The following is a 72,089-nucleotide window of genomic DNA, read 5'->3' as shown; positions in this document are numbered from 1 at the left end:
TCAAGTTGAGCAATATAGGCGATGGCGACAGTTTACAAGGCAACAGAGCTCCACCACCTACCACATCTGGACTCTGGCCTCTTTGCTGAGGAGAGGCACTTCTGCCTCTCAGTGACCACGCCTTTTCCCAGGCTGGGCCCACAGGAAGTTAGGCTGGGAGGGAGGAGGCGTCAAGAGTGGTGGGAACCGCACTGTCTCTGTGCTGCTGACAAAGTTCTACTCCACCCCTCAGCCTAAAGCTGCCTCAGAAGGCCTTCCCTCTTCCTCTTCGGCCCTCCTGCCTGAGTGGCTGATGTTTACACTCTTTTCTTCATAATGAAGGAGGTTGGGATGCAGGGATCAACCCGCTCACCTCTCAGACTGCATATGAAACCTTATGCTGAAACATGCTCAAAATCCATCCATGCAAAGAAACTAGACAGTGTTACACACACACACACACACACACACACACACACACACACAAAGGTGCATACATTTTTTTTTTTTTATGGTATCAGTGGTTGACAAATGCTTGGTTTTGGTAGATCCCTGGTGGGGCATAGAACATTGGTACACCTTCTCGGAAAGGCAATTTGACAACATGCATCAAAGTCTTAAAGGTTTTTTTTTTATCTACCAGTATGTCCACTTCAGGAATGTAATCCAAGAAAACACCAGGTGTACCTACAAGGATGTTCCCTCCAACATGGAACACTTTAGTGCATTCAAAATATTTTAGGAAGAGTTTTAAGGGCAAGGAAAGCATTCATGATAAATGAAAAGCTCTATACTTATATAAAAAGTACATATTTTCATATAAAAATCTGTGTGTCCATAAATGTAATATGTGTATAAGAGTGTGTGTGTGTGTGTGTGTGTGTGTGTGTGTTTAAAAAGAGAGGGTACATTTCCTCGCTCTTAAACTACCTTCTTCCCTTGACTTCCCATCCCTGCACCCTCTCCTGGTTTTCTTCCTAACCTCTTGGCTGCTCCTTCTGAGCACCCCCTGCTCCCCCCCTCACTCTTGCATTCTCCTCTTCCCAACCTACATAGTTTGGAAGCCTCAGCCTTAGACTTGAGTCTCCCCTTCATCTATGTTTAACTCCCCAGACCAGTCCCATGTCGTTTACATCCTCTCTGTGCTGATGATCCTCAGATTAAAATCTCCCTTTCTTTCCTCTTTCCTGGTGCTCCCAACATATATCCAACGGCTTGCTAGGAGAAATGTTTTACTCAGCCTTCTCATATCCAAACTTGAACTCTTGATTTCTATCCCCACCCCCTACATACACAAACACACACCTGCTTCTCTCTCATTGTTCCTATATCAGTAAGTGGATCATCATCTCACCAGAAATGGGACTGGAAACCAGGATGCAGTCATCCTCTGGACACCTTCCTCTCTCACACCTTACTACCAATCCATTAGCAAGTCCCAATGTCTCTGTGTTCAAAATATCCCCGAGTTCATCACTACTCACCATCCCCACTGCCCAGCCCTCTGCCCAGGCCACCAGCACCTCTCTAAACTTCACCCCCGCAATTGGTCTCCCTGAAGCCACACTGCCTCCCCACAATTTCTTCTGCACATGGCAACTCATGATCAATTTTTAAAAATTAGATCAAAAGTCATGGAACCTGTGGCCAAAATGTTAAAAATTTCCAGGAATAATGAGATTTTAAACTATTCTAATTTTATTCTGTCTGCTTTGGTTAATTTGTCAAATCTTTTTTAATAAACACATTTCACTTTTACCAGTAAGAAATCATAATGTTGCTTAAAAAAATAATTTTTTTAACTCAGCCTGTAATATGAGCTGATCTCCCATGAATCAGCCCTGCCAAAGAAACACCAAACAAGCTACAGAGCAGTAGTAAGCACCCAACCCCCAGCTTGCAAGGAGACATGCCCTAAACAAGGTATTAATGATGCTGCTTCTGACTGCTGTCCACAAAACTGACATCCCTGAGTAATTTCCACACTTGCCAGCTTGGATGCAGCCTCAGAATCCTTCTCAACACAGGGCAGTCACTATTATTCGATTAGAATTCACAGTTAAGAGGAAATATTTTTGTAGTCTATAACAAATGTTCTATCTAAAGATTGTAAAGCTAAATTATTACGTTTTTGTTGTTGTCTTTGTTTGTTTGTTTGTTTGTTTGTTTTATACTAGAGATCGATCCCTGGGGCTTTTTACCACAGAGCTCCATCCCCAACTCTTTTTAAAGTTTTTTTATTTTGAGACAGGCTAGCCTCAACCTTGCAATCCTCCTACTTTGACCTCCCAAATTGCTGGGATTACAGTCATGTACCACCACGCACCCCTAGGATCCCTCTTCAATAATTATAATGTACTAAACATTGGCAAATCACTTTTATCTTAAGACTCGTGTGTATTCAGAAAATCTCTTAAAATAGGTTGGGCAGATATTTTTATCCCCCTTTTAATAGATCTAAGGGCCATAGAGATTAAAGACCCAGGTCAGAGCTTTGGTCACCTCATTGCCACACTCTTGTGTGCTTTTCTGTGATTCCTATAAACCTCTGTAACCTCTAAGAGGTCAGAACCACATGCTGCAATGGAGGTGGGCAGAGGGTGGGGGAAGCCCTGAGTTAGCACCAAACCTAAGCAGAGATGGGCTGCAGGTAATGAATAATTCGTTTCTATTCACAACTTTGAAGAGCTGCGGATGTGACTCCGTGGTAGAGCACTTGCCTAGCAGACAGGAAGCCCTGGGTTTGATCCCTAGCACCACCAAAAAGAAAGAAAAGAAATTTTTGAAAATACATAGTAGAGAAATAGATGAAGTAAAGAAATAAAGATCACAAATTTCATAACCAAGGCCATCGTGCTTCTCAGGGGCAGGGCCTCCAGAGGCCAAACATGTTTGTGGGTTACCATAGCAACCACAAACCGCCTTTCCACCCATTTGACCTATTCTGAAATAGCTTTGTGTTGGGGACTTCCAAGCCTGCAGAGGACAGATTGCTCAACAGTCTCCAGCATCTCTTTGCACTCTGTCGCCTTCACTGCAGTCCTACGCAGGTTCAGTGCCCAAGAAAAATAAAGGGTCCACATGACTGCCACGAGGCGCAGCATCAATTCCCACGGCTGCTGGAGACTGTGTGACCCCTGTCCTTGGCAGGCCAATTTCATGGACGTTTCATGGCAGGAAATAAGTGAAGAAAATCCATATTCCCAAAGGGAACACGGGTGGCACTCTAAAATAGAAAGACTCCCAAGAAGATTACTGTTTTTGTAACGTGCAGGAGCACAGCCAGCACCCGTGACTTGGGAAGTCTTCATTCTCCTTTTCTGCTTCCTTCTCCCTGTCCCCATGAATCGTTCCACCTGTTCCCCATCTTTCCAAGGCATTCTCCTCCTCCCCATCAGATCCCCAAGGATTAGATCCTTGATAATCGTTTTCCCTCCTTTATGCCTTTTGACTCCAATTTTGTGAGAAAACTCTGCAATGCAGGGGTAAAGTGGGGGTAAGGGAAATATAAAGCACTTGGGTTGTGCTGTCAGCCTTGCCTTCTATGAAACCTATTCCAGCCCCCTCTCCCTTAAGACCCCCAGCACCCAGGATCCAGAACTCTGTTTCACTTGGCTGCAAGAATATCCCTAGTCTCTCTTAGCCACCCGCCCCCATCAACACCCCCACTGTTGGCAAATGAGATCCCAAGACCTTCTATGTATTGGGTGGGAATGATTATGCAATAGTGTGTTCCTGTTGACAGAATGACAGGCCTGAAGTCAGAACACCAGGATCAGAACACACTGGTGACCCTTCCGGTTGTTAATTACGTGTACGCACTCTGCCTATTTTCCTCCTCAGGATAATAATTGCTACTGAGTGCTGTGTGCTCGTATGATACGAATATAGCACTACTAGGGAATGCCATCGATGCCAATTATAGATGCTGGAGAAGTAAAGGGAGATGAGAAAAACAAAGTGCCGTTTAGCAATAAAAGAAATAATGCACCACTAAATTACTTGCAGGGCGTACCTAATTGCCACGAGACCCAGGAACAATTAGGTATTCTATTAAATATGTGCCAGTCTATGGTTAGTTTAACACAGTTACTACTATTGGATCCATGCAGGGCCACTTGCTCACCATCAAAACAAAACAAAACGAAAAAGGACAACCCAGCCCCCTCCAGGAGAGGGAGGTGGTATTTCTGACACTTCTAGTGAGTCTCCCGAGTTGGCCGCCTCCCAGTTGGACTCTTTGTTTCACTCTGCTGCTCACACATCTTCCAGTTCTACGGATCTCATAAATTTCCCAGTTTCCTCAGGGCCCAGGACAGGGCCAAAGAAAATAAGTCCCTCAGGGACAGATAATGACGTGGTTGAACTGAGGGAAACTGACAGAGTTGGGCTCAAAATGGCGGGTCATCACTAGTAGGGAGGGCAAGGCCAACAGGAGGCGCCTGGCAGCCGGGAGGTGGATGAAGGAAGCTGTCTGCACCAGGAATGATCAGTGACAGGAGGAGGAACCTGCAGAATAAGAGGAAGCCATGGTCAGTTGCAGGGATTACTGAAGAATGGTCACCAAAACTGCTGGGTCAGAATCCAGAAGGAAGGGATCCTCCAAGGAAGACCAGCCCATGACAAGGACTGGGGACCCGTGGGCCCTTCCAGCAGCCCAGCTGTAGCGATCTCCCTTATAAGGGTCCTCTACAGCTCTTACAGGGGCTGAATCCTCACGGCTAGACTCTCCACTGCACCCCTAACAGACCTGAGCAAAATAAACCAAGATGGACAAAAGTCATCAGACCAAAGTGTTACCGCTGTTGGCCGGTGACGAGTCCTTGCTTCCCCAATGTTGAAGAATAACCCCAGAAAAGCACACGCCGAGGCAAGGTCAGACTAGAAATTAGAAGTTTATTAAAGGACAGCAGAAAAGACTTCTCCCGGAGGAAGAAGGGGACCCAAGAGGTGGAATCCGTGGAAGTGTGGTTGTCTCCCCTTTTTATAGTTTTGGTGATGGAATGTAAGGGGGAAGGGTTAGGACACAGGTGGGCCAAACGGGCAGGAAGGACTTAATTATCACTTCTCTGGGATGGGCTATCTCCAAATCTGTTGGGGGCTGTTTCCTGGGTTCCATTAACATTTCTTTGGGGTGGACTTTGGCCTAGGGCCTTTCCGGGACTTCATTAACATTCCATGAGTTGTCCTGTGTTTCTCGGAATCATTGTCAGCATGGCCTCCATTTTAGATTTCACTCGATATTAGACCCGATTTACCTAACTACACTGACTACCTAACTTTAAATCTGGCTTCAAAAGGACAGACTTTAAGGGAAAGCCATGACTTTACTTTGACATGAAGGTCACAAAAAATATAAGATTTTCTTCCAAATTACCACATCTGAATCAAATCCACCTTAGTCCTAAAAATGGCAGTGCTCCCTCTCACTGCAGGAGGGAGGTTTTCCAGCTGGGTCAGCCTGGGATTTCCTTTGGTCCTTTCAATGAACCTTCACCCCTTTTTAGGAACGACAAGGTCTGGCAAACTTCATCGGGGACTGCAGTCCCTTGTTCACCCCAACTGTGCCACTTTGGGCTTCTTTCTACTCAGTTTCCTGCCTCTGCATGGGCTGTTTCCAGGGGCTTGGGCTCCTCTCTGATGCAGCCTCTCTTCACAAATGGCTCCTTCTACTCCTCAGGTGCAGTTTCACACATACACCTCCCAAGGCCCTCCCTGCATGCAGTCTGCCAGCAAGTGCTCATGGAGGCTTCAGCAGGCCAGGCACAGTGGTGAGCAGTGAAGTCCTTCCTGCCTAGCAAAGCTCACCTGCACACACACTGGGGGAGACAGACATTAAACAGAGAAAGCAGGAAGCAGCATACTCACTCTGTCAGATGGCAGTAAGGGCTGTGGAGGAAACGGTACGGTGAGGGGTGAAGGGGGTCAGAGAAGCTGAAGGAGGGCTACCAGTCTATCAAAAGATCTCTCCCAGAGTGCTCTCTCTCCAACCATTCCTTCCATATTTCCCACCACAATGTGTAGCTTTGTAGTGGAAAGCTTTGCTTGTTGTTTTTAATCTGTTTTCCCCACCAGAATGTAAAGTCAATGAAGGCAGAAAATGTCTTATTTTCCATGTGGCCCAGCACTTATGCCATTGCTAATAGGTGCTAGATAACTTTGTTGAATATATGAATGAATAATGAATGGATGGAGGAAGGAAAGAAGGAAGGATGGAAAGAATAGATGAATGTTTAGATGGATGGATGGAGGGAGGGAGGGAGGAAAAGAAGGTAAAAGCTGCTTTTATGGTTTGGATCTGCAATGTCCCCCAAAGGACATGTGTTGAAGCTTTGGTGCTCACTCAGCCTGTAGCACTATTGGGAGATGGTGGAATATCCTCCCCCCACCACCATTTACTTTTTAATTTTTGTATTTTTATTAGTGCATCATAATTATACCTAATAGTGGAATTCATTGCTACATATGTGCACATGCATACAATATAACAATATGATTTGGTCAGTTTTGGTCCCCAGTACCTTCCCTTTCCCTTCCCTCCTCCCTCTCCCGCGTTTCCTTCCTCTATTCTGCTGGTCTCCCTTCTCTTTCATGAGATCCCCTGAGGTGGTAGAATATTTAGGAAATGGGGCCCAGTGGGAAGAAGGTAGGTCACCAAGGGCTACTGGGACCCTAAAGGGGATATTGCCACCTTGGCCGCTTCCTCTCTCTCTCTCTCTCTCCCTTTCTGTCTCTGAGCTGCCATGAGGTGAGCAGCCTCCTCCACCATGTGCTTCTGCTGTGACCTGCTGCCTCCTCACAGGCCCAAAGCAACAGGACCAAGGAACCCTGGGCTGAAAACTCTGAAATTGGAGCCAACGTCGACCTTTCCTCCTCTTAAGTTGACTATTTCAGGCATCATTTTGCAGTTACGGAAAACTAATACAGGTGGGAGCTATAGGGCAGAGAAAAAGAACCAGAGAGCCAAGAAAAAGATAAGATGAATGAGGAGATGGTCTCAGTGGATATGGCCCTGGGGGGGGGGGGGGCGGGCGTTGGCACACACATGAGTGTGAGCACACGGATTGGTCCAGGCATAGGAATCCAAGAGGAGGTTGTCCTGGTCCATTTAAAGGGCTTGAAATAGAATCGACACAGCAACCTTAAAGCTATCTCACTCCTTTAAAAGGAGGAAACAGACACTCAGAGTAATTAAAGGTCATATAGCCTGGCCGGCAGGATGAGGACTAGGTACAGTTTGCACTTCACAAACGGGAGCTGAGACCCTGCTTAGAAGGGAGTGAGGACATCTGGCTCTGGGGGCTCACAGTTGCTGCCTCTGAGAGGTCCATATTCTCTTCGGGTTTTCCGTGACTAAGAGAAAAGTAATGTTGGTAAGGTTGAGTGAAATGAGCACTCACATAAATTGCTGGTGGCAATAGATAAATTAACACTTCAGGGAAACAATTGAGTAGCACACACTATGAACTTGAAATGTCTTTAAAATTTACTCTGGGTAATAATTTAAAATATTAAAAAGGCTTGATGCACAAAGACACCAGGTGATATTAATAACAAAATTAATAAACTCACACAAAAACATCAAACAAAAATATCTATCCAATCACAGAAGAAAACTAGGGTATGTTTTGATGGAATAGTATGCAGTCATTAAAAACGAAGTCTATGAAGACTAGAGAAAGTTGAAAATATTTCACATGATGTTAAGGGGGGCAAAGTTAGGTAAAACGTTTTATATGATATTACCTATAACATATAAATGATTAATTACATCTATGTAACATCAAAAATACAATGTGATGAAAGCAAAGGTTAAGAGGTAATGCTTCAAAATATAAATAATGGTTCATTCTAAATGGGATTAGACAACTATTTATTAAATTGTGTGGCATGAACGAGACACTGAGCACTGAGGACAGGGATGAACTCCCAGAGAACCACTGATGAGTCACAGATGGGAAGAGTCCATAGGTTTTCAAAGCATACAGTAGGACCTCCAAGCTTAGATTTGGAGGGGAAAAGAAGGATAGTCAGGGAAGGATTTTTAGGGGAAGCTTGTTCTAAATGCTGAGGCAGACAGAGAGGGGAAATAAATGGAAAGACAGATACACAAAGACCATAAAACCAAGTAAAACAGAGAAGGAACAGGATCAAAAAAGGTAGAAAGGGTTCCAAGCAGAAGGAATTTGAGAAGGTGCAGCTCATTTGAAGAGCTGAAGGAAATTCCATTTAGAACGAGCGTAATAGGATAGGTACTCACAAGACAGGAAGCTGAAAAGACAAGCAGAGCCAACCCTGTATTATAATTTGTATCCTAAAGGCAACAGGAAGCCTTTGAGGTGTTTTAAGATCTGTATTTTAAAGATCTCAGTCGGTTACAGTGGCGCACACCTGTGATCCCAACTACTCGGGAGGCTGAAGCAAGAAGATCAAGTTTGAGGCCAGTCTCAGGACTTAGCAAGGCCCTAAGCCACTTAGTGAGACCGTGTCTCAAAATTTTAAAAGGGGGGTAGTGGGGCACATGAGTGGGTAGTTTAGTGATAAAGCATCCCTGGGACTCAATCCCCCGAACCAAAAAAGATAAAGAAAGATCTCTCCCTGGCCTTGCAAGCAGACTAGAACACAGTAAGGAAGCAGGTTTAAAAGCTATTTGATAATCCAGGAGAAAGAAAAGTAAGGATTTGTGTTTGGGTAAAGAGATGATGGATAATTTTTCCAACTTCATATGTTTCTGATCTTCATTTAATAATCATGTGTTATTTTCATAATGGGGAAAGAAATAACATATTTTAGAGAAGATGAGCTTTATAGTGTTCAGCCTGAAAGTCCCTCAGAGCCTTTGGAACTGTCTAGTAAGCCAGAGGACTCTGTGTCTGTCCAAGACTCCACACCCACATACTGACCCATGATGGCCATAGCCGCCCACTGAGAGGATGTGATTTTCCATAGGCCAGGGACTCGCAGAAGATTTGGCAGAAGTAAGAGCAACTGGGAAAGGAGATGGCTTCCCTCTCAGACATACAACCCAAGTGTTCATTCATTCATAAATACTAAGCACCTACCATGTGCTGGGCACTGTCCTTGTCACCGGGATGCAGAAGTGAACAAAACAATAAAGTCCTAATATACATTCTAGAGGGCAAGACGGGTCATCTACAAATAAAAATCAAACTATGCTCCCTCATTTGATGAGGAGGAGTTTCATACCGTACTGTTATTTACTGATGACCGTGGTTTAGTAAACTTTGAGAAATAATTGCAGGTTTGCTTATTGCCTACCTGTACTAAATGTGGCACTTGTTCACAGGCACCTGTGAATGCCACAGTGTTTGTGACCAGGTTGGGTAATGCTGTTTTCCAGAACAGAGCTTTCGGTATCCATTTTATAAGTACATGTGTACATTTACAAATGTGACTCAGACTTCTTCAGTACTCCCAGCCAGTGGGAACAGATGAGGCTGCACTGATAATGACAACTCACATTTTATTAATGTGTTCTTCCAACTCTATGAAGAGGGACCTTAGCAATCTTCTCTCCCACCCTTATACTTGGGAGCACCCAAGGGCATCTCCTGTACATTTACAAGCAGGCTTCTCCCAGCCTCATCAGTGATGCTGCTACGCTAAGTAACAATCTGGGTAGCATCTTACTCCAGCCCTTCATAAAAAAATTCTGTTTTCCCTGCCTGGGAAGCAGTTCACAGATCTTTGAACAGTATCTGTGGAGGGATCACATTCTCTTCCATGGAGAATATGTCTCTTTTCCTGACACATGGACAGATCTGAGCTGAGCCAATTCGACTCTGGAAACATCAGCTCTACAAGTGATTTAAAATGTCTTGGGTTCACCGTGAGTAACATTTCCTCACCGGGGCCCTGAAGCCTCACTACTTATGGATCTTTGTCTCCAAGAGAGTTTTGCAAAAATCAATACAAAAACAAACCAAAAAACAACTCCTTTGGCTTCTATCTGCAGACCTCGCTTCTCTGAGCCCAAGCCTAATGCATAGGCTGGTCTGGGAACAACCTCCTGGTACCTCCTCACATCTGCTTATCAGCTCCAGGCCCCCAGCACAAATTTCCATTGGAGCCAAGCAACTCTACTAAAGCCCTCTGGGATCACCAGCTAGATCCAGACACAGCTAGCTCTCAATTTAGGTGGGGAAGGAATGGGGTGTAGCTCAGTGGAAGAGTGCTTAATCTCCAGTAACACACAAACACACACACAAAGTCAATTTAGGTGGGATGGAGAACATTCAGTTCAAAAATATCAGGCATGGATTAGGAGAGCATTAGGAGGGGAAAAAAAATCCATCCCATACCATTGAATAAGGGGAGATCAACAGAGAGGAAGCCAGGCTGGAATCCTGACCATGAATCAGGATGCAGATGTGCCAGCCCAGACGAGGTGCCTCCCCTGGTTCCCCTGGCCCTTGCTGCCCAGCCCATTACACCTCAAGTATACCCTTTACTTTAGAAGCTCTGCCATGTGGGACAGAGGCCCCAGGGACTCAGGAGAAGGAGACACAAAGAGGTATTATCTTTCAAACAGCACCTTCTCAACTTAGGTCCCTTTAGGAACCTACTGGCAGAACCCACACAAATTAGTTATTTATACAAATAAACGCAAATTCTTCCCACCTCTCAACAAGAGAGATCCTAAAGGAAGCACCCGGAGAAAGATGCATCTCCAAGGCCAATGCACTGTCTTCTTTCACGAAGCCTTTTTGGAGTTCCCACCCCCAAACCCAGACTCCATATCTTCTTTTTCTCCACCCTTTGAAGTTCTACAAGACTGCTTTTGCCACCTGTCACCCTGTGGTGTTGTTCCGTAGGTGCCCATTTCCTGTCCTAGAGGCTAAACTCTCTAATGGCAGATGCCAGACTCCATCTCAGTAGTCACAACAGACCACAGAGTCTCTCTCCTGTAACAGACGCAAGCCAAGGAGGTTCCCAGGGAACTCCTTATAAAGACAAATGCAGCAAAAATGGTTGAGGGTTTTCTTGCACTGTCTTTTCTCAGATCCTTGCTGGCATGAATTATGGTCATTGTCGGTATTTTTCCAAAACACGGAGAAGGGCTCAGCCAGAACTGATACCCAGCCAGTCCAAACCTCAGTGACATAAAGGCCTACATCCGTTCTGACTGTTTGGGGCCTTGTTCCTTGTCTCAGCCACACACTTCCAGGGTCCAGGCTCTCTGGCCTCCCCCTGAATTCCTCACTGCCTCTTCTTCCATGAGGCAGACCCTTTGGAAGGCCAGCTTAGTCATCTACGGTGTGGCATCCTCTGGTCTCTCCTCCCAGCACAGTGAATGCCCCAGCACTCTGCCTGTCCCCTCCCATAACTCTTATTCTATGAAATTGGTTCTTGTTTTCCTTCCCTCAACTTATACACATGTTCACGATTCACTCAGCTTGGCAGGTCTGGCAAAGCACATTGCCTGGCAGAAGTAGGAGCTCAGCAAATACTTCTTGACTGAATGAGTGGGCACAACCCTTGCAAATGGGATCTAAGAAACAAAGAAAGGAAATCTCCTGAGGTACTGAAAATTAAAGTTCTTAATGTGTTATACACAGGTTCAGGAATGAGGGCAAATGTTGAGCGTTTGCTAAGGTGCTGGTGTTTTACGGGCCTTATCGTGTTAAAATACAAATCCTTTATCTGAGGCAGAGAGTATTAACTTCATTCTACAGTTGAATAAACAGAAACCGACAAAAATTAAGAAATGTGTCCAGATTCATCGCTGGTAGGTGGGAGTCTGTTTGATTTGAAAATCTGCTGTCTCTACTGCCTCACTTTCCATACCTGAATTACAGTCTGAGCATCTTCCCACATCACTAGCCTATTTATAACATTATATAGAAGGAATTGTCCTTCTATATAATGTTATAAATAAGCTAGTGATATGTGTGCTGACAGGAGCATTCACAGTGCTGGGTCAGATGCCCTGAATCAGAGTCCACATCTTCACAAAACCCTTACCGATGTGCATGGCTATTAAAGTTTGAGAAGCCCTGGGTCCGACCAGTAGTCTGTGAATTATAGTCCACAAGCCAAATGCAGCCCAGCCCATCTTTTTTTATGGCCCCAAACTAAGAATATATATATATTTTTTTTACATTTTTAAGTGGTCAGAAATTCTTCAGAAAAGGAATGCTATTTGGTGACATGTAAAAAGTATATGGAATTCACATTTCAATGTCCCTAAGGTTTTATGGAAACATATTCATTTGTTTACTTACCGTTACTATTTTGCCTTACAGTGGCGGCCTTGAGTAGTTACAATGGAGTGTGTTGCCCATAAAGATATTTACTGTCTGCTCCTTTACAGAAAAATCTTGCCACCCCCTTATTAACTCTATCCATTGCCTGCCACCCTCAACTCTGGTTTGCAATGAGACTGTGGAATAAGGCAGCTTGCATTAGAAGGACTGAGGAGAGGAGCATCTCCAGCAAGAGCCAGCATTCAGCTGAGGCCAGGGGCCAAGGGAATGTACCATGGAGCCGGGGTCCAGAGGGGAGAGGGAATGGGGGTGGGTGTACAGTGCAGCAAGGCAGGGCTGGTTGGGGACAGGAGGCACAAAGCAAGAGCATAATAATGTGCAAGTGACTTGGAGAGGCAGCTCCTCAAAGGAACATGGGGAAGGTGGCAAAGGCCAAGGATGAAAGGTCAGGCAGAGTTTTCAGCCTCAATCTTCTCCCACATAGCACAGCTGCATTGGTCTTGAGACTACTCCAAGTTGCAGGGTCAGGTGGCATCCAAGTAGTTAGAGTTGGTAGACATATCCTAAGATTTCCCAACTATGAGGGTGAAAAGGTATTCTCATTCCTAAAAAGGAATCCTAAACTTTATATGTGTGGGGATGGAATTAACAAGCTCTTTGGACCTTTAGCTTGAGAGGGAAACAGTAGCTGCCTGCACTGACCTTGTTACATAGGTGAACTCCCAACTTCACCCTAGGAGAGTCTGATTCCCTTAACTCTGTATTTTAACAAGCATCCCAGATAACTCTGCTGCTTGGAGAAATGCCACCTCAGTGGATGGAAGAATTCAGGCCTCTGCAAGTGCAGCTAGAGTAGGATTGCTTCTAAAAACAATCATGTATATAGATGGAGCTTTTCCTAGTTTCTGGTGGTGTGTAGGACTTCAGTGGCATTAGAGAAGAAGTGATGGGCTCCATCTACTGATACCAAAGGAGATGTGTGTGCAGAAATGGGGAGACATCTGAGAAATCCAAGGAAAAGCAGAACTAAGAGAGGGTACCAAAGAGTTGGAACTGAGGCCAAGGATTCTAATCCAAAAGATATCCCCAAGTGAGAGACAGTGCACACTATAGCCAAAGGACATAACTACTGGCCTCTCCCTAATGTCATGAGGATTTCAAGTGATATCAGGCAGACAAGGGTGCTCAGGGATCAGGGTCAACCTACACAACTGACAAAATTACTAGGTATTTACCTTTTTCTGAATTTTATTGAACTTCACCTCTTCTCCCACCTGTCCCACAATCTTATATGACTGTCCAGTATACATGTTTTTTTCTCAGGTGCTAAAAGGGGGCCCTGTGCCAAGTAAATTATGAAACCAGCCCCAAGGAGTCTCTGACACCAAGATATACAGTGATAGCTTATTTTCCACGAGTTACAAAAATAAAAATATCAGGTAACATGAATACAGGGCATTGTCTCATGCATCCAGAATTCAGTTCCCTTAAAAAAAAATAGGTAGGTTAAAGAAAGAAGCTTTAGAGCTTCTGTGAAAAAAAGGTTGTCTTCTCCGTTTTTCTGTATTTCCCTCTTGTTTAAGGAAACCATGCTGGAAGCAACCTCATTTGAAACTCAGTGAGACACATCTGCTCTGTTTTGGCTTCTCAGTAAAATGTTGGCTCAGCTTTTGCATGCAGCACCTTCCTGCCTTGAGGAAAAAAAAAAAAAAAAAAAGGCATTCCCAGGCTCTTTGAGCTATTATGCAGGGTTGCTAGTGGGAATGAGTACACTCACACAGATTCTCCAGCCCACCCAGGAAGGTAGGTTTGACCCTTACTGATAGTAAATCAGGGAATCAGCTCCAAAGAAGGCTGACACTCCCTGCCCAGTTATTTTTCAAACCCCAGAGGCTGCTTCTGCATATGATATCACTTATGTAACTTCTCTTTGCAAGGACCGCTCCATCCCCAACTCAGTCTTCACATCCATCCCTGCTCACATCATCGAGCACAATGACACTTACACTGCTCCACCCAGTTGTGAATTTGCCAACAATTTAAGGATGTGAATATTGAGTAAATAAGCACTCAAAAATGCAATTGGCTTTTGTGCAACCAACTTTCAGGAGTTACAGATCTGTTCCTTCAGGTTTAAAATTTCATCACAGTGGGAAAATATAATTTCCCAAACTGTGTTGCAAAGCTGCTTAGGAATTTCCATCATTAGAAATGGCATTATGTTACTTTGGGATAAAACTTTTAAATTTCTAGCCGGGGTGTGGTGGCACACACCTGTGATCCCGGTGGCTCAGGAGGCTGAGGCAGGAGGATCACAAGTTCAAAGGCAGCCTCAGCAAAAGCAGGGTGCTAAGCAACTCAGTGAGACCCTGTCTCTAAATAAAATACAAACTAGAGCTGGGGACGTGGCTCAGTGGTTGAGTGCCCCTGGGTTAAATCCCCAGTACCAAAAAAATAAATAAATAAATTTATATTATAGTTAATATCAATATTAATCTAAAACAAACTTGCTAGTTTCTAAATGCTACATTTATAAATAAATTTATGATTAAAATCATATATTAAAACCTTTCAGTAAGTTCCAACAATGATGAATGACCATCAACTCTTTAAAAACTGGAACTAATGGTATTTTGCTTCAAAGAATCTGGTATATCAAACATGACATTAAATATTCATCTATTTAAAAAGCCCAAATGTCAAGGAAAGAACAAAGCTGTCCAATGCTAGGAGCATTAATTAAGAAAACAGCCTCAAACACCGAGGAGAGTTTGATGAAGTTGGGGACTCACAAACTTGACCTACTTGTGATAGTTCTTGATATCGTCTTTGTTGTTGCCAAAATACCAAATGCCCAGGAAAAGAGGAAGACGGTATCTTGAATTTAAATTCCTCATTTTCTATTTTTCTAGTCTCCTGGTTCTATTGTAAATAAAACCTTCATGTAGTGAAATCAGAACCAATTTTAGTGGGAAATTGTGACATAAGTACAATGGCAAATTTGATTAGCACAACTAGGCTAAGAGATGAAGAGATTGGGGAGCCAGCGCATACAGTATTTCAAATGGGACATTTCATTTTAGTAATTTATTTTAATCATCTCTGCTTAGTGCTCCAGATAGGGATGCTTTTGGTGGCAAGTAACAAAACATCCAACTGACAGTGGTATAAAAAATAAGGTGTTTGGGCTTTCTATTGCTGTACAACAAACCACCCCAAAACTTGGGAGCTTGAAATAACATTTATTTTGCTCATGAATTTGCCATGTGGGAATGGCTTGGTGGGGGCAGCTTGCCTGCTGCACTTGGCATTGGCAAGGGCAACCTGAAGACTGGGGGTGGGGGGAGTGGAATCATCTGAAGGCTGGTGCACTCATATGTTTGTCAGTTCTTGCTGGGAAGACTCAGGGAGCTGGAGGCTGGTCCAGCTGGGGCTCCTTAACCATCCCTACTGCTACGTGGTCTCCCAGCATGTGGTTTCTCCAGAATGACAGCTTTAGTATAGTCAGATTTCTAGCATGTGGGATCAAAGCTCCCAAGGCACATGTCAGAGAGAAGAATAAGGCAGAAACCATATCACCTTTTATGGCCTAGCTTAGGGATTGCATTCTGTGTTGAAAGCAATTCTCTAAGTCTGGCCTGTATTCAAGGGGAGGAAAATTAGACTACATTCTTTGATAGGTGGAGTGTTACAGAGTTTGTACCCATATATTAAAGCCACTGTATAGGGACCTTTTTTTTTTTCATATATGATGTATGGGGAGAGCAGTCACATATAATGTGGGACTTAATAATGTTTTTATTAAGAAACCTTAATAAAAACCAAGGTTTCTTCTATAATTCTGTCCTGTCAGTTCTAGATTATTGTCTCAAAGTTGTAAGATTACTACTGTACATCCTGACTTTATAACCATGTTCAAGACCAAAAACAGAATAATAAATAGTGCCAGCAGCTTCTGAACCCTTTCATCAGGAAATAAAAAAACCCTTCCCAAGCCTTCCTTAGCAGAATTTGGCTTATGCACCATTGACTAAAACACCATAGCAAGGTCCCCCCTTGCTTCAAGGGAGGTTGGAACAATGGATGCTTGGCTTTCTCATTCTCCATTGTAGAGGTCAGAAAGATGAAGAGAGCCAGAAATGGTCACTGGGTCAGGCAAACCAAACTTCTGCCCTCCACTAGACCCATACAATCACAAGGAAGAGGAGCTTCAAAGAGTTGGCTCTCTCCCTCAGCCAAGGTTAACAATGAAATGGCCCAAATGTAATTAGCCAATGAAAACCAAGTCAGCTAATAAATGGAATCATTTACAACTATACATTTGCAAAAAGGGTTAAAAGCTAGGTATTGAGTTAAATTAATCATTTGCACAGCTTAAGCAGGAAGCAGAATGGGTACACCACAGAGATATTTGCCAACAAGATAGGAAGGGCAAAGAAAGAAGCAGGGAGACCACTGACTTCTGAGAAGATGTTGAAACTGCTTTGCAGATCACCTTAGGTTCAGAGGCCCAGGGTGTAAAGATAATCTGAGGGCAAACACAAAGAAAACTTGAACTTGTAAACCTAACCCAAATTTTGTATCTAACTTTATAGAACATTTTTCCTTTTTGGCTACCGTTCTTTAGTAGTGAATGGAAGCAGAAAAAACATGGTGAGTTGATAGATTTTATGGTAACCCGTTTACAATGATCATTCAAGCTTAAGCTTTAAAGGTTCATGATATTAAGCTAAAAATATCAAAACTTCTTTTTTTCTTCCTATAAGCACAGAGTTCCCTAGGTCTGGTGTATCATCCAGTGGTCTCACATAAGAATAAAGAAATTACAAAAAAAAAAATAAATAAATAAGAAAAAAGAAATCACACAGCAACAAGTATTTTCCCAAATACTTCATTCAAACAAGCATAACACAGTACCCCAACAAGAGCTAAAATGACAACTGAGTGGAGTTACTCACATGGATGGTGTCTAGAACTCTTTACCAGGTATATTCACAGATGTTCATGAAAACAGGGAGCTGATTGTGAAGAAAGAATGTGACCACAGTGAGAACCCCAGTACTGTCCCAGGCTATAACCTGATATGAAGACAAGGGAATAAGTGTCTGGATAATGATCTGAGAAAAATAAATGAGGAATAGAACAACTTCTCCTTTAAAATAAAATAATCATGACATAAGGAAATTAAATAATTGATCCAAAGTGATGCAGCTCATATTAAACAGAAAAATATGCACCAAGGCATTTTCACCTTTAGAGTTTAATTTGGAATGGAAAGCAATGCAGGCCTTATTCCAAACAATGGCTAACATGATCTAATTTGAAACAGACTCTTTATACAAAAATCATGAAGCATACATTATGGGAGTTACCAACCTTTTTTTGATCATTTATAAGCTAATATAATCATCCACAAATTTTAGTTAACAAAGAATAGGCTTATAGAGACTATGATCCCACATATTTCTTATTCATATTTTGAAGTATAATCATGTCATGATGACTTTTGATCCCTCATGGAATTTAACAAAATCATATATTTGAACCTTTTTATTTAAAAATAAATACCAATCTAGAGGCCACAAGGAGATACCTCACATACTCTCAAGCAAAATTCTAAAGTACAGAAATTATCATAAACTTACTCCGTCTCAAAAGCAACTGTCAACAGTTCTAGGCCCAGAATAAGCATTCATACTAAATGTCACAAACACATTATATTCTCTGTATATCGAAATAGGTTGAAATAGAATTTTCCTCACACTGATTTCCAGCAAGAAATTCCCACTGGGTCTTGAATGAAAAGATTTATTAGATACTACTCAATTAGGTAACAAGACTAATAGTTCCCATAAAACACTAATTTGTTATAACGCTCTGTGTAGACTAACACAGATGTAAAACATGGGTTGGCCACCCTGGAACATATGTCTAAGACAACAAGCACAATGATAGCAATTTGGTACATTATCCAGTTGTCCCTTCAATGTCCATTTCGATTGCCAGTTTTGCCAGAAATGAGATTTAACAGCAAAGGCTTCTCTTTGCTAGGTCATGTCCAAATCCCTCAGTGCAAACAGTTCTTATATGTGTGAGGCATATACAGTGAGTTTAGGTCAACAGGCATTTTTGAATGTCCATTACCAGATGTCATGCTGGTGTTGAGGTTCAGGTCAGATCCAGCAGTTAGGCTGTCTACGTTCACATCCCAGCTCATCACTTACTAGCTGGGTTCCTTGGCCTCTCTTAGCTCTGCCTTCTTCATCTGTAATAAACTTAGCTATCACCATCATCATCACCTCCATAGTGTGGTCTCTCGGTCTTTTTCCCCATGTAAACTAGAGTGAAAAGACACATAAACCAAACCGATTGTGCCCATTTTTGTGTTGTGGTCAGTGAAGCTCAGAAGAGAGAACTTTAGCTCAACCTGGAATTCAAGGAGGTCCTAGAGCCAAGAGTTGAAAGATGAGTTAGCCAGATGAAGAGAGGTGTTCCAAAGGAAAGCTCGAGTGAGATCACAGAGAGGAGCAAGCTGTTCACAGGAACTGGATGTGGTTTGCTGTTGTTATGAGACGTGACACTCAAGATGGAGAGATGTCAGAGATAGGCTCCTGAGGAAGGTGAGAACCAGGTCACAGGAGGTCCTAGAGGTCCTGACTGAATTTCTTTCTATAGGTCAAATTCCCCAGGCCATGGTATCTAAAGAACTGTGGTGTGGGCTGGGGTTGTGGCTCAGCAGTAGAGCACTTACCTAGCACAGGCGAGGTCCTGGGTTCGATTCTCAGCACCACATAAAAATGAATAAATAAAATAAGAGTATTGTGTCCAACTGCAACTAAAAAATGAATACTTTGAAAAAAGAACTATGGTGCTTCTATTACATTGAGGAGAACAAAAGACATAATAAGAAAGAGGGTCAAACAGAGAATGTGCCTGCGATCTTGTGGCATTCGTCGGGATCATCCTAGGTGGGTATATCTTTGGAATTCTTTGTGTGTAGAAAATAAATTAATTAATAAAATAGTTTGCTTGTTTAAGATGTGGTTTGTTGGATTTCAGTTCCTTGTAGCTAAACACTGTCGTACAGGACACAATATACAAAACAAAAAATTTAATTTCCTTCTTCAAAGAGCACCTGATGATTACACCTGCATCCATCTCTCAGACCTACTCCTTTCCAATCATAAACAGCTCAATTTTTGCCTTCACCATCTATCCAGTAGCTTCAAAACAAAACAAAACTGGATAAACCCTTGACGCCTCCCGTTTGACTCCACTTCTGAACTATGTCCCCATGCCCTCTTCTCTCCTTTCCACCACCCTGCCATCTTGCTAACCCATCATCAGAACTTCTCACTTGTGCCCTTGCTGCAATCTTGCCCACTACAATCCACCCTCCACCCAGTGTCCAGAGTAATCATTAGAAAACATATCAGGTTATGTCACACCCGATTTTAAACCTTCTGATGGCTTCCTATCTTACAATAAAAATCCCAAAGACTAACTGGTATGTACTGAATGCTTGTGTCCTCCCAAATTCATATGTAGAAACTTCAATGATGCCATTTAGAGAAAGTGTCTTTTTGAAGTAATTAGGTTATAAGAGTGAAGCCCTCATGATGAGATTAATGCTCTTGCCCTTATGAGAAGAGATACACATGAATTCTCTCTTCTCTCATACTCTCTCTTTCTCTTTCTCTCTCTCTAACCTAACCCTAACACACTCTCTCTCTCTCTCTCTCTCTCTCTCTCTCTCTCTCTCTCTCTCTCTCGATGCTATGGATCAAACTCAGAGCCTCACATATACTAGGCAAGCTCATCTCCACTAACCTCTCTCCCACATGAGATTACAACAAGAAGGAGTCCATCTGCAAACCAGGAAGAAGGCCCACACCAGGGAACAAATTGGCTGGCAACTTGATCTTGAACTTCCAACCTTTAGAACTATGGGAAATAAATTACTGTTGCTTAAGCCACCCTAGTCTATGGAATTTTGTTATAGTAACCCAAAGAGACTAAGGCACTGACCATGGCTTACAAATTGCTTACCCGTCTGATCTTGTTTTACAACTTTTTCCCGCCTTGCTCTCTGCATTCAAACCATATTCCACCTTCATTTTATTCCTCATAACTACCAAATGAATTTCCACCTCAGGGCCTCTGTGCTTACTGTGTGCTTTACTTCAAATGTTCTTCCATCAATTCTTTTTATGCTTGGTTCCTTGACACCATTCGGGTCTCAGCCTCAATGCCTCCTCCTGCAAGACCATCTCTGACCACCCCGTGATTCACAGTCTCCATATCCTGTGTTGTTTTCTTCATGTGCTCAACTATCTAAAATTATCTTGCTGGTTTACTTGTTAACTTGGGGTGTTTTGTTTTTGGCTTTGGGTTTTTGTTTGTTTTTTTGTTTTCCCCTTCTAGATTATTAGCTTCACAAGTGCAGGAATGATGTCTATCTATTTGCTGCTCCATGGCTGGGTCTAGAACACCATGGGTACATTATGGGCCCTTGATAATTTTTTTTTTTAATAAGCAGATGTGGTTTGAAGAAAAACAAAATGCCAGCACACAGTCTTGGACACTTAGAAGTCTTCCAAAGTTCATGGTTCTGAAACCTATAATTTTCTTGTCTAAAACCTCCAAGAGTAAAACAGAAGTTTAGATTTAAATAAAAGCTTATTCTAGCATTTTTAACTCAGAACTCACCAACTGTATTTAATCCTATTAATTATCCTTTCTCACAGGTAAGTACTTTTGCTTACAACATGTACACTTTAGCCTAGTTAGAGTAACATAATGAGGCATTAGACACTTAATGCAGGCTGCCAAGTGCCATGTTTTTTTGTTTTTTTTCTGATTTTCTTTTTTTTTTTTTTTTTTAATTTTTTATTGTGGGTTGTTCAAAACATTACAAATTGTTTTTACATAAAACAAGCCCTCAAGGGTCTGGGAGGAAGCCCAAGAGACTTGCAGTTCAAAGCTTCCAGATCCATTTAGGTGCAAGAGAGCTAAAGAAAGGCTGTCCCACAGGTAGTCCTGCGGCCAACCTAGAAAGCCAGGGAAAATGCTAGAGGTAAGGAATATAGCTGCTTTAAAACACAAATGCTTCCAAACCACAAGGAAAGGGTATATATCTCTAGTCACTGCTATTTCTAGAGGGTTTATTTAGCAATTTCAAGATTTTGTAGTTACACCAGTGTTCTCATTACTGAATTCTTAGAGTTGGAAGAAAAGGAGTAGTCTTACACCACCCACCCTTCCTAGTGTTACTTTACAGGCTCAGTGCCTGGGGCTCCCAAAGACATTGCCATGTTGCATCAGGGACAGTCCAGAACAGAAGAGGAGGAGAGCTAGCCGGTGCTGGAACAGGGAGAACACAAACAACAAAAGGTTCCAGGCAGCAAGTCAGGGAGCAAGGAACACTCTTGCAACCTTTCAGTTCCTCTGCTTTCGCCTTCTCAGAGGAGCTCTGCAATGTCCTGGGGACCATTTTAGGAATCTACGAGAGAGATTTATTTTCACAATAATACTAAATACATAATTCGGCTTTTTCACTATGTGGACATTTACATTGATGGTACAGAGCAATACTGAGTCAATCGTCAGCACCTTAGCGCAAGTCAAAGCAATGGCACCAAACTGTTCCTGATAGTCATCATATTCTTCACGACTGCACATCACAGTAAAAAGAAAGACAAAGAAACAGGGGTGGGGGGGGGACAGAAAGAAGAAGGGAGAGAGGGAGAAAAGGGGAAGAAAGCCAATTTTACTTAAGCATTAAAAATTTTACTTAAGCATTAAAAATGTTGATTTCATTAACTCTCAACACTTCATTACAGGACTTTGGAATATTCTGTGTGACAAATTAGGAAGTACTCACATAGCACCATTATTACATACAAGAGTAGCACGGCTGTCACTGGGGAAAAAATGCATGTGCTATTGCTTAAGTTTTCATGAAATATCACTTTTATTTGAAAGAATAACTTATTCAGATTTAGAGGACATTTTCTTGAAAATGAGCGAAGTGAACCTGTCACTTCAAAGAAAATGTGTAGCAATATTTTTTGCCCAAGAGCATTGAAGAAACTACCTCAAGCTCAGGTTTGGATAGTAGCTACAATCCAAAAAGGCTATTAAAATATGACTCCCTTTTCCAACCACATCCCTGTAACACCATATTTTCTTCAGATACTTTAATGAAAGCAACATATCATACCAGATTAAATGCAAAAGCCGATATAAGAATCCACCTGCCTTCTGAGTCAGACATTAAAAAGACTTGCAAAAGAAAGAAACAAAAACATAAAACAATGCACTCATTCATTTACTTTTGTTTTGAAGAATAAAGATATTTTTAATAAAAATATGTCATTTGTATTACATAGTATAAAAATATTATTTTCAAATTAATTAATAATTATTTTAAAAATGTTTCTTATATGGTTACTATCCAGAGATATAACCTAAATGAAAGTTCCCTGGATCCTCAACCATAAAAAAAAGAGTATAAAGGACTCCTGAGACCAAAACCTGGTATAATACACAATTATAACAGAAATGTATAATAGAAATAAATATACATTAAAACTAGAAAAATGTATAGTGGAAATAAACAACAGATATGCAAATCCTGCATTTCCAATAACATAGATAAGATCATATTCATTCTACCACAAAAGAGAGAGAGAGAGAGTGTGTGTGTTCCATTATGTAATTGCAGGAGAAAGTCAAGTGGCAGAGTCTGGGTTGCTAACTGGCACATCACCACAGGAACTGGTGATGACTTTCAGGAATTAAAGAGCTGTCAAGGAACAGTGGCAGGTGTTAGTGGCTCAGGAAAGAGCCACAGTCACTGAACTGGGAATAGAAAAAGCCACATTGTTATAAAAACCTCAAAATCATTATGTACCTGTGCTGGGGCAGAGATTTGAATAATGAGGAATGAACTCTGACACAAGATAAAATGTTTTTAGATTAATTTGTTTTCCCCTTTTGTTTTTTTCCCTTTGAGGTCTGTGTTCCTTGGCCTCAGAAAAAAAATTAAAGTTATGATTCCTGACTTTTGTGTTCAAAAGCCTGAGGGCACTGTGGAGAATCCAGTTAAATCTGAGAGAGGACTATCCCTTGCATAAAATAAAATTATTTCTGACTTGATGAAGGAGTCCCAGGTTTCCTTTATTCTGCTTTGTTGCCCCAAGGACACAGCACGACCTCAGAAAGAATGCTTATTGGTGCACCAAGAGGAAAAATGTTAGTCCAGTTGCCATATTTCAAAGGTTAGCAAAAAGACAGCAGAGGGGAGCCCCTTAAAAGACCCAAAGAGAGAGGAGAGTGGCATCTCACGGTAACTTGTGTGGCCATATGACTGATGCCTTCCTGGGTCTCTGAGGCACCTCAGCTCTGCTCAAGAGCCTGGAAAAGTGACAGAAAACAAATGGAAAGCACGATGGCTGAAATTGAGTTTTTCATCAGCTCTACAGAAGAGAGACAGAAAGTCCAAATTAATTATTGAGTTAAAAGTAGAGAAGTTTGGGCTGGGGGTGTAGCTCAATGGTAGAGCACTTGACTTCCCTCACAGGTGTGAGGCACTGGGTTTGATCCTCAGCACCACATAAAGATAAAAAATAAAGCTATTGTGTCCACCTACAACTTAAAAAATATTTTTTAAAAAGTAGTTAGGTGTGAATATTATTTGGCATTAAAAATGAGTATTTATATGTGCTCAACTTGGATGAACCTTAAAATCATTGTGCTAAAAGAAAGAAGTCAGCCATAAAAAGGCATATAGTATGTGATTCCATTCATAGGACAGAAAGTAAATGAGCGAGTGCCTAAGGTAGGAAATGAGGGGCAACTACTATTTCAGTCAGCTTTTTCACTGATGCAACCAAAAACCTGATAAGGACAATTAGAGGAGGAAAAGTTTAATTTGGGGCTGACAGTTTCAGAAGTCTCAGTCTATACACAGCCAGCTCCATTCCTTGGGGTCTGAGATGAGGCAGAAAGTCATGGCAGAAATATGTGGTAAAGGAAAGCACCTGGAACATGGCACCAGGAAGCAGAGAGAGAGAGACTAATCTCAGCTCACAAAATATATACCCCAAAGGCATGCCCCCAGTGACCCACCTCCTGCAGCCACATCTTACCTGCCTACAGTCACTACTAATTTAATACCTATAAGCATCAGAAGATGAACACACTAATTAGGTTAAGGCTCTTACAACCTAATCATTTTACCTCTAAACCATCCTGCATTGTCTCACACATGAGATTTTACGGGATACCTAATAACAAAAACCATAACAAGTACTAAAAACTAGAAGGCTTTTTTGTGGGGGGACATGAAAATGTTATGGAATTAATTGTGGTGTTGGTTGCACAACTGTGAATATACAGGAAGAAACTGAACTTGGCACTTCACGTGTGTAGATTTTATAATGTAAATTATGTCTCAAAAAAATCTGTTACCAAAAATGTGATATCTCTTGACAATCTGAGATATACTGAGAGTCATACTCACTTTTATGTGTACAATGCTTTATTAAGTTATTTTATAAGGTTGTGTCAAGGTGGTGACTTCTAAAACCACTTACTGAGCCAGCTCAGGACTTAATCAACAAGTCCAAGGCCAAGGCAATGGGAAAATATACAGGAGAGGCCAGATACAGGCACCAAGGTGGTCTAGGCAAGTGTTCTGCACCACAAGGAACCACACCCACTGCCAGAGCACCATCTCAGGAAACATCAGAGCAAACACTATGCAGAGATGTGGGAAGGGAGCCAATATCAAGAAGCTCCTTGGCAGACCACGAGGCCCCCCACAGGCAAGAGGTTCAATGGCTTGCATTCAGTGCCCAGTGTGTGGTTACAATGAGGGCTGCAGCTTCAGAGAAATGAGCAAGTGATTCCAGGAAAACCTGAGAAATCACAGAGGGACCTAATTAGTATTAATAATAAATATAGAGAGCATGTCATTTATGAAAAATAATATAACATGTAACTCAGGTAAATTCTATAATAACAATAACAGTATTTGCCTGGCATTATTCATACTTTATATCTTTAAATGTATTGCTCCTACATGAGGATCTTCTCAAATAGCTACTCTTACTCTCTTTATTCTGCAGATGAGGAAACTAAGTCAGAATGGTGAAATTACCTGCCCAAGTCATTAGTAAGGGCAGAACTGAGGTTGAAACACAGGCAGCATGGTCCTAGGGTCTATCTTAGGGTCTAACTTTACCAGGCTGCATTTAGGTAGCAGACCACTGAGCCATCAGGGTCACCAGGAACCATTGGTGATGCTGAATCCCCTCATCATTGAACTACGCAGTGGAAGGATTGAAAGTCAATCCTGGGTTGGAGCTAAGCCTGCAGGTAGTGGGCAAATGATGGCCACTTACAGAAAAGCAGGATAGGGTGCCAAGCAACACACACACCTTATTTCTTTTCATTTTCATCACAGTGCTACGAAGTAGTATCTTAGTCTGTTCAGGTTGCTGTCACAATATATAATAGAGTGAGTGCTTTGTAAAAACAGAAATTTATTTCTCACAGTTCTGGAAGCTGGGAAGTCCAAGACCAAGGCACTAGTAGATACAGTGTCTGGTAAGGGTCCAATATTTCATAGATAGCTGTCTTAATCCAAACTCACATGGTAGGAATGAGAGGTATCTTTCTATCTGGCTTCTTTCTCTCTGTTGTAGTGGGTGGGGGGGAGGTACCAGGAATTGAACTCAGGGGCACTCACTGAGTGACGACCACTGAGCCACATACCCAACCTTATTTTGTATTTCATTTAGAGAAAGGGTCTCACTGAGTTGCTTAGCACCTCACTTTTGCTGAGGTTGGCTTTAATTCAAAATCCTCCTCAGCCTCCAGAGCCACTGGGATTACAAGCATATGTCACATGCTCCATTCTTTGGCTTTTATAACTATTCTAGTCCAACTCAGGATGGCTCCATCCCCATGATTTACTTCTCTCCTAAAGGCCCCACCTGCTAACACCATAACTGGGGGTAAGGATATCAACATAGGGATTTGGGAGGGACACAAACATTCACTCTATAGCAGGTAGATATTATTTTACTTTATAGATGAGAAAACTGAGGCTTGAAGAGGTTATACAATAAGACTAAAGACTCAGGAAGCAAAGAAGTCAAGACTGGATCCTAGATATCCTGATTCCAAGATGGCAGCTATGAGCAGGCTTTTGGAGATAGGCAGAAAATGGCAAACAGCAAGTGAATTGGGGAGTGGAGTAGAAGAATGGTTAAGAATAAGTGCTTGATGGCCAAAGTCCAGTTATGCCAATTACCCTACGATCTCGAAAGAGAAGCTTAATTTCTGAGTCTTCGCACCTTCATCTATACACCAGGTTTAATAATAATAATAATAACGTCTAACTCCTGAGAGGCATAATAATGTCTAACTCCTGAGATTGCTATGGGAATTCATGAAACACCCTGTGTGTAATGATCTGCTGCTCCATGAGTAGCAGCTGTTTTGAATAGGCATTCCTTTTATGGTACTAATGAGCAAAGACAAGCTGAGACAGTCCAGATCTTTCTCCGGAGCCATTTTACCTCTTGACTCAGAGTAACATCAGGCTAAAAGGAACATTAAAATTTATTTAATCAAATGTTCTTTCCTAACAAATAAGAAAATTGAGGGGTAGTGTATTTCATGAGTTGCCCGAGCTTTATAGCTAGATCTAGGCAGAGCAAAACCAGATCTTTAATAGGTATAACTTAAAAATTAAAAAGTTGGCATAAAAATAGAAAAAAATACTTAATAAGAAGTAAAACTGAGACAAACCCAGGTAGTCCTTCAAACAGGGGTTATAATTTAGTGAAAAAGGCAGTCATGCTTTACCTGCAAAGAGCAGGGTAGCTGGTGAATTCTGCCAGAACCTAACTCCCGGCCTTCAGAGTCAGCATGCATGAGGGAAGGACACTTCCCAGGAAACAGGAAGCACTGCTTTCAGATATTCCTTCAATATCATCCCACTCCAACCCTGTGGTCTTATTGTCTATACCAAACAAAGGAAACTGGAGCCTGGGTGATACACAAGAGAAGTTAACAAAGGGATAGGAACAAATATCTTGGAAAGCATATGGTTGAATTGTGATTAGTGTCAGTAAAAGGATGGGGGAGAGTCTTTGATATTATTTGAGTGGGCTGCCTTCATTTGCTAAAAGACTAGCTGAAATTTGAATGAAATTAACGAGCAGGTGTTAGATGTGGACACAGAATAGTAGAGAAGGTATATGAACTAAAGAGGTAACAAAGAGCTTTGAGAATGAGGTTTGAGGAAAACAAATGTACCTGTTTGCACTTCTGTACACGTGTATATTTAGCTGAGAGCGCCTGTCTTTTGCCTTTGCAGCAAATTTAATAGTTGCCCTCAAAGGCAAATTAAATTGTATCTACTGTGCTATTTACGAGGGTCGCAGGAGGCCTTGGGCATGGTGGGAGGTGTGGTGGGAGCATGACAGGTCACAATCGTGAAGATTAAGGAGCAGAATTCCAAACTGAAATTGCTGGTCCACCTGCTACACATTAATTATGAACCAATTACCGCCCATTTAGTGTCACTGCTGCAATGTTTAAAAGAAAGAAGTACACTCGGGAAATATTTGAAAAATCTGCTCACTAAAAGAAGAAAATGTTGAGAATCTTCTCTTCCTTAATCACATGTATTATTAAGAGAAACTAAGTTGATCCCGCGTGATGTAAACACACCGAGTGATTATCAGGCAGAGATCACTCAGATTTCCACTGGCTAGGACCAGCATTCTGGTCCCGTTTGTTATTTTTAAGTAATCTCAACTAGCACGTTATTCGGCTTAGATGTTGCATTTTGAATTAAAGAGGCACTGTATTCAAACATTGTTTTAGTCAGTTTTCCATTGCTATAGCAAATGCCTGAAATAGTCAACTTATAAAAAGAAAAGGGTTATTTTGTTTTATAGTTTTAGAGGTTCCAATCTACGACCAATTCACCCTCTTGCTTTAAGGCCTGTGGTGAGGCAGCACATCATAGTAGGAGCACACGCTGAAGCAAAACCACTTACCTCATCACTGGGAAGTGAAAAGAGGAAAAGGAAGGGGCTGGGGCCTCCACAATCCCCTTCAAGGGCATACCCCCTTTACCTGAAGACCTCCAGAGACTTCAATTCTTAAAGGTTCCGCTACCTCCCAATGTGTAGTGTCAGTCTGGGGACCAAATCTTTAACAAATAGGTCCTTTGGGAGACATTTCAGATTCAAACTATAGAAAACATGTAAAAACATGCAGTTAATATCACAAACTCTCCACTAACACCATCAGCTCTAATATGATACACTAAAAAGATCCATCTCAGCGATCACAGGTCTTCATGGAAATTTTCCCAAAAGGAGAACCACAAGATATTAGAAAGGGGAATTGCCCTGAAATTGAGGGGAGAAAGTTGAGGCAAATCACAGATGGTACTTCATTCTACTCCCTCTAATGAACAATCCACACAGGTTTGCATGTGACACCCACTCCAGATATTGCCACTCATTGCCTGCATACTAGGACCAGCAAGGTCTCATATAAAAGGTGTTGAAAGTAGGCTCAGCTGGCTACTCTTTTTTCTTAAGGAGACATCCTTAGCAAATTCCAGTTTTTGCCTGTTTTCTCAGACCTTCTAGTTCGGGAATTTTGATGGTGCTTTTCCATTTGTCTTCACCGAACATAAACTGTTCAGTTGTTATCCCCCTCAACTTTTTTACAGATATAATTTTAAGTTTCTGAGGAACTACTAATGTTCATCCAGGAGCTGCTGAGTTTGTAGGTTTTCTATCTTGCAGTTATTTGTGTTTGCTTTTTTTGTCTGGTAACACCATGGCTTTGACTCATTTTAGTCATTTTGGGAAACATACAATATACCCACAAATAGATCCATAAGTAGATTCATTTTTATAATGTTTTCCACTAGTCTCTTTTATATTTTAAATTACCTTGGCCACAATTAATAATACATACATATGCATAAAAGTCATTGGAATGTAACTTCTATACATCTTTTTTGTTAGCCATCTTTAGCTAACATCCATCTTTGTTAGTCCATCAAGAAAAGCATTACCAATGATCTCTTGCTACCTAAGTAAAGTAGGGAGGAAATCAGTAGCATCTCACTATAAGGAAAATTGGAATGGAGCCTTCATGAATGAAATTAGAAACTATCTCATCCCACTCACTTCTGAGACCAAAACATCTAAGCAAAGAGAATCTCCATTGTCATCAAGGTTCTGTAGTTTGCAAGGTCTGAAAAGGACCAAGGGATAAAAATATATCTTGTGAGAAAAGTGGAACTTCCAGTGGAAGGGGACATGAGCACCAGTTGGTAGGCATTGGAAGGGATCTCTAAGAAAAGGGAACTGAGGAGACAGGGACACCCTCTTCCTCAATCCTGTGAGAACTGCCTCTTATCTAGTACATGGGTGAAAGCTTAATTTACATTTCTACCACCTCTGCTCCTTCCACACTGTATTGTGCTTTTTGAAACTTACCTGTTTTTAAAGTCAGGCCACAAAGAACAATCTCTAGATCATGCTGAATAGAGTAGCTCTTGGTCTCATGAAAAACGAACATCTGCGTGCCCCAAACCTCCAAATAGAGCTGCCTAGAACAGTGTCTTCAACTTTCCAAGTGGACATGCTCAGCAAATTAAGCACTTCTATGACCAACAGAATATTCAGACTTCTCCTGAATCTGCAAGCTTTTGTTCTTCTGTTAACAGTGCCCTCAAAAAGCTAACACGCTGATTCTGAAAACTTCAAAATTTGTGAGATTCTTAGAAGCTCTTAGAGTAGGGAGATTTGTTTACTTATTGCAGTTCCTTGGTGTTGTATATTTCTTTGTTTAGGTTTTCTTGAAAATTGGGGAAAATAAAAAGACAAAAAGAAAATATACAAATGTATTCAGGACAAGCTGTCATCTCCTGAATGCTCATTTGGGTTACAAAATGTGTTAGTCAGTCTTCCATTACCGTAAAATCAAATTAAAGGAGAAAATATTTATTTTGGCTCATGATTTCAGAGATTTTAGTCCATGGTCACTTGACTCCATCACTTTGGGTTCTGTAGTGAGTTACACAGAACATCATGGCAGGGACCATGTGGTGGAGCATAGCTGCTCACTTCATGGTGGCCAGAAAGGAAAGAGGGAGTAGTAAGAGGGAAGGAGATGGGACGAAAAATACTTTACAAGAGCCCACAGTAACCTCCTTCCTCCAACTAGACCTCCTACCTCCCAGCACCCCCAGTAGTCCATTCATCTATGAATCCATCAAAGATGAAAGAGTCATTCATCAATGGATGAACCCATTGATGGAATTAGAGCCTTCATGAGCCAATCACCACCCAAGGCTTCACCAGTGAACACTGCTGCACTGGGGACCATGCCTTCAACACATGAGCATTGAGAGGATAATTCAGATTCAAACCAAAACACACACAGAGAACATAAAGTATGTTAAGTCAGATACTGCCTTTAAAAAAATACCTGGAACAGGACATTAGTTCTCAAATTTTAACCTGTCTGAAAATCTCCTTTGGAACTTGTTAAAAATGAAGATTACAAGGGGCCATCCCCAGAGACTCTGGAGAATAGCCCTCCCAATCCACATTTCTTTTTTGTTTGTTTGTTTTAAATGTATTTATTTATTTATTCTAATTAGTATATATGACAGCAGAATGCATTTTGATTCATTGTACACACAATTGCAGCACAACTTTTCATTTCTCTGGTTGTACGTGATGTAGTGTCACACCATATGTACGGTCATACATGTACCTAGTGTAATATTGTTCATCTCATTCCACTATCTTTCCTGCCCCCATACCTCCTCCTCTTCCCTTCCTCCCCTTTGCCCAATCACAGTTCTTCTATTTTTCCCATGCTGCCCCCCCCCCCCATTATGAATCAGCATCCTCTTATCAGAGACAATATTCAGCCTTTGGTTTTTTGGGATTGGCTTACTTCGATTAGCATGATATTCTCCATCTCCATCCATTTACCTGCAAATGCCATAATTTCATTATTCTTTAAAGCTGAGTAATATTCCATTGTGTGTGTGTGTGTGTGTCATATATATCACATTTTCTTTACCCTACTCATCTGTTGAAGGGCATCAAGGTTGGTTCCATAGTTTAGCTATTATGTATGGAGCTGCTATAAAAATTGATGTGGCTATGTCACTATAGTATGCTGATTTTAAGTCCTTTGGTTATAAACTAAGGAGTGGGATAGCCGGGTCAGTTGGTGGTTCCATTCCAGGTTTTCTAAGGAATCTCCATACTGCTTTCCAAATTGGTTGCACCAATTTGTAGTCCCACCAACAATGTATGAGTGTGCCTTTTCCCGGACATCCTTACCAACACTTATTGTTGTTTTTATTCTTGATAACTGCTGTTCTGATTGGCATGAAATGTAATCTTAGAGTAGTTTTGATTTGTATTTCTCTAATTACTAGAGATGTTGAACATTTTTTCATATATTTATTGATCGATTATGTATCTTCTTCTGAGAAGCATCTGTTCATCTCCTTAATCCATTTATTGATTGGGTTGTTTGTGGTTTTTTTTGGTGTTAAGTTTTTTGAGTTCTTTATGTATCCTGGAGATTAGTGCTCTATCAAATTTTCTCCCAAAATGTATGCTTTCTCTTCACCTCATTGGTTGTTTCTTTTGCTGAGAAGAAGCTTTTTAGTTTGAATCCATCCCATTTATTGATTCTTGATTTTATTTCTTACACTTTAGGAGTCTTGTTAAGGAAGTTGAGGCCTACTTTTTCCTCTATTAGGCACAGGGTCTCTGGTCTAATTCCTAAGTCCTTGATCCACTTTGAGTTGAGTTTTGTGCATGGTGAGAGATAGGGGTTTAGTTTCATTTTGCTGCATATGGATTTCCAATTCTCCCAGCACCATTTGTTGAAGAGACTATATTTTCTCCAAATGTATGTTTTTGGTGCCTTTGTCTAGTATGAGATAACTGTATTTATGTGGGTTTGTCTCTGCATCCTCTATTCTGTACCTTTGATCTACATGTCTATTTTGGTGCCAATACCATGCCGTTTTTGTTACTGTAGCTGCGTATACTCTAGTATAGTTTAAAACTGGTATTGTGATGCCTCCTGCTTTATTCTTTTTGCTAAGGCCCCAACCCACATTTCTAATAAGCCCCACAGATGAGCTTGTCACAGGTAGTTCAGTCAACCAGCTGTTGAAAGACGGCTTTCTCATAAGAGCCTTGTTCTCACTTTCACTTACTCTCCCTTCATTCGGCCACTCTACTGAAACAGCTCTCAGCAAGCCCATCTAGGACCTCAATTCTAAAACCTCACAGGTCTTGACCATACTGGACTCAGTTGATTGCTCTCTGCCCCTTGAAACACCTTCTTTCCAAGCCTTCCACATCACTAACGTCTCTTGAATCTCCCTTATCCTTCCTACCTACTTCTTCTCAGTCTTCTTCCCTGGCCTTATTTTCCTAATTTCTAAACATTGAAGTGTTCCAGGGTTTCAATACACAGGATTTATCATTTCTTAATTCACTCTCTTCAATATTTTCATCCATGGAACTGATTTTATTAATTCCAGCAATTCCCAAATTTAGATTAGTACACCCCACATTCCAGAGCTCAACTTACCCAGCCAATTGCCAACTCAATATCTCTACTTGGGTGTGTAAAAGATATACATCAATATATACAAAACTTCTGATTTATGCTCCTTCTTCCAAAACCTTTATTAAACTGGGCAATACTACTCTTGCAGCAGTATTGCCCAGCTTAATAAAGGGCAACTCTTCTTCCAGTCCAAAAACCTCCTCACTTTCTTTACAACTCACAGCAGCAATTCCTGTCAGTTCTACTAGGAAATATTTCCAAAATCCAACCACTTTTTCCTGCCTCAGCCATGATCATCACTCACCTGGATGACTGCAGTAGCCTCCGGACATCTGAACCCATTGCTTCTACTAACATGCACTCCCCCAACCTATTCCCCACAAAACAACCAGAGTGACCCTCTGAAAAAAAGCAAGTCAAGTCAGGTCACTCTTCTGCAGAAACCCTTCCAAAGCCTCCCATATCACTGAATATAAAATCAAAATTTCTACAATGACCCCCACAAAACTCCACCCTATCTAACCCAGGGATACCTCTCTAACCTCATCTTGGAGTAATCTCCCCTCTACCTAAAGTGCTCTTAACCCAAGAAGACATACACACCTGTTGCTTCTCTTTCTTTAGGTTTCTGTTCAATGTCATCTCATTAGAGAGACTTACTTACACTAGCAGTAGAGCATCCAAGATGATGTCTAATGTCTCCTGCTACCCACACCCTTATGCAGTCCCCAACTCTTAAGTGTGAGACTTGGTGACTTGTTTCTATGGAGTAGGATTAGGCAGCCATGATGAAGTGCCACTTCAGAGATTAGATACAGAAAGACTGTCTTGCATCTTGGGTCCAGTCCTTTGTTGTCTCACTCTCTTGCTCACTCTGAGGGAGACCAACTGCCATATTGTGAGTAACCAAATAGAGAGGCCCACGTGGCAAGGGACCCTGGGTTCTCTTGGCCCAAGAGCCTGCCATGACCTGAATCTTAACAACTGTTCTTCCCTGCATGCGACTTCTCCAGAGACCTTGGAGCAGAGACACGAGCTAAGCCACACCCAGAGTTCTGCTCCATAAAAACTAAAATTCAGTGTCTTTTGTTTTAAGTCACTAAGTTTGGGCATAATTTGTACCCTCGTACTCCTTTTCCTCTTTATGCCTGCTCCTTTCCCCAGAGCACTAATCTCAAAACCTCACATGTTATATTTGTTTGTTTAGTTCTGTCTCCACCCACAAAAACAAAAGTTCCAAGGGGCAGGGACGTTTGCAGGTTTGTTCACTGGGATATCCCAGTGTCTGAAACACTCCCGGCACAGAGTAGGCTCTGAAAATATTTGTGGAATGAATCAATGCATCTGAGTGGGGGAAAGACCTTTGTGAAGTGGTGAAAAGAACTTAGTCAAGAAAGTCGTGGTGAGTGTTAAATGAGCAAAGTAGCCAAGAGGCCTAGTCCTCAGTAGGTGCTTAACAAACTGTGTGTCCCCCCCCCCCCCCGCCCCATCCCCAGCAGCCTCTCTGCAAAAGGAACTTTGATCAAAGGACAACAGTATAGATAGATAATATTGTAAAAATTTTTTCAGACTGGAATGCTTGTTTACATAATACTTAGCAAAGAAAAAGAATAGAGTTCTTTTAAGTTAAGCTGCAAAACATCCTTGCAGTGGCTATTGTAATTGTGGGTCTCACACAGCCCATCTCCTGAAACCACACAACACTCCACTGACAGAGGAGCCTTTAGTTTTCTGTATTGTTCTAAACTCAATCTCCCTTCAGCTTTAGAGACTTTGATTTTTTTTTTTTTATCACAGAAGTTCTCTGAGACCTTTATGGGCTATGAATTAGATGCTCACTTTGAGAGTCGTTCAGAGAAAAATAAAAATTAGTTCCTTCCGTCACTCTTCCTGAATGGCCTCTTAAAACCCCACTGTCTTTATAACCATTGCCACACAATAAGATAATCCCAAGAGCAATAGGCAATTATTACCATTTCAAAGCCATTGTGCAGTTGCCACTGAAATGAAATCATTGGGTATATGATCTTCGGTTATTATGGACTTAAGCCATTCTCTGGCAGGAAGCAGTATAAGCAGATCATTTCTACAGAACAATAATGTTTAAAACCTTAATAGTGGCCAAGCAATAGCAGCAATTTTCCTAACAGGATTGGACTGAGGATAAATGTGATGTCTGACAAGCTACTTCGCCGCACTGATATTTCCTGAACCCTTCAGACACTATTTTATTTGTTTTATTCCAAATCCAGCATGGTTCCTGTTACAGGAGAGGTGCTTAGTAAATGTGTGTGGATTAGATGGATAAATAGGCAAGTGGAAGAGTTAGTATAAGCTCCCAGATGAATGTCACCTTGTCTTACAAGATAGTTCACCTGGGTACAGCCTCCTGGGTGGTCACTTCTTTTCTGTCTGGATCGACCAATGGGCTCATTTGCCTTGGTGGCTAACCATACACGACTTTCAAATCCTGGCCTTCTTCCTAAATGTGTGACATTGCTCTGGTCATTTAACCATTCTCAGACTCTGTTTCCTTAACTCTAAAACTAGCATAATTATATTTACTTCATGGGGTTATTAAAAGAATTAAATTTGCTAACATAAAATACCTGTAACAAACACACCCAGGCAATCAGTATGTAATTGTTCATTAAACCTAGCAGTATCCTTTCACTATAAATAAAAACATCCCACTTGGCCTATCCTCTTTCAACAAACCTTAGGAAGTGACCCATAGCATAGAAATACAGGAAAATATTTCCACACTTTTTTTTTTTTTGGTACTGGAGATTGAACCCAGGGGCACTCAACCACTAAGCCACATCCCCAGCGCCCCCGACACACTTTTTTTTGTACTTTATTTAGAGACAGAGTCTCACTGAGTTGTTTAGGGCCTCAATAAGTTGCTAAGGCTGTCTTTAAACTCCATGATACTCCTGTCTCAGCCTCCAGGGCATCTGGGATTACCGGCAGTATTTCCACTCTTAAACTGGCTAATCCTTTTAATTTAAATTTTATTTTTCTATTTACAAAGTGTTTCCAAATACACCATTTCTTTTGAGACTCAGAACAGCCCTAATAGCAGAGTCAAGGCCCAATTTTAAAGATGAGGAAACTGAGGCATCAAGAATCATATTACTTAGGTAATATCATGGTTAGTGACAGTAAAGTGAGGTCTCAGGCTTAAGCCCAGAACCTTCTCACTAGGTTATACAACCTCTAGCAGGTGAATGGAGGCAGCAAAACGGCCCAAACTCATCTCTCCATCAGATGTGGGGAGCAGCCTGGGTAATGTAGGACACTAGGTAAGCAGCCCCTTCTGGACTCTCAACCCTGGGTCTTAAAATGTTGACAGACTAGTGATCATCTATGACTGAGGAAGGGAGCCTTTGAAAGGATGGAGTTGAACCCTCTTTTACTCATTCTCCTGGGAACTGAATGTGAGGTAGCCGTGCCCTCCCTAGGCCACTCCCACCAATAAATTGCTATCAGTAACAGAAATCTGGAAACTGAGAGGTAACTTCTTGGTGCACCTTGCAATTCTGTTTTACTAGTCCTGCAAATACACAGACTTGAGACACCCAAAGGAGAAATCTTTCTTAAGCCCATGCCACTTTGCAGCACAGTTAATTAGATCTAAAAAGGAAGAGTAAATTAACAGTTATTGACCACCTACTATTGTGCCAGCATGGTGCTAGACCCTTTATATATGTTACCTCATTCCAGTTACTCCTGAAAATAATCCCTGCATCCCTGTAATGGTATGGCACACTTCCTCAACATCTACTCCAATTCTTATTAGAGTGTTTATAGCTCCTCTATGCACCCTATATATTCTAGAAAAGCTAGCCTGCCCTTGTGCTAGGGGGTAGGACAGGGAGTTGGGCTTAAACCAATGGATAAGCCTATTTTGGGGTAACAGTTCAGGGAAGGATATGACTAAAATTGGGCCAATGGGAAGTTTTCTGAGAGTGCTGGAAAGAAGTTCACCTGTGCAATCTCTTTCCCTCTCTCTCTCTGCCTTTCTCTCCTGGAAAGTATGGTGAGTCTGGAATTGCCTGTAGTAATTTTGCCACCTTCAGGGCAAATAGTCTTAGGGTGAAACTGACTTTACAAAAGGAAGAACAAAAACAATAGAAAGAAATTGAATTTTTGACGTCATTGGAAGCTGAATCTAACAACCCTAAACTTTTTCTAATCCCTAAATTTTCTCTTATATGGGAGCCAAGTAAATACATTTATTAATTTACCTAATCTGAGTTGGGTGTTTGTATCAAGTCCATTTTCTGTTATTCTAATGAAATGCCTGAGGTTCAGTAACTTATAAAGAACAAAGGTTTATTTAGCTCAAGTTTGGGAGATTCTAGGGCACAGTACTGGCATTAACTTAGCTCTGATGAAGGCCTTATAATAAAGGAGCACAAGACAGAGAGAGAGAGAGAGAGATCACATGATGAGACAGGAAGATAGATTCTGAAGTCTCGTGAAAATTATGTTAATCCCTTCTGAGAGCACACCTTCCAATAACCTAATAAGCTTCCATTAGGCTTAACGTGTGTGTGTGTGTGTGTGTGTGTGTGTGTGTGTGTGTGTTAGTAAGGATTGAACCCAAAGCCTCATGCATGCTAGGCTGGTGCTCTGCCACTGAGTTATACCTGCAATCCTTTTCATTTTGAGACAGGATCTCACTAGTTGCCTAGGCTTCCCTGAAACTTATAATCCTCCTGCCTCAGCCTCCTGTGTATCTGAGATCTCAAGCACATGCCATTGCACCTGACCTAGATGCTACTTTTTAAAGGTTCCATCCCCTCCCACATCACTACCATGGGGACCAAACTTCCAACACATAAACCGTTGGAGGACAAGCCACCTCTAAATGAAAGCAGTATTCTATTACTTACAACACAAAGATACTTAACTCTCGTGGTCAGGGGAAGACTAGGCTGTCATAACAAGGGGACTCAACAATAATGGAATAGTTTAAAGATCTGAGTTCCTATCTCTCTCATGTACCAGTGATTGTGTGTTTCAGGTGGGGAGGCCATTGGGTTCTTTGTGTTCATTCAAAGACCCAGGTTCCCCCCCAAATCCTTGCTATAACACCCCTATTGCTTTGCCCTCATTTCCATAGTCAGAACTATGTGTCCCTGGGTTCCACCATATTAGAAAGGGAAAAGACCATGACAGAATCTTATGTCCCAGACATGACACACATTTCTGCTCACATCCCACCAACGTGAAAACGGTCATTTGGCCACATCTAACAGTAAGAGAGATTTAGAAATGCCAGTAGCCATGTGCCCAGCTAAATATCTGGTACAACAAAAGAAAACAAAGATGACTTTTGGTGGACTGCCAGCTCTCTTAGCCATATCAACTGTTATACAACCCATTTTATGGCGGAGAGGAATTAAACTAAGAAAACGTGCCTAAAATCACATAACTAGTAAGTGGCAAAGTTTTGAACTCAAACTTCCAATTCTCAAAATCACATTCTCCAAAAATAGACTCTTCTTGCTATTCCATGTGTGTGGTTATACCTCCCCATAATTCCAGCTCTTCAAAAAACCTCACCAGCCATTAGCAACCTATATGCCATAGGCCTATCCCCTGCTCTGGCAGCGATCTGGCTCCCTGCAAAGATAACTAGCATCCTTTTAAACTCCCAGCTATGACTGTATTTTCTACTCTCAGAGGAGGAAGTGTTGGACCAAGGATTAAGGCGATTGTCCAAGTACAGCACACAGAAGAAAAAAGTGATGCAGTCACATCCAGCTGACTACTGCTGGAAAAGCCAGGAGGCAAACTGAGGCAGAGAATGTGTGGCCCCTGGAGGAACAGAGCAAATGTGTACATGGAGAATGGAAACCACTGAAGTCCACCATAAAACAGGAAGAAAGGAAAAATCAAGGATGTTATGCAGATAGGATGAATTTAGACCATTTTGGAAATAACCTATCAGAACACTCTTCTTGTTAAAAAGATGTTTATTTACTAATTTGGATTGACAGTACAGTCCTAAAAAGAACAAAAGGGGCACAAAGTAAAAAAAGAAAAAATTCTCTCTCCTTCCCTCTGGCTCAAGCACCCAATTCCTCTCTACTAAAATGCTAAACATTATCAATTTCTTGGCTAACCTCCTGGACATATTCTGTGCACATAGAAGAAAATACATGTGTGCCCTAGTATGAGTTAAGTACCTTTCTCTCCATTTTTATTACCTTAATTTTTTTCACTTAACAAAATACCTTGGAGATCTTTCAATATGTATACATCAAGGGTATCCTCATATTTGATGGCCATATTATATTCCATTATAGGGACATGCCAAAATTTCCTACTGATATTTGGATTATTTCCAGTCTTCCGCTATCACAAACAAAGCTGCAATATGTAACACTGCAAACACATTACTCTCTATGGATGTGAATAAGTCTATCGAGTAAGTTCCTAGCCCGGGCTTTAAAATGTTAAAGCAGCCAGATATTCATGGTTTTGAAGAATATTTCCAAATAACCCTTCATAAGGTCATACAAGTTTATTTTCCACTGGTAATATATGACAGCACCTGTCTCCTCACACTTTTGCCAACAGAGTATGTTGTCAATTTTTTTACCATTGCCAATCTAATACATGAAAAATGGATGACTATATCAATTTAATTACTCTATATCTTGTTATGAAGCTTAGCCTGTGCATTTTATTTTTTGCACATTTTTCATTAGGCTAATGATCTTTTTCTTATTGATTTGTAGGAGTTTTACATATAAAGAAAATCAGCCCTTGACTATTTAAAAGAGTTGCAAATATTTCCCATTTTTATAATTGTTTTTTGATTTCTTGATGGGCTTTGCATTGCTGAAAAGCATTCCTTTTACTCATTCTCTGAAGCAACTCACTAAATTAGGAGGTTCTATTAAAACAAGTCAAACGCTCTTACAGAGGAAAGAAGCATGAACTTGGGAAGACTTCTGTCTTAAAGGAGTCCTCCCCTGTTTGATCCTATTCTTAATTACTCCCTCCCTGATAATGACATTGTCACCGAACTCAAACCACCAGATAAATTAAAATCACCAACCATGACTTCCAACAGTCACAGAGTGCAAAGGAAGCCAAGTTTCCTGCCCTTTGGCTTCCCAGCTAAATCAGAGAAGAAAATAATGCTCTGAAAATCCCCAGAGAATGCTGTTGACACATCAGCTTTCATTCTTCCTGAACCTACTTCCTCCAGACAATTCAATTATAAAGGTCCTTCCTAGGCAGTTACTCAATGAATGAGACCAAGCTGAAGAAGAATAGACCTACGGGTGAGTTATTAGATGGATGGAAAAAGGAAATAAAGAAAAGGAGTAAATGAATAACAGAAAAAAAAATTGCACTGTTAGAGAGGGGCGTTTCACAACAGGAATGAAATTGCTTCTGCCACAGGCAGGCAAACAGATTTCCTCACACAAGGGAGGAGGGAGCACTTTAAGAACCAAACAACAGTTTTGTTGGTGAATTTCAGGACCCCGGAGGCTGTGACAATATTGGGGGGGGGGGAACGCAGGGTGATGTTTCTTTTGAAGATTTAGGAATAAAAGTAAGCAGCAAGTCTGTAACATCACCAAGAATGTGTGCTAAGGCTGCTTTGGAAACGATTCTGGCTCCTTCTGCATTTCTCAGCCTGATGATCCATGGCAGTTCCTGAAAACCTTCAACATTCAGTCTCAGCGGGTCAGCATCTAAGTGAATTCTGGCTCTGCCTTGCTGGACACTGGAGCTCTGTCTCCATCCCACTGGAAAGTGAGTAGTCTAGACCTCTGGAATTGTGCTGCTGCCTCTCTCTGCACTTCCTCTTTCTCCCATGCACCCCTTTCTCTATACCCCACAGCACTGCATTAGCGGCCCCCAGCAGGGCAGCATCTCCCAGGCCTGGACTTCTTCCTGACTTCCTGACTTGTGCTTGGTGCCTGCTCTCGCTGGACCATTGCCCTGAACTTCAGCCTCCTTGGCAAGGAGACCAACAGCCCAGGTGGCCCTCAGCCACCATCCTGTTCTTCTCAGCAATGGGCCATAGTCCTATTTCAACCCGGATGGTCCTTCCCACCTCTCCCCTCCCCCAGCTGCTACCCCGTCTTCCTGATACCAATGAATATTTCCATTTTCCAGTGTTCAGTTTTACCCCTGCTGTGTACCCCTCCCTCCACTAGGTGGGAACCCAGGGATATCTATGCCAGCAAGATCAAGTCCAGATTCACCACACACAAACACCAGCTGGACCTATTTAACCTTTTGTTAATTTATAAACCAAGAAGCCCAAAGATAGGAAGACTCCAGGGTTGGTTAACTCTACAGCTTGCAGGTATTAAGGACCTGGGGCCTTTCCTCTCTCTGTTCTGCCATCCCCCATCTTCTCAGGGTGAACACAGCAGCCCTGAGCCATCAGTGGTAGGCTGGAGTTGGCTTCCACAGGCTCCTTAGAGCTAATTAATTTGCTCTAATGTTCAGGAATCTAACATTCAGGACTCTGGCCAGCCAGTTGCTAGTGTAAATTGATCCCAGTTAGAAAATTTACACCACAGGAATGAAAATAGCCAAATATTACAAATCAGAGGTTTTTGTTTTTGGAGGGTGTCTATTTATCAAAGACATCTTTTTTAAAATTGATTTTATTGTTTTTTTAAATACATGACAACAGTAGAATGCATTGCAATCCTCATTACACATATAGAGCACAATTTTTCACATCTCTGTACATAAAATATGTTCACGTCAATTTATACCATTATACATGTACTTTTTTGGCATTACAATTCTTAATACACATATATACCACAAGTTTTCATATTTTTATTTGTATATAAGGTATGTTGACACCCAATTCAAGTCTTCATACAAGTACTTTATATAATGATGACCATCACATTCCACCATCCTTACTAATCTCCTTCCCCCTCCCTTTCTCTCCCACCCCTCTTCCCTATCTAGAATTAATCTAATCCTCCCATGCTCTCCCTCCCTACCCCCTATGAGTCACCCCCCCTTATATCAGAGTCAAAGATATCTTTTTTTCAAGAGCAGGAAATCTTTTCCTAGAAGCCTCACAGAAGATCCCATATCCCCACCCTCACTTCCGCCATCTTGATCTGTCATGTCTCATGCTGGTGTTTTAACTGAAGATTGGCAGATGCATAGAATGATCATGACTCCTCTGTAGTATATGAACACCTGATTCCCTGTAGTATATGAGCACCATTCCTGCTGGAGATGGCCTCTGGGTGGGCAATATTCATTTATATTCTCTCTCTCTCTCTGATCGAAAGACTCACTCTCTTCTCTGTTTCACCCTGGAGGGTTTACAGAACCTGTATGTTTTGACAGCTGAGGTGTCCTCAAGACCACCTCCCCAGAAGAACAAAAGACAACAGCAGAAATTGCTGAGAGGCAATCTTAGGTGCTAGGTCTGCATTTAATCAAATGGCTCAAAACACTTGGCTTCTTTTAAGCACCCTCAAATGGATAAAAATTGTCCTGTTTTTCCACTCAGGAATACTTCCTCTATAAAGACATTCATATTCCAGTGGCTATGTGCTGGAAGTGGGGGCAAACCTATAATCCCAAACCTACTTGGGAGGTTGAGGCAGAAGGATCACAAGTTCAATGCCATTCTGGGTGTGGAATTACAAGTGTGTGTCACCACAGTCAGCTTGAATTACATTATTTTGTATGTGCTGATATTCTATTTAAATAGAGTTAAATAAATAAAGTAAATTGAGCTAAATAAGTACAAGACTAGATCTCATTAAGCAGCTGACTCAAAATAAGGTTTTCTCCATTCAGATTTAATCTAATCCTGGTTTTCTCTCCATTAAAGGTAGACTGTAAATTGAAACACAATTTTTTTTTTTTAATAGCTCCTCCAATGGCCTTTCTGAGGTTGCAAAATTCACGCAGACTCCAAGCCATCTGTCTCCACTGGATTTCCTGGTTCCCAGGAGGAGACCCCAAGGCTGCTCTGTTCACTTCAAGAAAGGGTCAAAACTGCAATTCTCTGTATCCCATTAATTTCTTGGGCCTTTTCTCCTTCCATTAATGAAAATAGAAATAGAAACCTTCTTCCCACATATACCTATGTTTGCCATGAAGAGGCTTAAATTTCTAAAACTTTTATACAAGCTTCTGTAGGCCGTAAGAGGAATACAGAACCCAGTCCATAGCGCCTGAGAGCTCTGTTTGGAGAAACACATACAAGAAGCCAGTGAACAATGTATGTAAACAAGTCACAGCCAGCACTTGGTGGCAAATGCTGCACTCCTAGCCATTTGAGAGGTTAAAGCAGGAGGATCACAAGTTTGATGCCAGCCTCAGCAATTTAGTGAGACCCTATTCCAAAATGAGAAGATGAAAGGACCAGGAATGTAGCTCAGTAGTAGAGCATCCCTAGGTTCAATCCCCAATCGTGGGGAGAGGTGAGGAGGAGGCTACAGCCATTTGGGAAACAGAGAAATCATTCATTCTCTGGTAGGTCAGAAATTTTGTTTTATTCATTCATGTTTTCCACTATTTTATACAAATTTGAAAATTTTCAAATATACAGAAAAGTTGAAAGGATGGCACCATGAACTTCATATCCCCATCAGCTAAATTGACTATTACTTCTCCATCTAAATATTGTGCTATGCACTTGAAAGGAAGTTTTAGTCATTGTAAGATTTCAACCTTAACACTTCAGTACCTCTCTAAAAAAGATATTGACCTAAAAATCATAATACCTTTATCAGATTTAAAATAATAATTCTCTAATAACATCAAAAATCTAGTCAATATTAAAACTTTCCCAGTTGTTCCCCCTCACCACCAATATATATATATATCTGGATTTCTCAAACGATATTTGCATATTACATTATGTTATTATGTCTCTTTAGCTTATTTTAATCTAGAACATTTTTCTGAGTTTTTTTTTTTTTTTTTTTTTTTTTTTTTGTGTGTGTGTGTGCTTTGTTTTTGTTTTGTTTTGTTTCTTAAGGATGTTGACCTTTGAAGACACAAGACCAGTAAATGGTCCCCAATTCAGGATTTGTTTGATTTTTATCTCAAGGCATTGTTTAGCTTGTTTTTCTAGCTTTGATGTCCTGTTAAAATAAAGCCCTGGTTAGGTTCAGGTTGAATAAGTCAGAGGCCTGACTAGAAGCAGATGGCATACTCAAAGGGTTTAACTGACGGAAGTTAAATGAAGGGACTGTTTACCCATGTGGGGGCAGGCAGAGGGAACAGCAGGGACAGTGGAGCTCTCTGAACCATATCCCCAGGCCTGAGCAGCCCGGGCTGAGCTTGTCACTGAAGCACTGAGGGAGTTGGGGCTTTGGAACAGGGGCCCCAGCAAGAGTCACAGAAGTTAAAGGATCAAGACCATTGCCTCATGGCCTAGACTGCACCTTGGCAGGGAATGAGGCCTTAGAGAATAAAGACCCTCTCCTTTCCACCCTCAAAATTTCTGCTGGACCCCATCTCTGCCCTACTCCTCACTTTGGGCAAATCCAATCAGAAGCCAAAAATTCAAGGAAACCTGGGTGATCACAGTCTGCAGAGGGAAGTGTCCTGCCAGGTCGGGTAGAAAAAGGCATCAAATGGATTTTTTTTTTTTTTTTTTTTTTTGCGTATTTATTTATTTTTGCAGTGCTGGAGATGGAACCTAGAGGTGCTATACCATTGATCTACATCCCCAATCCTTTTTATTTATTTATTTATTTTGAGAGAGAGAGAGAGAGAGTCTCACTAAATCACCCAGGCTGGCCTCAAACTTTCTATCCTTCTGCCTCAGCCTCTCCAGTGGCTGGGATTACAGGCATGTGCCACACACATCTGGCCCCCACCACTTTGTCACTCAATCACATCAGCATGCATCAAAGACTGAATCGTGTGAAACTTTTTATAGTAAAAATAGTTGCATAGTAACAAGTTCATAGGGTTCAAATTAAAACATTTACTACCCAGCATTCTTTGGGAAGGAAATCTTTCCTCAACGAAGGGAAAAAACTATAGTTCCTTAATGTTTACTTTTTTCTCTTTACATACCAACTGCTAAGGTAAAAGCCACAGGCAAATGAGTATTGACCTCCCCCTCTTCCTCCTCCTCCTCCTCCTTCCTTCCTTCTCTCCCCTCTTTCATTTTCCCTTTTTAATACCCTAATTGTCCTAAATGTAGCTTTTGATGGGCCCCTGTTAGTCTCCGAGGACTTCCTTTTGGTCTGAAGTATGGGATGTCTGAGCCTCACCTGAGTTATGCTTTCTGCCCCAAAACTTCTCCAAAGACCGTTGGCTCATTTTAGTGGAAAATGACATTTAGAGACCAACATCTGTGCACCAGGTGTTCTCACTGCTACTGAGATGTTATTTTTTTCTAGGCTCTCACAGTGGACAGAGCCTATGCATAGGCACAAACATGCCTTTAAATCAATTCATATTAGCATTTCCAATTTAAATTTAAATTCCCAGGTAGTCAGGGATTAGCTTTGAGAAGCATGAATTTGAGCTGGCTTTGGGACATCTGTACAATATCTTTTTAAAAAATAAATTTTATGGGGGAATGGAAAGAGGATGGTTACTCAAATAAGAGAAATGACTACTAATGTTCTGTTGTACAATGGGATAAGGATGACTGACAACAATTAATTATCTCAAAATAGCTAGTAGAGAGGAATACATTCCCAGCACAAAAAAATGATAAATGTCCAAGGCAAAAGATATGCCAGTTACCTGATCTAATCATTACACATTGTATACGTGTTGAGATGTCACACTGCATCTCACAAATATACATACTCTGTGTCAATTCAAAATATAGATTTTAAATCATAATAATATAGTAATTTTCTGTAATATAATCATATCTACTATGAGAAATAGAAAGTCTAGTGGTTCATTTTCAAAATCTAGCATTCAGCCACAATGGATCAATTGTAGCCCTTCCCTTTTGCCCGCCCTAATTCTAAAATTAGCCAATGGCGTAGATTGTAACCTCGAACTCCTCCAATCAGAGTAAAGGGCAGCACTGCCTTAGGTCCCATATATAAGCAGGCAGACTGCTGCTCCTGGAGTCGCGCTTGCTAAGTGTTCTGTAGCATATCCTTCTGCTAGAAGTAAAGTTTTGCCTTGCCCATCCACTTTCAGCACGTGTTTGATTTCTTGAGACACCTCTTTATTTCTAACATCCACAAAGAAAAACTAAGAAAGTATTTTTGGTACAGTCAGCCCTCCATATCTAAGAATTCTCCACCAAGGGAGATAAAATATTTGGGGAAAAAAAAAATCTACTGAACATGTACAGACTTTTTTGCTTGTCATTATTCCTTAAATAATACAGAATAACAGTTGCTTGCATAGTATTTAGATTGTATCAGGTATTATAAGTAATCTGAAGATGATTTAAAGCATGCAGGAAGATGTGCATAGTTTATATGTAGATATCATTTTATATAAGGAACTTGAGATCCACAAATTTTGGTATTCTTGAAGGCTCCTGGAAATAATCTTCCATAAATAGTAGAAACAGACTGTATGTCTTCTCAAAACCTTTAACTCAGTATTTCATATATAAAGAAACTTTCAGTAAACATTGGCTGCATTGAATTCAATTGTGGAAGGTCCCAAATGAGGCTAACAAGTTTGCAGAATATTGTGGAAACCCACAGCATCACCACTTGCATCTACTTGCAATAAAGAAAGCCAGCTAATTACTTTAGTTCTGCAGCCCAGGGCTTATGTGATCTCTAATTGTGAAAGAATGCCTAAGGTCACTGATTACAACTCTTTCAGATGCCTAGTAAGACTCCAACTTACTTTTAAGACTGCTTCTAATTTTCAAATAACAATTTTAAATACCTTTAAATTGAATATATTAGTTTTAAACAGACATATAAAGTGCTCCACATTTACATGTAAAAATGTTGTTAGATTGAGGTGTGAATGATGCTTAATGCTTTACAAAGGAAGTGATTGAATTGCCTTCTTTACAAGCTGTAAAAGAGAAAGACAACCTGCTGATAATACTTAAACCTTCCATCTTAGGCAGATGGATACATTATTGTGATAGACCTTTTCAGCTCTGTGATTTTAATTGAGCTACATAAATTTACATAGTCCCACCTGTCTCTCATGACTAAGCTAAATTAGTTTGGATCTAAACCTCATTATTGGCAAATAGTAATTTCAGTAATACTTGACAATACAGGAATCTGTTGGACTCCATTTTCTTATCTATAAGACAAGAAAGCTGAATTGATTAATCTTTGGGGTCATGAAACACTATGACTCCATAAATCTTTTGAGTCTATAATTGCTCAGGTACGAGCTTTCTGTGATATTGACTGAGAATATTTTTTTGCTCCTAAATCTTCCAAATAGCCAATAGATTTTTCAAAAGAAAAAATTTAGCTCTACCAAATACCTTTAGATTCCTAACAGAAATATTATATTTGGAGAAAGGAGAAAGGGACAGATAGACATATTGAAAGAACACCAGACTTGGGGAGAAATCTGGAGAACTAGGCCCAGAAAAGGATAAGAAGTAAAGGCCACGTCCCTGTCTGGGTAACAGAAATACTATAATATACACAGAGTGCTGCCACTAGAAAAAGTGATCTGTTTTTTAGTCTTTTTGTTATACTAAATGAGATTCGGGTTCCAGGGAGTATCTATTTAGATTAGCATGAGTCCTGTAACTGTGACAGTGGTCCACTTTATGATTTGAATATAGCCCCTGCTGCTCTGCCACTGTGACTTATTTTTAAAAGAACATGTTTTTTTCTCTTCCTCTTTCCCTCCTCCCTGATAATCTCTCCCCCTCCCTAATCTCAGGGGGAACAGGATTATCAAATTATCTTGAGTTATCTTGAGCATACACCCATCACAGGAATGAAGTAATTCAGACTTTGGGGATGGCCCCCAAAGACATCAGAAATGACTATCTCCCAAATTAACAAGTGAATTACAACTCCCACAGAGAATGTAGTCTTCAAATTGCCTCTATAAAAACTCTCCCTATTTCCCCCTGATGGGCAGAATCACAGCCTCAGGAGTCCCCTGTGTTTCTCCTTTGCTAGCAATGCAACGAAACTGCTTTTTCCTGTTTCTCAAAACCATGTCTTTGTTATTAGATTGGCACTGAGGACAAGGACCCAGCTTTCGGTAACACAGCTTCCCTTGGTTTAGGGTGATCAAGGCATCTTAGCTAACAGTCCCACCAGAATGTAACTAATGAGAGAGAAGCAATTCTTCAAAAGGAAATTATTAATGTCCTTTAGTATTATTAAGGAAACTATTAATACTGACCAAAGATAATGAAAAAACACAGGGCAGCCAAATTTTAAAACATAAAAGTATCCACTAGGCGAGGTGCAGTGGCACATGCCTGTACTCCCAGCAACTCAGAAGGCTGAGGCAGGAGAACTGAAAGTTCAAAACCAGCCTCAGCAACTTAGTGAGGCCTTGTCTCTAAATAAAATATAAAAAAGGACTGGGAATGTGGCTCAATAGTAAAGCACCCTGGGTTCAATCCCTGGTATGGTACCAAAAAAAAAAAAAAAAAAAATGTTTCCACCAATTGCCAATGCTTTTGTATTGGGGAACTCTAGGAAGTGTTTGGAAAAGTAAAATACTAGATGGAAGAGCTTTTAGCTCTCCAAGACAATGCAGCTGCTGCAGTTGCAAAAGTTACCCGCAGAGGATCTGACTACCTTAGCCAATGGCTGGGAAGGTTCTGCCCAGAGCTTACTAGACCCACCCTAGTTGTACTGCTGTGTAGCCCCTCCCTCTCCTTCATCAAATCCTATGGCATCTCCTGTTTCATCATCAAATTTTGTACCTCGTTAGAGCCTTAAACGCAGGACTTTGCCTCAATGGAACCTCTGGCTATTAACCTCAGTTGGTCCAGGTCTTCTCTGCTCACACTCTCCCTTAGACCATGTAGTTTTCTTTAATTGAGGTGCTGTGTTACTTACCTCTCTCTACCTCAGTTTCCTTCTGTGTAAAATGAAACCTGCAAGGAGATCGGGGGAGCAGAAGACCAAGGATCAAGGAAGCTGATGCTGGAAATTCTATTTGAGGAGGATAAAGCCCAACCAACTAAATAATTTTATGCTTTCAGTGAGAAATACATCAGAACATTTTCATATGGACATTTATTATTGAGTCTAATATGGTGTAATATAATATATCCTAGAGCTTGTTATAAGACAAAGTTACCCCCAAGAAACTTCTCATAAAGGCCACAACACAGACTAGAACATTACCACAAACCATCAAGTATCCAGGGGTCTGATTTCTACTTCAGCTTTGTTATGAATAATCCAGGTCACCAAGGAATATTTATATATCTCTCTTGACTTGTATTTCCTCTCTATAAAATTAGAGGGTTGGACCATACCTAGCCTCTAAATTGTTCCCTGCTTCTACATTCTATGATTTCAAACATAGGCAGACCCTCAATAAAAAATAAATAAATAAAAAGAAAAGCTAAAGCAAAGTAAAGGGACAGAGAGGGCCAGGGATCTATCTGAGATGTCACATGTTAGGAAAGGCAAAGACTTGCGCCCTTTGGAGATGAGACAGTAGAGCAGAGACTAAAGGAAATGAGGAAGTCAATGAGTGGACATCTAGGCTGAGGAGAGTCTAAGCAAGATTTTTTTTTTTTTTTTTAATGATGGCCCTCAGTGCTTGTGCACTGTGATGACAACTTTCATCCCTTATCAGATTTCCAATCCCTGTAAAGTGGGAACCATGAAGCAATCATGCCAGCTTGGGACAGGCCCAGATGTTACATCACAGGGACTGGGTACCCAAGACTGAGGGCAGGCTGGAACCATGATTTAAAGGGTGGTGATGTTCAAATGCAGGCGAACAAATCCAAAACAGTTCATCAATTTGAAGGGGTTATTGGAGAAAGGGATTCTGGGGCTTAAAGCTGACATCCTGAGAAATCAAATTGTAAACCAGAAATTGTCCTAGAATGATGTACTTTAAGCTGAGACTAATGACCCATATGAGAGTTATTATTGATTTAATAGGTCATTTCCAGTTTATTTAAAAAATTAATTTTGAAGAGAATAGATTTATCAGTGATATCATATAAGTAATTATTTTGTGAAACAGTTGTTTCAGTAATAAACATATAAATGTTGAGTCATTTTGTAAAATTTACTTCTCTTCATGGGTAAGGTCAAAAAATTCCAGATGGATAGTACAAATACCAGTGGCAGCTTTTCATTTAAAGATGAATGTGATTGGATCAAGTCAAGTTTAAGGGGTCAGAGCAGTATATACAAATACTATCCACAAGAGTATGAGTGTGAACAACCTTCACTGGAAACATTTTACCAATATATTTCAATACATTCTCAAAAGGAGTAAGTAATTCCACTTTTTGCAAATCTTTATTAAACAACATTTTAATCCCAGTATTATTTATGAAAGTGGAAAATTGGAAATGTCTAAATGTTCAACTTAAAGAGAATAGATAAATTATTGCATACTCTATACCCACTCTTTTAAATTTACCTTACAGGAATGGAATCTCATTTCATAAAGGAGCTACAACCATGCTCAGAAATTACTTTGGGGCTGGAGATATACCTCAGTGATATGTCACAAGAGAGCAGGGAACTGAAACTCCAAACCTCAGTTCTTAAGTTCTGACAAAAGAAAAATTTAAAGTCAGACACCAAAAGCCATGCAAGAGAACTTACTATAAGTGAGGTGAAAATAAAGTACAAGAAAAGTGAGGCTTAAGCAAAGAACACTCAAAGAATGGATGATCTCTGTGCAAAGAATAACAAGGGAGACAATGCTGTCCTCCAGTTTTATTACTGTTTGATGTTTACCAGAACTAGTGACCACCTTCGTACTCATTGCAATCAGGTGTTCAACTCCTCCTTCACATTGGGTGGCAGGCGGCAGAGTTTTTGACCTTAATTGGTTCTCTCTGGAACTGTGATGGTGACCATCCTATTTAGAGGGGCTTCATCTGCAAATCAATCCCATGTTAATGAGGGCACTGAGGTCAATAGCTGGTCAGAAGTTACCTCAGTAGGCCTGTGCTACTAAAGGAATCTTCCTTCCCAGACAATTGGAGACACTTATAGACATAATTCCTAGCTTCACATCAACCTCAGTGGACTCTGTCAAGAGTCCTTTCCTCTTGATGTGATTTTCAACTAGCTCCCTTGCTTCTGTTTATTGTCTACAAATTAACTATCACCCTTTGCTTTCTGGTCTACTTTGGAATTAGTTTAAAGCAGACCCTAAAGTAATTTAAAGAACACTTGTGACCTTGCCTGCATTTTACTGCTCATTGCTAGCTACCACCTAACAGTAGGGTGCTTGCCAAGTACAGGTGAGACCCTGGGTTCAATCCCAGCACCACCACCACCACCAAAAAAAAAAAAAAAAAAACCTACAGTGGGTTTTCTTTCTTTTTTTCGTCCATTGATTTCACTGATTTGTTTACTCTTTGACCATCCACTCTCTGACCTCCTAGGAGGTTTCTGACAAAGTGTCTTTGCCTCCATGTGTCATCTAGACTATTGATTATAGAACTCTAGTTTTCTGATCATCTGCTCATTTTAGACTTCTGCCTCTTAAAACAGTCAATTTTAGGCAGACCACACCCATCACCTCCTGTCTTCACTCCCTCCCATCATTGGACGTGTCTTCCTACTGGGCCCACCACCCAGTGAGCCTTCACCCATTATAAAGAAATTCAGGCAGAGGAGAGATATCCACATAGTGAAATCCTGTGCAGCCACTAAAATTTATCTTCACTAACCATTTTAACGGGGAACTGTTTACACTGGAATTGTGATTTGGTCAAAAGCAAAGACCTAGGCCTCAATGGAAATAAACGGATTGAGGAAGGTGATCTGAGTCCAAGACGGCTCCCTTCTCTGCTAAGCAATGTGTGAAAGCAAAAGAAAGAGTTCTTTCTTAATAAATTCAGTATGGTTAGTTCAAAGGAATACGGCCAGAGTTGAAAAGTATCATTCAGAGTAGATTTGGGAGATGCTTAAAAAGAAAACAAATCTTCTAGATGTAGAACTTGCTGAAATTTCAACTCTCCTAGGAAGGAAAGAGCAAAAGCCAGGATGAAAGACCTCTGCTCTTTACCTCATCCCTGCACCCAGGGACTGGAGGGATCCTCATTACCCATCACCTTTGTTACCAGGACCACCAACAAAAAGAACAGCCTTGACCCTGAAATGTTGGGTAAAGAATTATTTGCAAACTAAAAGAGAGAAAACTCCAATGCCCACCAGTACATGAGAAGAGCAAGAAAATGAAGCTGAGCAAGTACAAGAAAAACCAGAGGTGGAGGAGACATTCACCCAGCCCTGCCCTGCCCAGGGGGAGCAGCTGCTTCTCAGCTCCCAGCAGCTGCTGTTCCACAGGAATGTGGGCCCGGCATTGTCAGATCTCAATGTTCTTTCAAAAGAGGCTAGAAATACAGGTTTTCATATGAAAAATAGGCATAAATACACTCACACTACACCAAAGGGGGAATAGCTGTTATTTTGGGGTGGTGAAATTGGGAGTCATTTTCCTTTTTATTTTTACACTTAACTAGAGGCTTTTGAATTTTAACTGCGAACATGACATTACTTTTATAATCAGAGAAAAGATAATGCTGCTTATTAAATATTTTAAAATGAATTAACTAAACAGGGCATTAAAATAAGGATCAAACAACAAATGCTACAGGAACAATCTCCAGATGTATGCTAACATGTGACTTGATTTTATGTTTTGTGATTAAAGTTTGCAATATATACCAACTATAGCAACATGCCAAGCCTCAGGCCTCCTGATTCTAGGTTGGTGGTCACTATGTGGAGGTATCGTTTCCACATCAGGATTTATAAAAACAAATTTTTCCATGGTATTATCATCATTTCTGTTTAATTAAGAATTTAGGTCAGTTTCTATAATGTGTCCTGACTCTGGCTAGATGTTGGAAAAAAAGAAGAACAGTCCATGCTTCCTGCAAACTAATTACAAGATGGTCTAGATAGGGTACTTTGGAGTATCAAGTGAGTTAAAATTTGTAAAGCACTTTAGATAGATGCTTGGCACAAAGCAGGCCCCAAATGAACATTATAGTTCTCTTTTGGTATTGACTTTGTTAACATTATTGTTATTATTCAAGAAGCAGCAGTTAAGAATGAAGGAAATGATCAAGCAAAAGATGGAGAAGGAAAAGAAAATCCTTGGAAATAGAACAAGTGGGAACAAGAAGAGAGGAAGAGGTGATTTAAAGGAAAAGGTGGGGGGCATTGAGCACAGTAGATGTCACAAAGTATGATTCTAATAAAGTGTTATTCTGAATGTAAAGCCTTATGTAAAGTTAAGAGGGTTGTCTTTAGAAGGGAGTTGAGAAGGACAGAGGGATGCCATGTGCCAAAACAAACTCCCACTTCCTCATCAGCTCAGTGTCAGACCTGGCCACACACATTCAACAGACTTGGTGGACAAAGCACCTCTGCACCGCTTCTGTGAAGCATGGGGTTAAGCACTAAAGCTCGCATGCATTTTCTCCTTGCAGAGCCCTCTGTACCCAGGAGATTTCTGTGATTGACACCAGAGGACCTTGGCTCAAAGTTAATGATTTTGTTCCTTTTGAATTCCTGTGAGATTGTATTTCTTTGGGTTCCAGGAGTTCAGTGGGACCTCTGTAGTGATTTTAGTCCAGGAACACTTGCTGTGATAAAAAGAAACTACAGGGAAGGCTTGCTGCTTGTCTGCCTGGTGCTGTTTCCCAATGCAATTGTGAATATGTGCTTTCAGAGAATGCAGGAAGAGATTCTATTTCCAGGGCCTGGTCATGAGACTTCTGTCTAAAAAACTGAGAGGTCAGAATCTTGTGCTATGCACACATGTTCCCTACCTGGAAGCAACCCTTTCAGGCTAGAGTCACGCGGACTCTAAAATGATGTTTGCATAGACAAAAGTGTGATTATCAACTTGCTCTGACTTCTCAATGATTACACAACAGGCCACCAGTTGATAAACAGCTTTATCGTTAGATATACTTCAGCATTCAACTATGCCATCATTCCATTTTTTGTGTTGAACTGGTGTTTTGTTTTCTTGCTCTCTTTCCCCAATCACTCCCTTCCCTCACTGAAGTAAGAAACCAGGGTAGGAAAGTAAATACCTGCTCAAACTGATAATGAATTATTAAAATTTCTGCTTCACCATAGAAAACCAGATTCTGGCACTATTACCTATGTTGGCCCAGAAATGCGATTTTTAATCTCCCTGGCCCCAAAGAAATCACAGAAGTCTCCCTTTTGCTTTGTAGCTTCCGACAGGGGCCCAGATTCTATCTGTGTCAATGATATTCTGGATGTAGGAGCTCTCAGTGCCTTGGGCCAGGCAGAGGCACAAGAAAACTTTGGACTGAGACATTAAACTCCCAAAGAATCTCGAACTATAATGCAGTTGTTAAAAAAAAAAAAAAATCTCAAACCAAAATTAAGTTTAATCTCCTGTAATTAAATGCCTTTTAGCACTTTGTGGAGATAAATTAAAATTTTGTTACAAAATCAAAAAGCAAGTGATTCTCTCATTTCCCTTTTTGTTATCAGTTTCCTGCTGACCTACTTTTAAATTGTCCAGCAAAATGTGGCCTCCCCCACTTTCCCTCCTGGCCAGGGCTCTTCCTGACCTCTGTGCCTCTTCTCACTTCTGGTTCTTTGGTCTTCCCCAAGCTCCTCTTTCTCCTCATGCCCTTCTATGGAGTTTCAGAGCTGGGCTTGACCTTCTCTTTCCTGTACCATCAATGGGTTACCCCATTCTCAGGGCTCCCTTGTGAATCTCTAACCAGGACCTTTCACCGACTCTCCAATTCCCTACATCTAGGAGGACCATTCACCCCCCTTTGCTGGGACAGCCTCAATGTATTTCTGTTGCTCCAGCTTAATTCTTAATAGTGCCCACTCCTACTCTCTGAGGGGTCTCAGGCAATATACTATGTAGTTTTCCTATTTAAGTGTAGGACATCCCCTGAATATTTACTGAACTCAATATTTCCTGGCTTTACTTCTTTTTCTGCAATACTGGCCTTCTTTCCAGCATTCTCATTTCTATTGACAGGTCTGCTGCTCTTCCATTCTCCAGAGGCTAGAAGCTGTGACATCTGGCTGCCCTCTTCCTCCCATCTCATCTTATCCACACAGAATGGTGGTGAGAGCCAGGACCAGAGGAACTGGACACAACTCCTGACTGTCGCTGACCAGCTCTGGGCCCTCCTTCAACGGGTTTCTCTGTGCCTCAGTGGAGTCATTTATGAAGCAACGAGAACAAGATGTACCTCACTGGGACATTGTTAGGAATAAAAGCAACAGCTGCTCAGAGCCCACTGGGCACTGGTCTCAACATAGCCATTCCCATCACTTTTTATTCACATATTCATTTGACACATTATTGAGTACCAACTATATGTCAGGTACTGTTCTAGGTCCTGGAGGCACATCCATGTGCAAGACTGGAAAACATATGCCCCTAAGACTAACATCCTAGTGGAGAAATCATACAATGAACAGAGAGGTCATATGTCAGATAGAAATGAGGGCGGTGTAGAAAAGGCCCAGCAAGGGAAGGGAACAGAGAGTACCAAGGAGAAGAAGGCTTGCTGTCTTTAAAGGGGTGGTTGAGGAAGATATCACTAATAAGATGACATTTGCGCAGAGATCCAGAGGAGATGAAGGAACGCCCTAGCAGATATTTACAGGAAGAATAGGTATAAGCCAGTTCCAAGAGGCAGGTCTGATGGGCCTGAGGAACAGCAAGGATGACAGTGTTGTGGAGTGCCAAGAACAATGGAAGTGTCCTGGCAGGATCCCAACAGTGCAGCTTGTCCTTGGGGTGAGGTGGGAGCTGGAGGGCTGCACAGAGGAGTGATGGTGTTGAGATAAGACTGCAAGGGGGTAAGGCCAGAGAGAGGGTAAAAGAAGGTTTCCAAGTCCAAGCAAGATGTGATGGTGGCCAGGACAGCACCAGTAGCAGTGGTTGGATGTAGACGTCTTCCTTTGAAGAGCATCTCAGATTTCCCACTGCATTTCCCTCTCACAGCCATAGTCCTGGCCTTGGCTTTCATCACCCAGCCCCTGAATTATTGTAACAGCCCTGTCACTGGGCTCACTGGACCATCTCTCTACCTATCACATTCATTCATCACTCCCCGATCAGAAAAATATGACAGTGCCCTGGCATCCCGCACATCCAAGCTCCTCTTCCTAATTCAGGTGTTCCGTTCCGCTGAGATTTACACATTCAGTGTTCTTTCCTACCATAAACCAATTTCTCCCAGTGTCACTCGGATCCAGCAGCAACTCAGTCTGGCTTTCTCAGCAACCAAGAGGTTTCCTATTCAACATGGCAATTTAGAATTAATAGGATGATTCTTTTAATTGGGTGTGTTAGCACCAGGTTTCCATTACAACAACAGATAATTACTGCGAACATTGATTCAATGCTTACTAAGTGCTGGACACTACTCTACGGAATTAGGAATGGTATCAACTCTAATCCATATAACACCCTTAAGAGGTGAGTCCCATTATCATCCCAACTTTGCAAGTAAAGAAACTGAGACACAAAAAGGTTACACTAGTAAGGAAAACCAGGAGTAGCTGAGATGGGGATTCAGAAGGTCCTGCTCCAGAGTCGGCCCTCTCAGCCACAATGTTCCATTTCTGCCAGTACTTGGACATTCTGCCTCAGGTGTCTTCATGTGAATCACTGAACTGTAAATTGCATGCACTGCAAGGTGCTCATTCCTGCCCTCAAGCCTTTTCTCCCCTTCCTTCCCATCCTCTCTGCCTTTCCAAATCATACCTAGATCTCAAGGTGTAATTCAACTTCCTGTTCTTCCATGAAACTTCTTTAAATACACAGCCCTTGCTGACCCTCCATTCCTTGGCAATTGGAAACTTACTGCAAATCCCCATGTTTCTTTATTTTTAATTCATTTTTTTCTTCCCAATTATATTGCAAAATGCTTATGGAGAACAACCATAAATTATATTGCTTTTTATGTTTCCACAGTATATAAAACAATCCTGGGTCATTCTGCTCAATAGACAATTAAAGATAAATCATTGGTGAGCTAGATCCTGGGTAGATCCTGGAGACACTAGGAAGTCAGTCCTCAAAATTACTTGTGGACTCATTGAGAGGATCCAGAGAAATGATTATTGAAACATATCCATTATAATTTATCTTTTTAATATAAATACCATCAATGACACCATTTTTATGCAAACTTATGATTTTCATGCCACTTCAGTATAAATCCTTTGAATACCTACTCCACACAGAGTGCTGAGCCAAATGCTTGGTCCAGGAAAGGAACATGACACAATTCCTACCAATTCCCAGGTTATGTTACCATGTGTCTTGGGGTCAAGATAGGAATAAAGAATTTAAAAGCCACTCAAATTTCCTTAGGTATAAGAAAGTACAGAACTCAACTGTCGAAGGAACAGCCAGTACTATGGGTGATTGGAATAGAGGATGACCAAAGAATGTAACTTCTCCATCACCACATTCTCTTCCTCTGCTTCTCTCATGTTGACAAACTTCTCTCTCCCTTCTTCCCCTCCCTTTTTCCATCAAACCCGCTCCCAGATTACCTCGATTTGCTCTCTTTCAGGTAACTCATCATGGCTTCCAAAAAAACAATACCTTCAGCCTTCAAACACCTACATGGTGACCTTCCAGGTTCAGCATCAGTGTCTAATAATTAGACTTTCTGTATTTAATCCCAAATGTCCAGCAAGAGAATATAATAGAACTACCACACGACAGGTTTCCATTCCTAACACAAACAGCTTTGGTTGAGGATTGGGTAAAGTGTGTTCAGCGTCATTATTGAAAGTGCATAGGGTGCAAGGGACCACTCTTCCTGGGGCAAGACTCAAAGGTGTGCAATGGTAACATCTATAGGATATAATGGAAAAAAATGGCCCCAAAGTTGCTCTAAAATAAAGAAACCCCTCAGATTTGCATATTTCAGACTTCAAAGATTTGTGAAATTTTTAAAGTATAAGGACTTTAGAGATCATTAACACAATTCCCACACTTCAACCAAAGCCCAAGAGCAGGTGAGTGAGGAGCCCAGAGGAGGTGCCATACTCTTTGACTCCTAATTTACTCCAACACTTGACTAACCAGCATTGATTCAATGCTTACTAAGGGCTGGACACTAATCTACAGATTTAGGAACAGTATCATCTCTAATCCATATAACACCCCTAAGAGGTGAGCACTTTAAGAATACTTTTGACATGTAAGTGCCCTAGATAGTCCACACATAAGTGAAGTATGTGGGTTTGGTTTTCCTTTTTAACATAATTTCTGTACCTTTTGAGAACTTCCACAAGTATTATGCTACTAGCAAAGGGCTCAGGAAGCATGCCTTTGATATGCAGACTAACCAGCCCAGGCCCTGCCTCGTCTGCATGGCCTATAAACCCAGGAGACACTATTCCTCTGCCTTAATCACCCAGGGCCAGTTTCCAGACAAGGAACAGACAGCCATAGCCCAAAACCTGCTGGACTTATTCAGATTAGCCATTCCTACATGTTTCCTCTGCCCTGCCCTGCCCTGCCCTACCTTTCCCAGGGAAGCCCCAATAAAGACTCCAGCCTGTGTTTCCCCCTCACTCCTGTCCCTTTCTACCTCCAGATTCTAGTGCTTTCCAATATGGTCCTGCAGGATATGAAGTCACCATATGTCCTATTTCTACGCCTTCCAAGGACAACAAATTTTGTTTTCTTGAGCTCCTCCTGTATCACCTCTGTAGCCACATCTGGTTGCCCATCACATAAAAGGCAGAACACAATCACAAAAAGAGGGACTGGAAAAGCAGGCTGATGAAGGTCCCTTAGCAGTGCTAGAGGGATGAACGTGTCCAGTGGAGGAGTGGGGTGCTCAGGACAAGGACATAGCATCCTTGATCCCTGGCAAACACGACCTGCAGATGTTTCTCCCTCTGCATTCATGTCTCCTGCACGGCACATGGAATGACCGGGGCATTTCTTGGTGCATAGACCATTCCAGTCTGTGTGGAGGGGGAAGCCGGCTCCCATCTGTAAGGCTACTTTGTAGCAGCAATTCATTCTATCAAAGGCTTCCGTGGTACCTTTGATACACTGTCATCATCAGCCCCTTTGGGATCAATCTGGAAATGTGTTTAGCCTGATGAAATTCTTCACAGTTCTCAACAACTTCAAATGCTTCTGAATATCTCAACCCTTGAACCCAAAAGGGGCAAGGCACAAATCCCAGACTGCTTCCAAACAGTGGTACTTCAAACAACTCTGCACAAGGCAATTCCTTAAAACATTCATGTTTCCACTGCCTATTGACTTTTTTTTTTTTTTTTTTTTTTTTTTTTTTGTCGTGGTGGAGATTTATCATTCTTTAAAGTTTAATGCCAGATTCAAAATCAATTCTGTATTCTAGTTTCAGGAAATCCTGATAAGGTTTCTCAATAACACACAGAGGGATAGAGTGACCAGTCTTCTCAGTTTACCCAGGCCTGAAAGAGTTCCAGGGATGTGAGCTTTGCAGCTTTACAACCAGGAAAGAAAGCCCCTGGCAAATCAACAGAAGAAGGACACCCTAATCTAGAAACTATAGAAACTAGTTTACACACACACACACTTTAAGAGACATTCTCATTAAACTTTAAGGGGTATCCTAGAACCAAAGATCTTGGCAACGCAGGATGCTAATTACCTTTTAATGTCTTTAAAGAGCATTTTTTTTTATAGATTTGCAGAAAGCCTTAAGTACAAATATGTGATAACAAATACAATGGATTTGTGATTCTTTATACCTCCAAATGCAGATCAAGAGCAAAACTAACACAAGCAACAATAATTCCTTTCACTACGGAAAAGCCCAGCAGTAACTTCTATATAAAAGCAAGTATGAGCCTTCAGCACAGGAGTCTTGGATTCACTGCCACTAAATGACAGGGCATGCCAGATTTACCTCTTCCAATGGTGGGGGCAGGGAGCACTCCAGCCCTGGTCTCCTCGCTCACCTTCTTGCCTCTACCTATGTCAGCAGTGTTGGCGTGGGTGGCCCAAAACAATATGCACATGAATTAAATCTTCACTAGCAGCAGAAGGGAGAGAGCCTTGTGAGAGTCCAAATTGCTTTAATCTTTTCTGGGGAATATGAAGAGTTAAGAGTTTTAACCAGTCTGGCCTCTAAAATAAAAACACTTCAAGACTCAGCTCTACAGTGCTAATTGATTGATGCCATTTGTAAGTAATCTAATAATGTTGAATAATTCATTTTTAAAATGACAGGTGTTGAAAATACAGAGCTGCACAAACTGTGTCTAGCAGAGAATATATTCATGATTATCGTATACGATTTTATGTCAGGATTGAGTTTTTGTTTTTATTTTACACTATCTTCAGATACCACATTTTAGTAAATTTAGGAAAAGAACCAGTGGCTGAGACTGGATTATAAATTTTCCTTCCATGACTATGCGCCAGTCACTGTGCTAGACGATAGGAGACATAGCAGGGCAGAGAGAAATGGTCCTTTCTCTCGCTGCAGTGGAGTATCCATCAGATCCCAGGCACTGTGACAAATCCTGGAGATGAACCAACTTGAAAGATGTATTTTGCCTCGTGGTTCAGAGGTCTCCTTGGTGATCCTGTGGCTCAGTTGCTTTGGGGACTGTGGCGAGGCAAATCGTCATGGCTGGGAGCACGGGTGGAGCAAAGCTTTCACCTCATGGCAGCAGCGAAGCAAAGAGAGCCAGGAGGGGGGCAGGGTCCCAAGATCCCAAGGCCAAGTGCCCCACCCCCACCCTGACCTAACTTCCTTCCAAGGGCCCCAACTCCTAAAGGTTCCACCACTTCCCTAAGTGCCACAGGCTGGTGACCAAGCCTTTGGGGATATTTAAGATCTGAACTATAACAAGTGGGAAAATCTGACAACAAACAGGAAATAAATAAACAAAATAATTACTGCAGTTTATAAAAAATTAATATTAAATCTACTTTCAGTTTTCATATTACTAAATCTATAGTTCTTTGACCCGTTCACAATCCCTAGGAAACCTCAGTATCAAATATTATTTAAACAACAGCTGGTTGGTGTCAATTCAATCTTGGCTAGTTTCTGCTTTACTTTAAAATGCATATATCTTTATGAAACAGAATGATTTAGCACTACATAATAATTTTCCACAAGAAGAACTATGCTATCCACCTTAGACTATTACAAATTTTTATTACATTTTTATTTGTTTTATTTAAAGCTCTGGAGACAATTTACAACATCAAAGCACAAAGCTTTACAAATAAGCCAGAAATTCGATTTCTCACCACTCACGAGGGCTCCTTTTTTTTTTTTTCCTGCTTAAGATTAACACCTGTTTTTTTTTTGGTCTCTAGAGCAAATATAGTCACGTGCCACATAAAGCTTCTGTCAGTGACTGACCACAAGATTAAAACGGACCTGGAAAATTCCTATGGACTCGTGATGTCAAGGCCTTCATAACACAACACATTCCATGTCTGTGGCAATCTGATGTAAGCAAACCTACTGTGCCACCTCTGAACAAATGTTCAGCAGCACAGTGACACACAGCACAAACATCGATGATAATAAATGACCATGTTATTTGTTTACAAATTTACTATATTGTGCCTTTTATCATCACTTTGAAGTGTACAAAGTTTACTGTAAAACAGTCTGCTTTGTTCTACCGACCACAGCCTTAAACATCTCACATTTTATTCTTACTTATTTATTTAGTATTGGCATTGGGGATTAAACCCAAGGGTACTTTATCACTGAGCCGCATCTCCAGCCCTTTCCTTTTTTTTTTTTTTTTAATTTTTTTAAATTTTGAGACAGGGTCTCATTAGGTTGCTTAGGGACTCACAAAGTTGCATAGGCTGGCCTTGAACTTTCGAGTCACTGGGATTACAGGCGTGCACCACCATGCCTGGTTCACATCTCACATTTTAAATAACATTCAATCTCATGTTCTTGTGTTCATCGTGGCTCTAAGAGCAATACGTTAAATATATGTGTCCATAACCATAGAGCCGAGGCTAGGCCATCGAGACTTGTGTGAGTGCAATCTACGACGTTGGCACAATAACACACTTTGCCTATTGTTAAGCAACTCAAGGCTGTAAAACAATAAGGGAGAAGAACTTGTGCTCTGGGTCTGTAATTATGGGCATTGCCAGCTCATGGGAGAAGAGGTGTGGACCATGAAACTGCATTAGGTTGCAAGATGGCCCAATGGACTGCTTTTGACACAACAGACCTAGAATGGCTGCCCCGTTGGCCCCCCAACCTCCATCCATCCCTCTCTCCCTCCCTGAGAGAAAACTGTGACTTTCTCTCAGCTTCCCATTGAGCCTTCTCCTCCAGTAAAGCTGAATCTTCAAACAGGAGCCAAAGGCATGCATACAAAAGTGTCAGTGATTGATGACATCAAGGATATTACCATTTTAATAAAGATCGAGATCTTTAAGAAATGAAACTCTAAGAATAGGCCTCCAGCACCGGTGAATGACAGGAGTAGTACACATTCACCAGTACTGCAGAGCACCTGACTGTTGCAGGCTCTGGTCTCCAAGCCAGCTGGTGCATAAGGAAGGTGCTGGCTGCTTCAGAGGCAGTCTCCTAGTCTCACACCATGTTCATAATACAACATCATGTAATGCTGTTTCCCTTTTATTCGAGTGACGGCCAGAGCTCCTGTTCACCAAAATAATAGCAACTGTAGGTACACTCAGTCCATTTTGGATTGCTTTCTTAACAGCTTTTCTACTTACTGAAATGTCCTCTCCCTGTTGCATTGTTACTTCAGTGTTTGCATGCTGACATTTGTCTTTTCCTCTAGGGCAGAGGTTTTCTCCTAAATCAGCATGTGAAAAACACTGATAGATAATCTTTTGGGGGGCACTGAGGATTGGACCCAGGGTGCTTACCCACTGAGCCACATCCCCAGCCCTTTTTTATATTTTATTTAGAGACAGGGTCTCGTTGAGTTGCTAAGTGCCTCACCAAGTTGCTGAGGCTGGCTTTGAACTTGTGATCCTCCTGCCTCAGCTTCCTGAGCTGCTGGGATTACAGGCATGCACCATGACACCCTGTGATAGATAACCTCTTAACTATTAAGTGTACATTACTCTCTCCAAGACTCATTTCAAATGTTATCTTGTTCTGAGAGCTCTTCATGTTATTATTAATAAAAATAATAATAACAGCAATTACACTATTGGACACATGCCACCTACCAGGTGCTCTGCTGTAGGTTTTTTTCTCAGGCTCACAGCAGCTTCTGCATTAGTTATTATTATCCTTCTTTCTGAAGTTAAAGAAAACACCCAAGGTCACACAGAGAAACTCCTCTCTGCTTCTTTTCCTCTGTCTAGGAAAGACCTTAAGGGAATTTATTAAGGTTTCTGCTTCCAGAGAAGTTTAGGAACAGTAAGGTAAGAGAGATAGCATATGTCCTGGCTATTGCCCAGGACACATTAAGGCACAAGGTTAAAGACAGGCAACCTCTAAAACCTCTGTGTTTGCTGTGGGATATTTATGAGTCTGGAGGTGAGTCAAGAATGAAACAGCCACTTGCAGAGTGTAAGAACTATAATCAGCGCTCTGGGACTCAGCAGAAACGGCTTAAACAGAGGAAACAGCCTTCCAATTTAGACTTGCTTGTTCCAAAGCAAGTAATAATAGAGCAACACACTGACAGTCAACCACAGGTTTAAGGCATGTGATGTCAGGACCAACACCCCGGGCAAACCCATCCTTGTCCCAGACTAATTTCTAAGCACTGGTGCTTCACTGGGTAGTGTTATCCACACTGCTCAAGCTAAACCTGGGTTTATGTCAGAGGGGTGACCTAATCATGTTCTTCATTCTGTCCTTCCCTCCCCCTCCCACTCTGTCTCCATCACCCTACCTGAAAATCAGCCTGACAGTAGTCTTAACTACCATTTGTGGACATCACCCCCATCTGCAAAGTCCTTTTACTTTAGTTCCTTTAACTAGAGACATGGATGGTATCAATAGCCCCTTCTTAAACAGGAAGATGGCTTGGGGGAAAAAAAGAAAGTTCTCTTATTCTGTATCACCCTGCTAAAAAGGTTCAGAGCCAGAACTGGGTCCAAGCTTGAGGGTCTTCCAACTCAGGAGATGGAATGAAAGCCCACATGATTATCCTTTGCTCCACCCCATCTCTTTCACATTAAGATTCAAATTAATAATGATTTGTTGACTTCCAAATGGTGTCCCACCATAACCTCTACCCACCTCCAAAAAAAGCAAAAAACACACTTTACTTCCTCAGGACCATCTGATTTTATCATCACACTCATGAGAATTTATAGAGAATACTGCTATCCATCAGTTTCTGTTTTCCCCCTTGAGGTTTACAGACAGTGTTCAAGAATATTAGTAAGTGTTAGATGTATACACAACAGAATAAATCTTCCTACGTGTCTGGTATGTGCCTGGGATTAATTTTCACTGCTTAGTTATGAACTTCTGGGGGGGATACCTTTTCTTTTCTTTTTTTTTAGTTATACATGACAGTAGAATGTATTCTGACATATTATGCATGGAGTATAACTTCCCATTATTCTGGTTGTATGTGATGCGGAGTTAAACTGGTCGTGTATTCATATATATATACATAGGAAAGTAATGCCTGATTCATTCTACTCTCTTTCCTATTCCCATCCCCCTTTCCCTTCATTCCCCTTTGTCTAATCCAAAGTACTTCTAGTCTTTCTCCCCCCTGCCCCTTAATTGTAATGTTAGCATCTGCATACCAAAGAAAACATTCAGCCTTTAGTTTTTTGGGATTGGTTTATTTCACACAGCATTATAGTCTCCAGTTTCATCCATTTACTGGCAAATGCCATACTTTTATTCTTCTTTGTAGCTGAGTAATATTCCATCGAGTACATATTCCATATTTTCTTTATCCATTCATTGGTTAAGGGCACCTAGATCAGTTCCATAGCTTAGCTATCATGAATTGAGCTACTATAAACATTGATGTGACTGCATCACTATAGTATGCTGATTTGAAGTCCTTTGGGTATATGCCGAGGAGTGGGATAACTGGGTCAAATAGTGGTTCCATTGCAAGTTTCCTGAGGAATCTCCACACTACTTTCCAGAGTGGTTGCATCAATTTTCAGCTCCACCAGAAATGTATGAGTGTACCTTTTTCCCCACAGGGAGATAACTTTTATAAAGCAAATACAAAAACCGGGTGTCTGCAGCATAGCTGATAGTACTTCTTATTATCAAGTTAGAAGCTCATTCTCAACAAAAACAGCTTCTGTTCACTTAAAGTGAGAAGAAGACAAGGGTTTTTAATGACTCTTTCACAACCACTACGTAGGTCAATGGTCAGTTACTCAAGAATCAATTATGCAGCTTATAGATTTTCTCCATTCCCACATTACCTCCCTCTTATTGTCTGCTTGGTATTTCCACTCTTCATTATCATCTTCTGCAGAGAGTGTCAGAGAAAGAGAGAAGAAGGTGAGATTCAAAATAAAATTTCAATGAATGACCACTGAGCACCTGCTTTGTGGGGGACACTGAGGGGGCACTCCAAGTCCTTTGGGAGTAGCAGATGGCCCCTGCACGTGGGATGCTGTGATAAATGCCATAGGAGGGACATGTGTGACATGCTGTGGAACCTGGTGGGACAGATTAGCCTGGAAAGGAAGGGAGGAGATGAAAAAGAGTGACACTTGTGCTGTGATTTGAAGTCCAGAGCAGCCAAGAAAGGGAAGAAGCTAAGAGGAGCAGGGGACTGAGCAGGGGAGGCAGGTGGGCTTAGAAGTGGGTGAGTCGCAGGAGTCGCCCTAATGAATGGAGATGGGCAGTGAGCATTGACATGGGAGGATTTCAAGAAAAGCTGTGTGGGTGGTGGCCATACGTTCCAGTCCCCATATATGGCGACTCTATCCGTGGATCACTATGGCACCTCCTTTTCCTCTCAAAAATATCTTACTCTGAGCAATAAGTTATAAGGCCATGAGTGTCATCCCTAGGCATAAACATCTTTATTCTCCTTTCTTTTGTCTAGGAAAGATGTCACTAAGTGATCATCATGTCCCTTGTTAAGTCTGGACTTGTCTTCAGAGTCTTAATGGAAACGTCACACCAGGCAGACCCACACATTGGTGTTGGACCCACATGTGGTCTCCACGCTGTGGGTCAGAAAGGCTGCAGAATGGCAGCTCATAGGCCATATCTGAACTGCATTTTTATTTTATTGGACCCACACGGGAATTTTGGCAATTCTGAGTCAACATTTAATATCATGAGATCAAAACCTAGAAATCTATATTTCTGGCTTCTCCTAATAAGTGCTAAAGTCACACCAACATAGGACTCATGTTTCACCATTGTGACAATTGGCTGACAGGGACCACTTTTGTCCCATACCTCCTGTGATGGGCAGCCTCCAAGACAGCCCCAGGGAGCTTCACTTCCTGGGTATGTACCTTATGTAGTCCCCTCCCACACTGGATGAAATATCATATGTGTGACCAAAAGAATATGACAGAAATGATATTATGTCACTGCCAACGTGAGGACATGAAAGACTGGCCCTGCTGCTCCTGGATCATTTGTCTTGGAGGAAACCAGCTTACATGTTGTAGAAAGAGTCCCACATGGTGAGGAACTGAAGCTTCCAGCCAACAGCTATGGGAGTGAGCCTGTTCAAAGTGGAACTTGCAGCTCCGGTCATTTATTCAGGTGACTGAAGCCCCATTAACATCTGACTGCAACCTTAGAGAGCCCCGAGACAGAACTATCCAGCCAAGCAACTTTCTAGCCCTCAGAAACCTTGTAAGAAATAAACGTTTGCTATTTTAAGCAGCTAAGTTTTAGGGTACAATTTGTTTCACAGCAATAAATAACTAACACACAAACACAACTGATTTTCTTAAGATCTATTTGCCTCCATCACTTATGTTACCTACATGGCCCTTAAGACAGCTAAGATTACATCCTACATCCCTGCTTTGAGGAAGAAATATTGTTGAGTGTTTTAAGCAAAGAAGTGAGGTCCTATCTGGCTTTAGATATGTCACACTGGTATTTGTGAGAAGGAAAAGTAAGAGGGAGCCTCAAGATCAAGCTCAAGTTTCCTGAGAAACTGAGAAGTAGACCTTGCAACCTAGCACTACCGGGTTGTGATACAGAATCATGGCTAAGAAAGTGGACCCTAGATTCTAGATCAAACTATTTAAGTTCAAATCCTCATATCACCCTAAAAGATTACATAAATTTGATAAGTTACTTAGCCTTACAGTTCTCTTATCTGAAAAACGAAATCGGTAATGCTTTCAGCTGCAAGTAACTGAATGTCCACCCAATGGCAGAAACAAATTGTGTATTTTTTTTTTTTTTTCTCACATCACTGAAAAGGCAGAGGTCAACAGTTAGTGGGAGTGGTTTAGCAGCTCGATGATGCTAATCAGGTTCCTTTCATCTTTCAACTTTGCCTTTCTAAGCATGAAGGCAATTGCCTCATATTTACAAGATGGTTGCAATAGTTCCTGTCATCGCATTTGTATCTATGAAAGAAGGAAGTAGGGACAAGTTGAAAGCTTTAACCTAGCCGTGTATGCATCATTTTATCAGGGAAAAAAAAAAAAAAAAAAGCTTCCCAGGAGTTCTTAGCAGGTTCCTACTTATAACTTATTGACTAACACACACACACACACACACACACACACACACACACACACCATAGTGATGGAGGCTAGAAAGTTACTTAGTTAAACACATTGACATCCCAAAGTTGGATTCTGTTGACAAACAAAAAGAAAGGAGAATAAATATTAAGTTTTCAATTGTTTTAAGTGATACTTTAGAATATTGATAAAATGATTAAAATAAGTTGTTAAATTCTTAAGCTAACAGTGCCTGAAATGTAGTAAGTGTTCAATAACTGTGAAAATTACAATAACCCAAACACAAATGACTCATCCTGAAGTTGAAATAGCAAAGGAATAATTTTGGACCCAATTACACTGAAGGGCTTGAAAAGAAAGAGCTTTTTAAAATTGGTTTTATCTGTCTTATTACCTTTCTTTCTCCTTTTCCTTTTAACTACAAAAGTGTCTGTTTCCCTCATTAGATTGTAATTGCATTCCTTTGTTAGACTTCATTATTTTAAAAATCTAACTGTAGGAAATATAAACTTTTAGTTCTTAAATCTACTCAATTAAAAATCTACCTACATTGACATTAACTCTACCTCACAATTAGTAGCCTGCACAGTTATATAATCACAGAATTCTGAACACTGGGACCTGTCTTCAGAAGATATTTATTTTAGACACAGCTCGCCCCTGTGAAGTAGAAATACTCCCTGTGCTTATGCTAAAATTAATTGCAATATTGTAGTCATGTGACATTAAATGTTTCTAGAACTCACAGGCAACACAGCTCCCTGAAACCCAATTATATACTTTGCTGAACATGTCTCAAGTTACCTTCGTGTGAGTCAGAGAATTGGTGGGCCCACCACATGTTCTCCTAGCCACAGACAATTGTTCAGAGGCCAGGATTGAAAAGACATTGACAGGGATGTAATTGCATAACACTAACAAGAGAGATGAGTGGTGTGGGATACAGGTCTAAAAGAAAAGGGTGGTTCTGGGCAACATATGCTCAGAAGAGTTGAAAGTGACTCTTGAAGAGATTTTTTTTTTTGGTACCAGGGATTGAACCTGGGGATGCTTAACCACTGAAACACATCCCTACCCCTTGTGTGTGTGTGTGTACGCACGCACACGCACGTGTATTTTATATAGAGACTAGGTCTTGCCAAATTGCCTAGGGTTTCGCTAAATTGCTGAGGCTGGCTTTGAACTCTCAATCCTCCTGCTTCAGCCTCCCGAGCCACTGGGATTACAGGTGTGCGCCACTGCCAACAGCTTGAAGAGATATTTGAACACTCATGTTTATTAGAGTAGCATTACTCACAATAACCAAAAGCTGGAAGCAAACCAAAATGTCCATGTAGGAATGAATGAATAAGCAAATGTGGTATATATACATACAATGAAATATTATTCCACCCTCAAAAGGGAGGGAATTCTGACCCGTGCTCCATGGATGAACCCTGAGGACATAATACTGAGTAAAAATAGACAGGCCACAGAAGGAAAAATACTGTGAGATTCCACTTACAAGAGATGACTAGAGTAGTCACATTCAGAAACACAAGGCAGGACGGTGGCTGCCAGGGGCTAGGCAGTTCCTGTTTAATGTTTCAGTTGGGGAAGATGAAAACGTTCTGGAGGTAGGTAGTGGTGGTGGTGGTTGACAGCCCTGAAATGTTCTCACCGCCACAGAACTGGATGCTCAAAAATGGCCAAGGTGCTAACTGCTACGTGCATCTTACCATGATAAAAATATTGGAGGGAAAAAAGAAAGGGAAGGAAGGAACTAGAATGTGGCACTCCTAGTCCACAAACTCATCACCCCTTGACCGCACACAAAGTCCTCTCAAGTGTGCTCACCAACAGGAAAAGAAGGGCACAAAAACTCTTCCTAGATACAGGCAGCATCTTTAGCCATCCTCCCCGCCCCCTCTTTAAACAATAAACCCACACCACACTTGGAACAAAATTACAGAATGGGTCGCAAAGGAATAAGGGGGAACATTCCTCTTCACCTCTGGCCTGCAATCCAGGCAAGCCCCGTTAACCTTGAGCTTCTGCACAAAAGTACGAAACACCTTCTTCTTTTGTCCTTTTCACTGATGATAAAGTCTGGATCCGCAGTTACAGAACTGACCTGGAATAAATTGCTCTGCAGTCTGCAGCACCAGGCTCAGGGGTGACAAACTGGAGCAGGCCTTGTGAGCAGCTCCTGGTGACACCAACTAGCAGAGCCTGCTGCAGACAGATACCTACTCTTCTGCTGTTTCTAATTAGATCTTTTTACATTTTGGTTGCTGCTCTTGTTTCTTAGAGAAGACAAGGGTGTCTCATTGAAGTTTTAGGGAAACTGAATTTTAATGAAATGTAATTGGCTCTCGTGGTTATCTCAAAGGAGCTGTGGTCATAAAAGTTAATTAAATTAGATCTATTTGCATATTCAAGACCATTCCCTTCCTTCACTTTAAAGGCAGAGAAAGAAAAAATGTGTCCCAGCCTCCTGGCTGGGATTAGGACACACAACCAAGTCCAGATCACTCTACTTGTGTGCAGGAGGGTGGGGAATTAGGGTAGTGGTTCATTTATTTATTATTTTTTTAATGTTCTCGGCTCTCTTGTCTTCTCCGTTCTCTTGAGGTGAATGTCAATACAGGAGTTAAATTGGTATGCACTGCAGTTCTCACTTTTGAAATATAGAGCAAGTTCTTTATAGAAAGAGATTTGCTGGGCTTAAAGACCAGGGTAATTTTCTAAACAAAAGGTGAATTCAGAACAGTCAGTAGAAAATGCACTAGCAACATTTACAGCCACAAGACTGGCCAGAAGCATTTTCATTTGTGTGTGCGTGCTTGTGTGTTTATTGGCAACAAGAAAGTCTGTAGCTTCATTTATTATGGGTCAGAGGAATGCAACGATTGGACCCTGAGAGGATGTCTAGTCTACCCTGCTGCTTGCGGTAGGCCTAAAATAACCAGCTGAAATGGAACTCTGGCCTCTTTTCTGCAGCCCCCAGGGAGGCGTTTCCACAACCTTCCTCTATAATCCGACCCATTTTAAATAATATTTAATATCATACCAAAAAGCATTTCCTTGTGTCTGTCAAACCCCTGTCCCCTCTGTTGCTGACTTATGTTTATCCTCACGTGCATTCCATGCAATCGTGGGGGCCGGGCTCACGCCCTCCATTTTGCACATCTGTACACTTCACGGGAATATCTGTCTGCCAGTGCCTGAATCAGTCTACATGGATGAAAGGCTGAGTCTGTCCTACTTCCTCTAGCCATTCTGTCCCGTCAGTACTGAAAGAAAAGTGACCACAACACTCAGAGCAACCAAGAGATCCTTATTGTAGCAGTGCAACAGAAGAGAAAAGAGAGAAAGAGAAGAGAGAGAGAGAGAGAGAGCGCGAGAGAGAGACAGAGAAAGCAAGAGAGATAGCAAGAGAGAAAGGGGCCCGGCAGGAGGGAGTTTTTATAGCCCAAATCTAATGGGGCCTCTGGGTCTGCAAGTTGCCTTGTTGGCCCAAGGTGGGGTTAAGTGTTCAGCCTTGAGCAGGGTTGAATGTTCAGACTTGAGGCAAACAGGTGATAAAGGACCAGATAGAGGGGGGTTTGAGTGCGTGGGCTATCTTGCAGCCAACATCTGTTCAGCCTGCCCTGCAGACAACACAGTTCAGCCTGCTCTGCACCCAACAAGTACAAGTAAGGGTACCTTAGCATCCTCATTCTCCCCCTCATGGGTTAATTTTTAATTTTTTTTTTTTTAATGAACTTTGCTAAGTTCTTGGGAAACAGTGGTGGATACGATAGATGGAGCTCCTGCCCCCATTCATGGAACAGAGACATAAGTAACCACAAGTGTGATGAGAAGTGCCTGTTCTAAGAATCAGCAAATAAGCTGAGCTAACACAGCCTGAGAGGGCAGGAAAGCTTTCTGAATGAAGTGATGCTTCACCTGAAACCTGAAGAGATGGACAGAAATTACCAAAGTCAGGAAGAAGATTCAAGGTAGAGGGAACACCATAGGCAAAGTCCCTAACAGAAGAAAAAGGCCAGTTTGAGGGTTGATAGTGAAGTTCAGAGGTGATTGAGTGAATATCAGATATCACTCGCTGTCCTCGCCAAATCGGCTGTGACTGGAGCACACAGAGCACTGGTCCTTCCTTGAATATTTGGGACTCTGAGCACCTGGATTCTTAGCAACAAGGACCAGATTTTACCATCTGCAAAATGAGGAGGTTAGACACAAATTCTTCTAACTCACCTTCTGAAATCGGTTAGCAACAATAGTCCCCATACAGTTCTTAAGTGGGTCACAGTATTTCTGAGCTAGCCTACATTTGGGAGTGGGAGGAAGGGGCATTTAGATACAGCTAGTAGGCCTCTCTCAATGCACATTTTTAATTGTAAAATAAAGATAACATAAAACTTACCATTTGACCCTTTTTAAGTGTACATTCAGTGGCATTGA

At 41.3% G+C, this 72,089-nt stretch overlaps 1 long non-coding RNA gene across 1 annotated transcript; it reads left to right on the top strand.

The window, feature by feature from the left end:
* The first annotated feature begins 40,337 nt into the window (after window positions 1-40,337).
* On the top strand, window positions 40,338-55,284 carry LOC114083911 (uncharacterized). The gene is made up of 2 exons (XR_003581239.2): window positions 40,338-40,655; window positions 54,999-55,284. It is a non-coding gene; the product is annotated as an uncharacterized lncRNA (long non-coding RNA).
* The last annotated feature ends 16,805 nt before the right edge of the window (window positions 55,285-72,089 follow it).

The sequence above is a fragment of the Marmota flaviventris genome, chromosome 3, assembly GCF_047511675.1.
Source record: "Marmota flaviventris isolate mMarFla1 chromosome 3, mMarFla1.hap1, whole genome shotgun sequence".
NCBI lineage: Eukaryota > Metazoa > Chordata > Mammalia > Rodentia > Sciuridae > Marmota > Marmota flaviventris.
The sequence above is the reverse complement of the archived record's forward strand: the minus strand, read 5'-3'. Positions and strand labels throughout refer to the sequence as shown.